The following is a 67521-nucleotide window of genomic DNA, read 5'->3' as shown; positions in this document are numbered from 1 at the left end:
AGCTTCTTCAGCATTAGTGGTTGGGGAATAGGCTTGGATTACCATGATATTGAATGGTTTGCCTTGGAAATGAACTGAGATAATTCTGTCGTTTTTGAGATTGCATCCAAGTACTGCATTTCGGACTCTCTTGTTGACCATGATGCCTACTCCATTTCTTCTACTGGTTTCCTGCCCACAGTACTGGATATAATGGTCATCTGAGTTAAATTCACCCATTCCAGTCCATTTTAGTTCGCTGATTCCTAGAATGTCAACATTCACTCTTGCCATCTCCTGTTTGACCACTTCCAATTTGCCTTGATTCATGGACCTAACATTCCAGGTTCCTATGCAATATTGCTCTTTACAGCATTGAACCTTGCTTCTGTCACCAATCACATCCACAACTGGGTGTTGTTTTTGCTTTGGCTCCATCCCTTCATTCTTTCTGGAGTTATTTCTCCACTGATCTCCAGTAGCATATTGGGTACCTACCGACCTGGGGATTTCCTCTTTCAGTATCCTATCATTTTGCCTTTTCATACTGTTCATGGAGTTCTCAAGGCAAGAATACTGAAGTGGGGTGCCATTCCCTTCTCCAGTCGACCACATTCTGTCAGACATCTCCACCAAGTCCCATCCGTCTTGGGTGGCCCCATATGGCATGGCTTAGTTTCACTGAGTTAGACAAGACTGTGGTCCATGTGATCAGATTGGCTAGTTTTCTGTAATTATGGTTTCAGTGTGTCTGCTCTTTGATTCCCTCTTGCAACACCTACTGTGTTACTTGAGTTTCTCTTAACTGGGACTTGGGGTATCTCTTCACGGCTGCTCCAGCAAAGTGCCGCCACTGCTCCTTACCTTGGACGAGGAGTATCTCCTCATGGCTTCCCCTCCTGACCTTGAATGTGGAGTAGCTCCTCTCGGCCCTCCTGCGCCCGCACAGCTGCCGCTCCTTGGCCGTGGGGTAGCTCCTCTCCGCCACCGCTCCTGACCTTGGGCGTGGGGTAGCTTGGGCGTAGGTAGGAATGCAAATTAGTTACACTTTATTAAAGGAATAGCATTTTAGGGAAGAATATAAAATGAGAAACAGAGATAATGTGGATTAGCCCCTAGACACCTTTAGTCCCAGAAAATCAGTTGTATTCATAGGATTTGTTTCTGTTGTTGTTACAGTATTTGTTGAGTAACCATTTTATGGGTGTCTTTCATTCTCCTAAGTAGAGTATAATTGTATCTTTAGATTACACAACATTTTAGGGATAAGGCTGTTTATTTTTTTGTTTGCAAGTTCAACATACTTTATGATAACATTAGAAAAAGTCTTCTGGGTGCATCTATCCATGCAAATATTTTAGCATATTATATCAGTACTCACTTGACATATGTATCTTGCATACATTATCTGATTTGCTAGAAACTAAATATTAACCAAATTTTGATGAAAATTAACTCTCCCGACAACTCTTTTTTCCCCATAATCTTTCCTGAAATGATGATGGTGAACTATAATATTGTGGAAGTCTATGTTCAGAATGTAAAGCTCAAAACATGAGGCTCAGAGATTGAATCTTGAGATCTGATCTGTTCCTTAACTTTGCTTTAACCCGCTAGACATTATGTCAGCAGTTAGGCAAGGCAATATTTTTCCTTCCACAACAGTTGCTCTTATTTTGCTTCTCAACCTCTGATAAATCTACTTGTTTGCATCCTCTTTCCATTACAGTGCTAACATGTGAAAGTTCATATGTAGACTAAGATGAAAACTAAATTGTGGATCTTAAATGATCTTAAACACAGTCATTAGTTTGGAAAACAGGGAGACTCCAGATTGAGCAGAAATGATACACAGATATTTATCTAAACTGGTTCTGGATCTGACTTATCTGTGACTGAATCTTGGTTACCAGGCTTGCATTTCATTTCTGCTTAAACTCTGAAAGTGCTTTGGAGATTTTGATCAGGTTCTTTTGAATTTACTTTTAGTTAATCCCTTTAGACTCAGTTTATAGACTAAGGGGAACCTCTCAAAACACTTTGCAGAATGAAATTGCATCCCCTAAAATGGCTACTTCTTGTATTGCTCAGTGACTGATTGGTGTAAGAAAGCAGACTGACTTGAGCTGTTTTCTTTCCTACTGTTTTGTAGTCAGTAGAAAAGAAAAGGGCTCTGTAAGCATAGTTGAGTGAATACACAGCTAGAGGCTCAAGATTTTAGACTCACCTTTTGTTTACTCACTTCTCCTTTCCTGTCCTCATATCACATCTGTCACCAGTTTTCTCAGACACTTCCTCTGGAGAGTGGGCATTTCCACCTGTCTCTGATGAGAAATGCACTGAAAATAGTTTTGAGCTTTGACAGACATATCAACTTCAGGTTTTCTAACCAGCAGCACCAAATAAATTCTGACATGGGGATTACTGACCTCATGTCTGCCAGCTGGGGTTGATCCATGGCTGCCATCACCATTTAGAAAAGTACATTTGAAAATATCACATGATGTGAGTTTCAGTTGCAAATTTTGGGAATCTTCAATCCATCCGTTGTCATAACTGAGAAATATAGAAAATGTCTGATACTGTATACATGCAATTTTATATACTGTTTATATATAGATATAATTTATGCATATAAACTTAAATATGCATACATATATATTTATATATATATAGCAAAGTTTATTTGTATAAAATACTTTTTACCTTTATCAAGAAAGGGCAAAACAAATTCAATCTTTCATGTTATTGTGTTTGGTCTTTCCTCTTAACCTTCTGAATCAAGTCCTAGTTTTCACTAAACTGAGTGGAATCCACACCAAGTTTGTTTTCTCCCCAAGTTTATTAAATATTTCATCATGGGGTCATATTCATGTATTTTCTGACCTCTAAATTTCAAAAGAGCAAACCCTCAGTTTGCCTCATAACTAACCTGAGAGTCTGCCAGCCTTGGTCTCTTGATCATTTATTTGAGATTTTTATACTAACCACGCATTTCAGGGTAAGTAGGACACATATCCATGCTTTTCTGCAATATTATGGCAAAAGCCTTGGTCAGTGGGTTTCACAGGGAGTGGGGAAGCTATATTTTTAGTATTAGAGTTACCCCTGAGGCCTGGGCAAAATGCAGATTGCAGAAAAGAAGACATGACCATTCCAAGAAATTTGGCCTTTGACCCAGAAGTATATCCTAATGGGTCTCTGGCTGAATTTCTACAGTGATTCTTAGCACAATAAGACTGACAAGCATGAGTTCTTCTGAAATGTAGTTTCTTAACCACATGTGAACACCTTTGAAGCATTTATAAATCATCTTTGGATTCTCAAAGTTCACAAACATTTGTCTGACCTTGAAAAAGGCTACAGGCAAAATATATGGAATTCCGAATCTGGAATAACTGAATTAAATGAGATAATGTATGTGATAATTCTCTGTGACTTGTAACTACAACACTAATGTTGATCATTGGCATTTACAGATTGAATATTTTCTTAGGTTCCATGGAATAAGATTTAGGTTAGGTCAGATGATTTGGTTTCTGTATGTATCATAGTCAAACATAAATTGAATTAGGTTCAGATAACTGAGTCTGTGCTTGCTTTAATATACCAGTTGTCTGTTGGTTCTACACCCCTTCTATTCCTATTTCTAGGGAATGTTTCTTTTTTCTGTTTTCTGTCTGTCTCTTTCTTTTATAAATCATCTATTCCCCACCTGAGTCTATGTTTTAGGGGTAGGGCTGACCCTATTTCCTCACTCCAGGGATGGCTAGCTGTCTTGATCTGAGCACTCAGGATTCACCTCATTTGTTCATGGTGGGCTTGTGAGTAGTGCTAACTTAACTATACTTGCCTCTGGGACTTTGCTAGAACTTTTGGGATGAGTAAAGATACAGCTTCTAGTAGTTGCATTTTCTGCAATGTGGGGACAGCCTGCCTGTCAATCTGGAGCTAATGAGAGGGATGGACAAAAAAAGACACATTCCTGATGATAAAGGCTGGACTCTGCCTCCTCCCATTCTCCAACTCAGTCCCACTGAACTTCCCTGCTCTGTGGTCCAAAGAACATCTCCATCTTTTTCTCTGTTTAATTTGCTTCACAGAAGCATCTGTTCCTGGCAATGGGATGTTCTGGTTTCTTCCCACTGTCATTCACTGGCTGGCTAGTGGTTGTGTTACCTTGAACTTGACAGCCATGTTTCCTCAGGTTCACTGTTTTCATGTATAAAATTAAATTGTAGCATTTAGAAATCAAACAAATGGTATACAGAAATGACAATAGTTCAGGAGTATTATCAAGTTACGGGAGTTGGGTGCTATTAAATGAGTTGCTATCAGCCTAGATCCAAAGAAATGGGAGAAGGGGGCATATGTGGAACTTAAACAGATTTTTGCAGAGGAGGACACCTTGAAGAAACTGTGATTGTATCTGGGGAATATTTAAGAGGAGGGAGCCAGGGGAATTAGTTCACTAATCTCATTCTGCTTCCTTCCATCCATCTTATGCCAGGGCTTCCCAATTGTTGATCCCAACAGGAAGACAGAAAGAGCGGGTGCCTGTTGATGTGGTCCCTAGGCCATCCCACAGAAGCCATAAACATGGTGGAGAAGGAAGAAAGTATATCCTGAAGGGCAAAGAGAAGGTATCTGGCATGGCAGATAATCTTGGACTTGTCTTTCAGTTCTAAAATTAAATGAGAATGAATACAAGTCTAGAATGATATGACATTGACATTTGTTTGGGTTAATGTACACATATGAGTGAGAAAAAAGGAGGGAAATCTTACATTACTCTCCCCTCTTTTCTGCACATTTAATATTCCAGTTCATTAAAAGCATGACTAATTAGGCCAATGATGTTTTACTGTTTCAAATGACATGGCAAAAGAGTTAGGTAATTTACTAATTAAATTAGACAATAAACTGATTTAAATTATTCTTAAAAGTTGATTTTTTTTTCATTTATTTTTATTATTTGGGGGCTAATTACTTTACAATATTGTAGTGGTTTTTGCCATACATTGACATGAATCAGCCATGGATTTACATGTGTTCCTTATCCTGAGCCTCCCTCCCACCTCCCTCCACATCCCATCCCTCTGGGTCATCCCAGTGCACCAGCCCTGAGCACTAGTCTCATGCATCCAACCTGGACTGGCGATCTGTTTCACACTTGATAATATACATGTTTCGATGCTATTCTCTCAGATCACCCCACCCTCAACTTCTCCCATAGTGTCCAAAAGTCTGTTCTATACAGCTGTATCTCTTTGTCTGTCTTGCATATAGGGTTATCATTACCATCTTTCTAAATTCCATATATATGCGTTAGTATACTGTATTGGTGTTTATCTTTCTGGCTTACTTCACTCTGTATAATGGACTCCAGTTTTATCCATCTCATTAGAACTGATTCAAATGTATTCTTTTTAATGGCATTTAGTAAACCATTGTCAAATACATAAAGATTTTTAAGAAAACAGAAAACTGGAGAGGTTGAATCTCCTGCCCTGAGTATTACAAGTTGTACCTCTGGCCACACCTGAATTAGAACCCACGTGTGTTTATCAAGAGAGTCCAGCTTTCCTCCATTTGATGCTACCTTGGGGAAGGGCTGGTGTGACTGGAAAGATTCATTTATACTGTTTCCTGTTTTCTGCCCTTGGGACAGTATTTTGGATTCAGATTTATATAATGGACAGTTCTAAGGTCTTTGTGATAATAGAACATATATTTAAAAGAGCATTTTGAAAATTATAGATGCCTGCTTAGTGATATTTCTACATGTTTCAGAAAGTTATATAATCTAGAAACTTCTTGTGGAATCTATCATTAACTACTTTTAATTTTCATCTTGAATTTTATGTTAAAATTAAAGTAAGCATATTTTGTTTTGTTTTATTTTTTTTTTATCATCTTCTATCGGCTTCCTTGGTGGCACAGATGTTGAAAAATCCATTGGAATGGAGATCTGAGTTCGATTCCTGGGTTGGGAAGATCTCCTGCAGGAAGGCATGGCAACTCACTTCCGCATTCTTGCATGGAGAATTCCATGGATGGAGGAGCCTGAAAAGCAACAGGCCATGGAGTCTCAGGGTGTCGCACACGACTGAGGGGCTAACACACACATACCACTATCAACTATTTATTCACTATAAGGGTGTGTAGGGTGTGGAGGTACCCCGAGTTTATACATCAGGATTATGCCGATACTTTTAATGTATTGGTGTTGGACTAACCATAAAGAAATCTTGCTATCTGCAATAACATGAATGAATCTTGAGCGCATTATGCTATATGAAATAAGTCCGAGAAAGACAAATGCTGTATGACCACACTTAAATGTGGAATCAAACAACAACCACGAGGAACAAAACATAAATACAGACAACAGATTGGTGGTTTCCAGACGCGGGGTTTGGGTGGGCAGCCAACATGGGTGAAGTGGGTTAAAAGGTACAAATTTACAGTTATAGTCATGGGGATATAACACAGAGTGTGGTGACTCTAGTTACTAATAGTGTATCGCACACGTGAAAGTTGCAAAGAGAGTAGATCTTAAAAGTCCTCACCACTAGAAAGAAATCATAACGATATGTGATGATGGATGTTAACTAGATTTACTGTGGTGATTATTTTCCATCTGAGCCACCAGGGAAGCCCCTATTTGCAGTACATACAAATACCAAATCATTGTGCTGTACATCTAAAACTTGTATGATGCTATATATCAATTATATTAATATCTCAATCTAAAAAATACACCATGAAAAAAAAGGAGACTTTGATCATATGCATTTATGTTCCTTATGGTCTTGTTTCACCTATATTAATTGACCTAAGAATCTTTACCCATATAGACCTGAATAACATGATGACTTGAGAAATTTTACTGACAAGAAGAGAGAAAAGGAAGAGAATCTAAGTTTTAATATTCATGCAACAGGCATTTGACCTTAGAAAGCAGAAAATAAGACTCCCCAGATTTTACTGATAAACCCACTGCCCTTTGTCCCAGTGGTGAAAACGAAAGTGAAAGCTGCTCAGTCATCTGACTCTTATTGACTCAATGGGCTGTATTCTCCAGGCCAGAATACTGGAGTGGGTAGCTGTTCCTATCTCCAGGGAATCTTCCCCACCAAGGGATCGAACCCAGGTCCCTCGCATTGCTGGCAGATACTTTACTAGCTGAGCCACAAGGGAATATGCCAAGAAATGAGGAAATGCTCAGTTTTCCACTATATTTAGTCAGGATAAAGCGACCCAGGAATATGCTTGTGTATTCTGTGATGTGTTTCATTACTTATGTTATTAAATTTTTTTTGCATTTTAATATATGCAGTATAATATAAGAGATGTGGTTACCATCTAGATGTGTACAAATCCATGTAGTAATACGGTAATATATTGTATTTTTACCAAAGAAGATAATTATGTTCTAATTCTGTCTTTTACACAAAGTAAAATTCCTATGTCTCAGTGTAAGAAATAATTTCTGAAGGATATTGAAGACATATATATCTATACAGTTGGTCGTGAGTGATGTTAAAAATGCAGTTCGTAAAAATCCATTATCTCATCTAATACATATTTGACGTTCATTCTAAATTGGACAATATTATTATACATTATTAGGGAAATGAAATGAAACATGTGAAATGAATGAGTTATATTTAAAGATGCAACTACTCTACAAGTGATGCATTTGTAACCCTATTTTATTATGTGTTTTCTGATATGAGCAAAATATAAATTGAGATGTAGTGTTTTGAGGTGATTTAAATTTAGGAAGGATAAAGGAAATGGAATTTTTGATTGAGAAGAATACATTAAATAGATTGATTCTACCTTTGAATTTTCTTTATGTATAGACTTCTTGATAGGACTTCAACTACATAAAGGGAACCATTATATAAGCTAGAGTTAGAAATTCATTTTAAATGTTGAATGATTTAATTAAGTTTGATTAGTGTCTCATCTTTTTTTTTTCATGTTGGATAGCATCTTGGATAGATTTGCATTGTAGTTTTATAAGCAGTGATATATATTCATTTCTTAAAATAATTTTTTTCACATAACCAGAAATGGCCAAGGAAAGAAATAGTAAGCAATTGTGAAGCATTAAAATCCACAAAATTTAATCACTGCATTGCTTTCTTTATTTAAAAACCAATATATTATACAGTTTCTCTAGTAAAAATTGTATTTGCTTCACTCCAGTTTTATTTTTATATAATCGTAATGGTTTTTGCCAAAGTATAGCAACTGTTCCATGTTCCACCTCTCAGGCCAGGTGCAAATGATGCTTGCTATTGCACTGGACATTGGGACTCAGGTCCAGTGGGGCAGGTAGCAAAATGGTGTCAAGCAAACAGACAGGGAACAATTAAAGAGTAAATTACATGAATTATACCACTATCAACAATTTGTTCACCATGAGGGGTGAGTAGGTGTGGAACTAACCAACATTATCCTCAGGATTATGCAAGTACTCTTAATGTATTAGTTATGGACTTACCATGAAGAAATCTTGCTCTCTGTGATAGCATGAATGAACCTTGAGGGCATTATGCTATGCAAAATAAGTCAGATAAAGACAAATGCTATATGAGCTCACTTAAATGAGGAATCAAAAACCAATAACCACAAAGAACAAAATATAAATCCAGAGAACAGTTTGGTGGTTTCCAGAGGCAGCGTTTGGGTAGGGGAGCCAGAATGGGTGAAGTGGATACAGATTTCCTGTTATAAACAATCATGGGGATACAATACAGAGTGTGGTGACTATAATTAATAATAGTGTGCTGTATACCTGAAAGTTTCTAAGAGAGTAGATCTCGAAGTATTCACCACAAGAAAAATTTGAAGCAGTGTGTGATGATGGATCACACTAGTAAATTAACACTAGAATAACTGTGGTGATAATTTTGCAATATATACAAATATCAAACCATTGTGCTGCATATCTAAAATGTGTATGGTGTTATATGCCAATTAAAAAATAACCTACATCTTGGGGAAAAAAGTAGAGGTAGATTTTGACCATATGTTTTTCTATGGTCCTTCATATTCCTATTTCTCCATTATTAACTGATGAAAGGATCCAGGAGGATATAGCCCTGTATAACTTGATGACTTGTGAAATTTTCCTGACATAGGAGGGGAAAGAAAGAGAGTCTAGGCTGTAATACTTATTCAACAGGCATTTGACCCTGCATAACAGAAAATAAGATTCCCCAGACTTCCCTGATAAACGCTCTGCCTTTTGCCACACTGGGGATCAAGAGTCAAAGGTTACGTTGAAGGTTAAGTATAAAAATTCAATATTTTCAAGGAACCCTTTATCTTAAGAATTTGTATTTATGGATGAGTTTTTGAAATTATTCACATTTGCAAAATATTTAACTGATTTTGAGTTTACTACTTTATTCCTTTACATTAATAAAAATTTAATACTATCCTGAAACATAGCCTAAGGCATTTTGGCCTGAGAAATGGCCATACCAATTCATAAATAACCAATTTATAAATAAATAATATATTTTCAGCATTTGTTCAACATACATTTATTAAATATTATGAAGGGTTAGTGTTTGAATTTAATCTTGCTGGTCCCAAATTTTTCATGAGAAAGAGATATATATGTGAATAAATAATTAGTTCGGTTGTATTCATTTATTTGGTGAATGTTAGTAAAACTCAACATAGTAACCCAAAGGAGAGAAGAGCTGATTTGTCTGGAAAAGTCACAAGAATTTTCAAAAACGAAGTGAAATAGGACCTGGAGGAGCTCCCCAGGAGTAGAAGGGGATAGGACTCCAGGTTGGAGAAGAGCTAAAAAAAAAGAAAGACTAAAAATCTGAAGAGCACCTCAGGTTTGGGGAAAGATGATGAATTCTATCGACTCTCTCCTATCTTTGGGAGGCCAGGCAGAAACAGCAAAAGATCCCTAGCCTGTGACTCACACATCTCACTTGCTCCCTGCAGTTGTGTCCTTCTGTTGAGTAGACTTCTGGGCAGACACATGGACACATGAGCCTAGTAGGGAACCCTCCACTCCTGTCTGTCCTGGAGACACGCCTCCTCACATGACCTTGGGAGAGACCACTGGGTTCTATAGGTAAGGTCCCCTGCAGAAGGAAATGGCAACCTAATCCAATATTTTTTTTCTGGAAAATCACACAGACAGAGGAGCCTGGTGGGCTACAGCCCAGGAGGTCCCAAAAGTTTCAGACACGGACTTAGCAACTAAACAGCAACACCAATTAGAAACTGGGTGTAACAACAAATCAAAGAATTGTGATTACATTGGACCTTTTAACTGTGCTGTGATTAGCCTTTATCACAACTCACATTACTGAAGTTATTCTATATGTGTATTGTAAGACTGCTTATATTTCATAAATATTAAACTTCATATCCACATGTGAGGCCTTGTTCTTCTTGTTGTTCAGTCACTAAGTCATATCTGACAATTGTGACCCCATGGACTGCAGCACACCAGGCCTCCCTGTCCTTCACTATCTCCTGGAGATTGCTCAAACTCATGTCCATTGGGTCCGTGATACCATCCAAACATCTCTTCCTCTGTCATCCCCTTCTCCTCCTGCCCTTAATCTTTCCCAGCATGAGTGAGTGTCTTTTACAATGAATCATCTCTTGGAATCTGAGGCCAAAGTATTGGGTTTCAGCATTAGTACTTCCTTGAATATTCAAGGTTGATTTCCTTTAGAATTGACTGGCTTCGTCTCCTTTAATCCAAGGGACACTCAAGAGTATTTCCAGCACCACTGTGTGAAAACATCAGTTCTTCAGTGCTCAGACTTCTTTATGGTACACACTCATCCGTACATGACTACTGGAAAAACCATACCTTTGAATATATAGTCATTCTTTTTGCAAAGTGATGTCTCTTGCTCTTTAATATGCCATCTAGTTTTTTCATAGCTTTTCTTCCAAGGAGCAAGCATCTTTTAATTTCATGGCTGCAGTCATCACATGCACTGATTATAGAGCCCAAGAAAATAAAACATGTGAGGCTTATCAAATACCTAATTCGAACGTTTCATCAAGACACATGTGGTTAAAAAAAAAAAAAAAAAAAAAGACACATGTGGTTAAAGAATCATATAGCCTTAGGATAACCACATTTTGACTTTTTTAACCAATTACCGTGTTTCTTTAATGATTCTGATTTATATCTCAAAGTTATATTCTTTATCATAGAGCATGACTCAAATTTACACTGAATCTGCTATGTTCACTAAGAAATCCTGTGGCTAATGACACAATAGGGGAACAAAATTAAAACAAAAATTAGGTGGTTAAAGCTGACATTGGAGAAAAAGAAGAGAACCACAAATAAATGTAAAAATATGCAATGAATAAATTTCTGGGTGGTAGGAAAGAATGGCCATTTGAGTCTTTAAAAACAGGAGCCATACGGGGACACTTTATATTAAGACAGAGTACTCATTTGTCCATAAAGCTTCTACTTCCTGGGGACAGTGGGTATTCTGTTCAGTTCAGTTCAGTCGCTTAGACATGTCCGACTCTGCGACTCTTCCTGGGGACTGTGGGTATTAAGAAATAAAAAATTAGAACTTACATTACTACAATAAATTTAGTGAAGAACGTGACACATTGGGTGTGGTAGGGAAAAAGTCACATTTCTCAGCAAAAGACATTTTAACCTCAGGGCATATTCTAGAATAATCAAGGTAATTAAAAAGCAGGCAGCTGTTCGATCTTTAAAAACAATTTCACAATCACCTGTTCTAGAATTTGCAGGCAGTACAAGAGAAGAACATCTGTATTTAGTATTTCTTTAAAATCACGATTATAACTGGTGTTTCCGAGGCCAACCACTTGAGGGGTGGGAGACGCAGTATTGTTATATAAGGGACTCTAGATGCAAATGGTAATTCCATGGCTTAGAGTCCCCAGTTGGCTTCCTGGAAGGAGTGTGAACTCCTATCCTTCTTGGAGGAACTTTTCTCTCAGACAAAAGTAGAACCAAGAAGTAAGGAGTCGGGAAGCCATGAATATTTTCACATTAAGAACACCTTGGGTTGATTAGAACAGGCCTGTTTTGCTCCTCCATCACTTGGTCATTTGTATTGCTATTGCTGGTATCCTATTTTGGATACCATTGCCTACAGAGAGCTCACTCTGTCTATAACAAAGGGTTGTGGGCTGAAACACTTCTGTCTTGCCACCAGAGCTTAGACTCCATTCTTTCCCCTGTCCTCAGTTGATGTAGGGGAGTGGGCTCTTTCATATAGAACCTTGAGGACCACATCTCACCAACCATCATTCCTCAGAAAAGTTAAAATTCCTTTCTCCCTCTATGTATCGAACTCCCTTCACTTAGACTTCAGATTACATTTCTCATCTGTCCACTCCATTTCAGGAATCCCATTTCAATTATTTATCAATTATCAACACCATTGGTCACATAAGAAGTTCATGAAAGCTTCACCCAAAATTAAGAAAATCTTTAAAGTACAGATCAGTCAGATTGTGTTAACAAACCAGGGTATTCTGGGATACATGAAGTTTTCCATGTCGTATGATCATGGGGAGAGTTTTAAGGGAACAAATTTTCAGACTCTCAACATTCATATGAATTCTTTTCTAAATTTCTCTCTCTGAGAAAGCATTTGTATCTGAAGGCTTAAACACTGGTCTTCTTTCCCACCTCCCATTTTAGAATTGCCCTGGCCCTCTTTGATAAAGAAAGGCATGCCTTTCACTCTATAGAATCTTATAATTGTATGGCTACCCATGACACCCTGGGAAGAGGAAACCAAAGTTCCATGCTTCACATTTTCTTTGACTCTGCCCTATACACCTTTTATCTAGGCAGTTTTTTATCTGTATCTTTTAAAAAGCTGCAATCCCCTGGGTATATAACAGGAGAAATTCATACTTTGTCAAGATACATGATCCTCAGTGTTCACTGCTTCATCAGGGCTTCCATGGTGGCTCAGATGGTAAAGAATCTGCCTGCAGTGCGGGAGACCTGGGTTCTATCCCTGAGTTCGGAAGATCCCCCTGGAGGAGGGGATGGCAACTCACTCCAATATTCTTGCCTATTCTTCTCCATGGGGACAATCCCCATGGACAGAGTAACCAGGCAGTTTACAATCCATGGGGTTGCAATGAGTCGGACAAGCCTGAGTGACTAAGTATAGCAATGTTCATTGCAGCACCATTTACAATAGCCAGAACATGAAAGCAACCTAAATGCCCATCAACAGAGAAATGGGCAAAGAAGATGTAGTGCAGATATACAATGTAATGTTACTCAGCCATAAGAAGGAACAAAATAATGCTATCAGAAGCAATATGGATGGACCTGGATATTGTCATACCAAGTGAAGTAATCAGACAGAGAAAGACAAATGCATATGATATCACTAATATGTGGAATATTAAAAAATGGTACAAATGAACTTATTTACAAACAGGAAGAGACTCACAATGTAGAAAATTATCTTGTGTTTCCAGGGGGAAGAAGGGAGGAATGAATAGTGACATTGGGATTGATGTGTACACACTAATATATATAAGATAGATAACTAATAAGGACCTACTGTATAGAACAGGAAAGTCTACTCAACTCTATGTAATGACCTACTTCAGTTCAGTTTATTTCAGGCACTCAGTTGTGTCTGAGTCTTTGCCACCCCATGAACCGCAGCATGCTAGGCCTCCCTGTCCATCACCAACTCCCAGAGTCTATGCAAACTCATGTCCATTGAGTCGGTGATGCCACCTAACCAATTCATCCTTTGTCATCCCCTTCTTCTCCTGCCTTCAATCTTTACCAACATCAGGGTCTTTTCAAATGAGTCAGCTCTTCGCATCAGTCCTTCCAATGAACACCCAAGGCTGATCTCCTTTAGGATAGACTGGTTGGATTTCCTTGCATTCCAAGGGACTCTCAAGAGTCTTCAACACCAGAGTTCAAAAGCATCAATTCTTCTGCACTCAGCTTTCTTTATAGTCGAACTCTTCACATATGACTACTGGAAAAACCATAACCTTGACTAGACGGACCTTTGTTGACAAAGTAATGTCTCTGCTTCTTAATATGCTGTCTAGGTTAGTCATAACTTTCCTTCCAAAGAGTAAGCGTCTTTTAATTTCATGGCTGCAATCACCATCTGCAGTGATTTTGGAGCCCAAAACAATAAAGTAAGCCAGTGTTTCCAGTTTCCCTATCTATTTGCCATCAAGTGATGGGATTGGATGTCATGATCTTAGTTTTCTGAATGTTGAGCTTTAAGCCAAGTTTTTCACTCTCTTCTTTAACTTTCATCAAGAGGCTCTTTAGCTCTTCTTCACTTTCTGCCATAAGGGTGGTGTCATCTGCATACCTGAGCTTATTGATATTTCTCCTGGCAATCTTTCCAGCTTGTGCTTCATCCAGCCCAGCGTTTCTCATCATGTACTCTGCATATAAGTTAAATAAGTAGGGTGACAATATACAACTTTGACATACTCCTTTTCCTATTTGGAACCCCTCTGTTGCTCCATGAGAAAAGAATCTAAATAAGAATGGATATATCTATATTATAACTTATTCACTGTTAAACAAAACCTGAAATTTATAACATTGTAAATCAATTATGCTGCACTAAAATTTAAAAAATGAATTAAAAATAAATCAAAGATCTGGAATAAACCATAAGCACATGTATAATAGCTTTCAGTGAGCTCTTGGAGTCCTAGGTGATTATGGAACCCAAGAATGGTCTTGGGAGATCCCCAAACTTGTAATTGCTATCTGAAGTGAATAAAGTCTTGAGGACTTTCCACTCTGAAATTTGTATCTGTCAAAGGCCCTTTTCTTCATATGCATAGACGTGATATTTTCATGTTAGTCAACTGGTATTTTGTCTAAGAACTCAGTAGTTAATTCATATTTCAAATAGAAACATGTATAGGAGCGGGGATTGCTCAATGACTGATATCCAAGGAAGATGCTGGAGAGACTCATATATTGTTTTGAAATCCATCAAGGAGTTTGCCATATCAGACCCACAACCTGGGGCTGCTGGTCCTTATTCAACTTTCTTAGTCCATGGATTCCTATCAACACCACAGAGCATTCAGTGTGGATAAGGCATTGTTACCTTAGACAAGTCAGTCTCCTCGTTGGGTGCCATGGTCTAAACGCCTGTGTTCTCCCAAAATTCAAATGTAGAAAACATAATCACCAAAGTGATGATTTTAGGAGGTGGGACCATTGGAAATGATTAGGTCATGACAGCAGAGCCCACATGAATGGGATTAGGACTCTTGTGAAAGAAGCCTAAAGTACTTACTCATCCCTTCTATTTAGGGATATGTCCTGGAAGAGGCCCTCACTCACTCTACCATGCTGACACCCTGATCTTGGACTTCTAACCTCAAGAACAGTAATAAATAACATGGTTTATAAACCACCCAGCCTCTGGCATTTTGTAACAGCAGCCTGCATGCACTAAAACGCTGGACATGATTAAATGGGGGGAAAAAAATTGTCAATCTTGTTTTCCCTTACAAGGTCATGAATGTGGAACACGTAGCATAGATATTCAATTCCAAATAAAGTGGCACATGGTAACATACTCCATAGAATTGCACATTTCTTTCAAATTGTAGTTCTTTGACATGCTCACCTGGGAACATATTTTCTTAGAGGTAATTAATATTTAAATCATTGGCTGTGGATTTTATGTGATCAGCTGAGAGTATTAGGAGCAAAGATAGAGGTTTCCCAAAATAAAAGCATTTCAGCCTAAAGACAGCACTATTACTGGTACCCCAATCTCCAGTCTGTCAGCCTAAAGATGAAGCAACTGGACCCTAAGGCCTGTCACTCAGCTCTCATCAGAATCCTAGCATAACTGCTCTTTGACCTAGAAAACTTATCTTCATTTCTCTAGGGCTAGGTTTTCTCAACTGGAAAAGGAAAATTAGAGTAGAAAAGCCTTTACATTTACAAAGATTATGCAAATCTCTGTATAAAACATGATTCCAAACTGACGTTTGTTCTTTTATCCAAAAAGAAAATTATCGATTGGTTGAGCAGCTTCCCTGTTTGGATCTCTTATACTTCTCACTATCTGCTCTATCTCACAATGTATTTCTCTAGCTTAGCTTTAAGAAAAAATCCTTGATAGAAATAATTACTTGATTGTAACAGAATATTACTTTTTTTCTTTGCTCTTCCATTGAAAAGCAGGAGTTGTAGTTAAGCACACCATTGACAGAAACTGTTTCTAAATGTCAGTATGTCACCTTGAGAAGTTTGCTGTGTGTAGTTACTCCGTCGTGTCCAACACTTTACACCCCCATGGACTGACGACCCCTTGGACTGCAGCCCGTCAGGCTCCTCTGTCCATGGGGATTCCCTAAGCAAGAACACTGGAGTGGTTTGACATGCCCTCTTCCAGGGATCTTCCTGACCATGGATGGAGCCCAGATCTCCTGTACTGCAGGCAGACTCTTTACTGTCTGAGCTGCCAGCCCCTAATAAAATGGGTCTTGAAGTATACAGAAGATGAGTGATTTGTCTACTTTTGTTTCTTACAACAGTGGGTTTTTTTCTAGCTAACATATAAGTCCCGTGTCTATTTACCTGAACGCTGTCTAGAATGCAAGTTCTCTCTAAAAGAAAGACATTAACACAAAGGGAACTTTTATCTGGAATAGCAGTTAAAATTTTGTCCAGTAGTCAGTTTATGCAAAATACCAGAGGCTGGATATTTGCTTTGAATTAATATTTCCCTCACAAATACAAATGGCTGTCCAGTTTCTGCCATGGTTGATACTCAATAAATTATAACTTCAGGGCAGTTGACATAACCTTGTAGCCCCACGGGAACTGAATTAAAGGAGTGGGGATTGGTGTTGTTCAGATAATTAATATAAGTCGGAATGTGGTCAGGGAGAAAAAATGGTGAGAATGAAACTAGGAAGGTGTAAGGAGGAATATGGTACTTTCATCTAGGAAAAGTAGGTAACAATTCATCAAGGAGGTGAATTTCTTTTGTACCTTCAAAGAGAGATTAGGTGTTTGTGTACAATGTAAGAATATTTGATTTGTAGGCTCTCCTTAAAGTATTTTTATCTGTCATGATCAGAGAGTACAGCTAAGAAACTGAACTCCTCTAGCGAATTTTAGAATCCTATGGTAAAAAGTAGACTCAAGTGGCAGTATTAGAGCATTGTCTCTAGTTCTGTCCTATTCAGCCTTTTAGTCAGTGACTTGATTATCACATTATCTTAGGACAGGAAAATGTAAGGGCTAGTGTATGTGGAATAAAAGACCAAACATCTAGTGCTTTCCATCTAATAGGGCAACAATTAAAAGCAAATGCATCCACAGTTCTATGAAAGTGAAAATCACTCAGTCGTGTCCGACTTGTGACCCATGGACTATACAGTCCATGGAATTCTCCAGGCCAGAATACTGGAGTGGGTAGCCTTTCCCTTCTCCAGGGAATCTTCCCAACCCAGGGATCAAACCCAGGCCTCCCACATTGCAGGCAGATTTTTTCCAGCTGAGTCACAAGGGAAGCCCCCACAGTTCTAGTTCTGTAATTATGTCCAAATAATCAGGATATGAGGGTTTGGGTGGGAAGAAAAGACCTCAATGGTTTTTGTTCACTGTATGCTGTGAGAGCATTATCAAAAATTCATTGAAATTTTATTCTGCATGAACAAAAGTGTTTCATTGAACAAACACCTAACAAAGGCCTGTTGGATGCAAAGAATGGACAGTAGTGAAGAACACACATGTGGATTTTGTAAATCAGGACTTAAATTTTAATAGAAAAACAGAAATGAGGTAAATTTCAAAGTTAAATATTGTACCATAATTGTGATACATGTTGAGAGGGGTAAGCACAGAATTCCATATGTCTACATAACAAGGAGACCTGAGCTGTGTCAGAATCACGAAAGGCTGCTATGTCAGAGAAGTCATGAGGTAAAAGAGCGAGGGTGTTCCAGGGAGAAGAAATGGCATTTATAAAGAGCTTTAGCCATAAGTGAGAATATAGAGTGAGAAAAACAGACATGCCAGGACTGACCCTTCAAGGAATTTAATTTACTTGGTAAAACTTATGCTAACTGTACAATGAATTCAAGGTGGAATATGATCAGTTCTGTGAAAGAGATAAGAATCAAGTTTTGCAGAGCATAGGACATATTTCCATTTGCCGGGTAATTTGGTAAAGATTCCCCTAAACCTAGGAAACCTGGTTTCTATTACTAATTTTGTACCGAGTTCTATAAGTTTAGATAAGTGACATAATTATTTTTGGTTTATTTATATATCCTTAATATGCGAGGCTTGTCTAGATAATTGTCAAGGTTCCTTTCTTTTCTGAATAACCAATGAACCCCACTAGTTATTTTCTGGAATAAAAAATACCCTTTTACATACCAAAATCATTGGTTGAAATATTTACAATATTAAATAAAAAGCATTGAAATTCTTGTTTTTTTCTTTTTTCAGATTTTGAAAACATAATTTTGAGATAAAATGACAAGATATTTAAAGTATACATGATAATTTAAATAGGTATACATGATTAATGAATTCCTTCATTGATTTAATTGACATATCTATTAATATCACCTCACATATTTACCTTTAAAGATCTTTTTGGTGAGATCTTTTAAGTTTTCCTCTCTTACATGGGTGCTAAGTGACTTCAGTCATGTCCAACTCTTTGTGACCCCATGGCCTGCCAGGGTCCTCTGTCCATGGGGATTCTCCAGGAAAGAATACTAGAGTGGGTTGCCATGCCCTCCTCCAGGGCATCTTCCTGACCCAGGGATTCACCCCATGTCTCTTATGCATCCTGCACTCATAGGAGGGTTCTTTACCACTAACATCACCTCGGAAACCCCACAAATGTCAATAACACATTACAAACCATAGTCACCATGTTACACATTAGATCCTCAGATCTTATTCATCATCTTACAGCTTAAAGTTTGTGCACTTTTACCAAATTCATTCTTAAACCATTGATTTCTCAGCACTTATTTTTACACGACCTGTGACATGTTCTTGTATTTATGATTTTGGAGTCAGGAAAAAAGATGTCCCCCTCCTGTTGTGAGCAGTTTAGCTGTAGATCTTTGAGGGACCATCTTTATCTAGCAGCTCCATAGCCACCCCTATCATTGTTGGAAATCAAGATGATTTACACAGATAAGGAAAATAAAGAAAACTGGCTTCCCTGGTGGGTCAGATTGTAGAGAATCTACATGCAATGTGGGAGACCTGGGTTGCACCCTTGGGTCAGGGAAGACCCACGCAGAAGGGATTTGTTACCCACTCCACTATTCTTGTCTGAAGAATCCTTTGGACAGAGATGCCTAGTAGGCGATAGTCCATGGGGATTACAAAATGTCAGACATGCCTGAGCAACTAACACACAATTAACTTTAAGGATTTGGAAGTTGTATCAGAGCTAAGGATAGCTTAAAAGAATTAGCGAACTCTTTGAGACAGGCAAGAACAGGGATACAAGAACACTTTTAGGCCAACAGGGCAAAGAAGAGAATGGATATTGCAGTCTCTAAAGAGTCTTGTACATGGCTGCAGCTAAAAGTATGGCATCTGACCAGAGCTCTGGGCTTCAGTGGAGATACTTGGCCACTTCCCAGCAAGAAAGGAGTCAGAGGAAAGAATCAATCTAGTAATCTCTTTCTCCACTGGTTGACCAATCTCTTGTCCACCACTGACCAAACTCAAATAGAAGTCAGAGGCCAGGAGAGATAGGGGAATAAAGTCTGGTCTTCTCAGCCTCCAAAGGTTCATAACATAATAGAAAATGATCGACTGTGTCCCTGAGGGGCAAATAAAGAATATCAAACAGAACCACCATTTCTATGTAGTAGATATGTTTTTTTTGTCTTATGAATCTAGTTGTAGGGGTTTTTTTGCTAGACATTTAGGATGACTGGGTAGGATTAACTTTAATGGGAGGAGTCAGTTTCTGATTTGACCTAGACTCGAGTATTTGTCACTGTATTTCTGGTATGATAATATTATTACTAGGACCCTAACTGTATGTATACTTGATTCACTTAAACCCTTTGAGGAGACAGGTAATGTGACCAGACTTAGGAAAGGAGCAGAAACTATCAAGAGATGTTTTTATACATTGTTGAATTCATTTGGTTGATTTGTATGTGTGAGAGTGAAAACTTTTAATTTCAAATTTGTGAGAGACGTTAGTCTGAAATTTCCTTTTTGTACTACCTTTGTCTGATTTTGATATAGAGCAATATTGGCCCCATCTAATTAGCTCAGAATGGTTTCCTACTCTCATTTTCTTGAAGAGGTATGTCAAATTATTCTTAATTTTTAAAATATTTGTTAGAATTCTCTGGTCAAACTATCTTGGATTGATGATTTCTTTTTCAAAAGTTTTATGTCACAGTTTCAATCTTATTAGATGTTACAGGAGTATTCAGATGATGTATCTATTTTTGCTTCAGGTATTTTGAGATTATGTTGTTGGTGTATACATATTTAGGATTATTATGTATTCCTGCTGGACTGACTGTTTCTTCCTTATGTAATGTCCTTGTATTCCTTTGTCTTTCGAAATTTTCTTTGCTCTAAAGTCTACTTTATCTAATATTAACATATGTTTTTATCATTTTAATTTCCAAATATCCATGCCATTATTGAGTTTCTTGGGCTTTCCTGGTGACTCAGACAGTAAGGAATCCACTTGTCTTGTGAAGACCTGGGCTCAATCCCTGGGTTGGGAAGATCCCCTGGAGGAGGATGTGGGAATCCATATTCTTGCCTGGAGAATGCCATGGGCAGAGGAACCTGGTGGGCTACAGTCCATGGGGTCACAAAAAGTCAGACACAACTTAGCAACTAAACCACCACCTGGTGTTCCTTCACATTTATTCCTTGGGAGGAACAGCCCCACTCAGGCTGCCTTCTGATGCTAGGTTGGAGGTCAGGAATGCTGGGCCTGGGCTGTCTTCTGTTAGGTGCTGCTGTGTTTCTCTTCCATTCTTCAGGCCCCTATCTAGTTCACCTTCTTCTTGTCAACTATAAAAGGTCTCCTTTAGTGGTCTCTTCTTATTTCCAGAACAAACAGAGGAGTGGGCACAAGATCAATGCCATCTTGCCTGAACCAGAAGCCCAAGTTGTGTTTTATAATCTAGGGAAGAGATTTCATGGAGGGAAGCTGAGGAGGAAAGCGGAAAGGAGTCCACAGTTGGCTGGAGATGCAAGTCATGAAGTCCTTTTCTTTAGAAGTCATGGGAAGATGAGAAAGTATATTTTCTAGGTAATGTGTATATTCAGCTGTTAATGAATACACTTTCTTTTTCAGCAAACTGAAAGTGTTTGGTATTATTTCATTAATTTTCTTTACAAATGCATATATATAATGATATCATATGATATTTTATTTATTCTTCTAGGCCATTGCCCTGCTTTTATTAAGACTTGAGGTTTAAACCCTTGAAAAAAAAGAAATCTATTGTAGAGTTTAGATTATTTACCAGTAGATGAATTGATGGAATAACAAAAGAACTAAAGATGATTACTTAATTGAGCTCACGAAGTTTTATATATGCATATGAAGAGAGTTATTCACATATAATTTTATTCTTGGCCCCTTGTGGTGTTCTGAGAACTTTGATTGTAGCTATGTGTAAAAGAAATTTCTTTATTATTATAGTTAAATAACTGGCATAATTATGTGTGTACATTCAGAATCCATTAATCCAGTGGCCATAAAATTGAGTGTCCACATCCACTGGGGAATAAAATGTTAGCATTTTCATTTCTATTCATTTTTATCTCTCTGTTATTTAGTTTATATTTTGTGTGTATTTTTTAAATGTCATAATATATTAGAACAGCAATGCTTATATAATATTTTTACATAATATAATTAGGTGACTGACAGCGTGTCGTAAAATGGAAAATAATTCATAGATTAGTTCTTTAGGAAACAGAAAGTTATCAAAATTTGCTGCATGAAAGGTTACTTAATTTGGGGGAGTTTACCAAAAATCATTTATGAAGCCATTTTACCTGAAGAGAGGCAGAATGTTCAGAACATCCATGTTACATGAGTTTGCATAGGGCCTCAGAGATGGAAACATTTTTGAAGTTGAGTAGAAGACCAAGAGATCTCACTGGACAGGGGAAAACTTGAATCTTGAATGCAAGAAACCATGTTTGCTCCCCTCAGTGTGGTCTAAGTTGTTTTTCTTTAAATCACCTCCCTTTCTTCACCTTTATTCCCTAAAGCCTGTCCTCTGCTTTACTATTTCTTTTTCCATAGTACAGATCACCTGTTAACATACCATTTAGTGTACTTGGATTCATGTTGATTGAAGAATATCTGTCTTCCCCCAGCTAGAATGTAAGTTCCATGAGGATAAGTGTCTGCCTGCTTTGTTTACTGATGTAAACTAAGCACCTGTAAGAATTCTTAAGGAATTAAGTCAATGGTCAATTGGTTAAATGACCAATAGCAGAGTACTAGGCAGGCCTATAGGCTTCAAAATTTTGTGATTTCAATTAGCTATTGTAAATAAGCTGTTCTGCAGTTAATGTTACAAGGTTAAGACATGTTTCTGTTTCTTTTATCAGCATAAACATAAGCATAAACATTTATAAATAAAATTTATAAATCTAGTCAAAGCTATAGTTTTTCCAGTAGTCAGTATGGATGTGAGAGCTGGACCACAAGGGAACTGAGCACCGAGGAATTGATGCTTTTGAACTGTGGTGTTGAAGAAGACTTTTGAGGTTCCCCTGGACTGCAAGGAGATAAAACTGGTCAATACTTAAAGGAAATCAGCCCTGAATATTCACTGAAAGGACTGATACTGAAGCCGAGGCTCCATTAATTTTTCCACCTGATGCAAAGAACTGACTCATTGGAAAAGACCTTGATGCTTGCAAAGATGAATGGCAGGAGGAGAAGGCGATGGCAGAGGATGAGATGGTTGGATGGCATCACCGATGCGATGGACATGAGTTTGAGCAAGCTCCATGAGATAGATGGTGGAGGACAGGAAAGCCTGATGTGCTGCAGTCCCTGGGGTCTCAAAAAGTCAGAAATGACCGAGTGACTGAACTTAACTGAAGGTATGTATATGTGTTATGTATATAACATAATGATTATATGATCATAATACATAGGTCACATTGACAAATAAAGCTTTTAGTTTCAGATATCATTATACATAGATAATATTGACATATAATGTTATTTTGGTTTCAGGTATACAATGTAATTAAAACTTGATATATATTGCAAAATGGTCACTGCAATAAGTCTGGTGAACATCCATCTCTAGAAATAGTTACAATTTTCTTCTTGTGATGAGAAGTTTTAAGATTTCTTGCCGCTGCTGCTAAGACACTTCAGTCGTGTCCGACTCTGTGCGACCCCATAGACAGCAGCCCATCAGGCTCCTCTGGCCCTGAGATTCTCCAGGCAAGAATACTGGAGTGAGTTGCCATTTCCTTCTCCTAAGTTTTCTTAGTAGTGTTCAAATAGGCAATAAATATATTTCCTTTATGACTTAGTGCAGTTAAATGAGACAAGTGGCTCTGAGACTTAGAATAAAGAATCATGTTGAAACAGTTGAGCTGAATAAAACTTCTCAGTGCCAATTCATATAGAGCTTTCTTGAAAAATTCACCCCTAATTAGGCCCACCTGGCTCCCATCACACACGATATGGGATGCAGAGATCTGTGCTTAAGGCTTATGCTATCTTTTCCACTTGTCCATGCTTGTCTTTCTCAGCATCTTTCATTGCCTCATCCGTCTCCTGTCTTCACTATACACATAGGTTATAATTGTAGCAGAAGATGTCTAAGTAGCTAGAGTCGCAACTGCTGCCCACTGGGCATTTTGGAAAGAGGCTGGGGAGGAGTCCTTTCAGTATTAGAGTTTTACTTTCAGGGGATTAGAAAGCTGTTCAGTTTGACGTGTCCATCAGTACAAATATATCTGAGGAGTGAATACTGTTTATTTATTTGATTAGTGATTAGCTGACCATCTGCTGAGAGTAAGGCAATGAAGGGTTAGTAAACAAGGGAGGATTCAGGCAAAAGGAATGAGGAACTCTTGGAGAAAGTGGACACATGATTAAGGAGACCGTTACCTCTATTTTGGTTAGGTTTTAGGTTTTGTTTAGGCTGGCTCTGTAAAGGTATGTGTTGTTTCCATTTTATTTCCATTCATCCTCTATTCTTTACAATGTATGTCTTACTTAAGTGTTGAAAGTGACTAGAGACTTACTGCTTGTTATCACTGGGTAGTCGTGCTTTGCTTCTGGTATTCCAGAGGGTCTAGTAGAGGCTCTGTAGAGTACATATTTCTATCATTTGCTGCAGAACCTTAACTTTTTTTGGTGACTTCTGGTACTAAGTTGATGAAATACAGGAAAATAGAGCTCAGATGCTTTTGGATAAAACCTTAATTTATCTCCTCCGTTCTCTCTGACTTTTCATGTATTGACTCAACTAGTCCCATATTGATGGATGCCTTTTTTGACTCCTATGTCTGCCTCATTCCTTGCATGCGGTCAAGATCTATTTCATTTCCTGTATCTCTCACATCCTTTGCTTCTTTTCACTTGGCAGAGCCCTCTTTGACTTTCAGTGTCATAATATTCCCAGCACTTTCTGGTCTCTTTCTTTTTCTCTACCCACCTCAATAGCCACAACTCCCCAGTGCACAGTAAAGTTTCTCTTTTCTAATTCTGGACATTCTGCTCTCCTGGACTAATGTTCTTGCTTTCCTGTTGCTTTGTAGAATAAAGACAAACTCTCTAAATTGACATATATGATTCTCCCTAATGCATAAAAATCCATACAAGTATTTCTCCATTCTAACCCTACCATAATACATACAGTATACCATGGGAGCATAATCATGAAAGATACAACATGAATGGTAAAAAGTGAACATTTCTTGTGTTTTTGTCAGACTTGATTATTCACTGATACCTTATAATGCTATATGTATTAATATCTTAGTTGCCTTGATCTAGGATGTCGGAGATCCTTACTTCATAGATGATCCTAAATGAATTGACAGATATATAGTTTTCCTATTTTTCCACATCAATATCCCATCAACCTTTCAAAACTCCATCATAAACCCACCCCATTTGCGTCACTCCTATGACACACTCTGATGGCTCATAGCTTTATTTCAATCTACTGTAGCACCGTGCTGGCATCACATCTTATTCTTATTCACTCTACCCTTGCAATATAGTAATTTGTGTGTTTATATCACCCTCCTTCTCCACAAGTTGAGGGCCTGCTTCTGGAAAATAGAGACTTTTTCAAACTTCAGTTTAACTCCTCACTATGTCCATGATATGTGACTTACTAATCTATAAGGTCAGTGAACTTCAAAGGTTCTTCATTTGTTTGTTTCCCTTTGGTAACCACTGCTATTATTCTTGATATAGCAGGGCCATTTCTTCAAATGTAATCTTACATGGAAATCTGTAAAAGGGGGGAAATCGATGCTTTCTGGGTGGCAAGGGAGTGATTGTTAAATCCTGTCCAAATATCCCCTCCTTGTCTATTCCTGACTGACTCTGTAGAATATCTTTGGCTCTGTTCAATATTGTCTGAAATCTACAGTATTCACTTTATATGTCACTGTCAGGCAAGGACAGCATTCTCAATGTCACCACCTCTGTTCTTGATGTAAAGTCCTAAATTCATGCTGGAAATAAATTTTATGAGACAAATACATGAAGATATGTGTGGTCTATTGGTGAGTGTATGTTTTTTTCCAGTTGCAGTGTACCACTTATTGAAAATTTTCCCTCTAATAAATACCATCCTCTGTGCTGGAAATATCTAGACATTGAAGGAAAGAAAGTTAAGCAAGCAACACAATAGAATTAGATGTTTGGGGCAGTAAATGACTTAGAAAGTGCTTACAGGGTTTTTTCAAGGTCTTTTACCTTTTGGAAGAAGAAAGTGAAAATACAAGAAAGCTGACACTTTACATGCATGAAGGAGCCAAAGGAGGGATTGATAGATTGCTTTGGGGCAGAGTATTCTGTCATGTTCTGAAAGGTTTGGGTCATCCCAGGTAGAGGCAGGGGCAAGACTCAGGCAAGAATAACCCTGGCTATGAGGGAAGAGGCTGGTTTTGCTGAACAGTGTCCTGTATGTGGGTGAAAGGTGTCTTGCCTAAAAGAAGATAATTTGACTGGATTCTAGCCTGAAGAGTTGCCAAGCTTTGCTCATCTCTAGAAATGGCCATTAGTACAAACAAAGGAATACTTATATAAAGGACAATTTCAGAAAAAAGAAGAGAAGGGAGAAAATGGAAACAAAAGGGAATATGAGATATTTGCTCTTAGGATATTTAAAAAAAAAAGCATATATATTTGGGTCCTTAAAAATAAAGTGTTCTAACAGCATTTCATCCTTGACTACCCAAGTCCTTGACTCACTTTCCCGTTGCTGCTTTTCCTTCCTTCTCTCTTTCTCTTCCTTCTCTCTTACTCATCTGCCTTTCCCTTCTATCTTTTGATTTCCCATTTTCTGTTACTAGGAATTACTTGTAAAGCCCTAAAGATGCTGCACAACCAGCCCAGCAACATCACTGACTTCTTAGGAGAGCCAGTCAAGAGATTGGCCCTCATCCCAGGTTGTCTGGAGGCTGTTGAACAAGCTGAGCAACCCTAATCTAGTCACACTGCTCCACTCTCAGTAGAGACTCAGTCTATTTGGAGGATTTTATAATTTAGGGACCTACGAGGGCTTGTGTGTAAGGCCAAATAATTAATGACAAGAAAAGTTACTCTAAAAGGAAGAGAGAATGGTCTCACTTCTCAGATGAATGTGTTTTTAAATCCAGCTTTCTGATCTACTCGGTGTCTGTGTGACCAGTTGGATATTTGTCCTGAAGCCCCAGGCAGGGATAGATGCACACCAGTATTTCTGCCATTCAATTGTTCAGAGTGTTTATGATACATGGGTTTCCTGTGGGTCAGCTAGTAGGTAGCTGACGGTGGGCTACTTAATTTTCTCCAGATGGTGCTTGCAGAGTGAGGGAGACAGAGAGGCTGTGGTGATGACTGCGGGTGGTGAGCTGTGGGGACCAGAATATTTCCCCTGATTAAAAAGGAAACTATGGCATTGGGGATCCCCAACTTGTGAATGTCCGGGGTAATCACAAGGATCCCCCACAAGAGAAACACGTGTCATTCAGGGGGAATTTCAGGTCAGTCCGTCTGGACCAAGAGAAGGCTACAAGAGCACCATGTAAGTCAGTGATGTCAGAACTTTCCCATCTCGTTACCATCTACCCTGTTCCAACATGGCCCAAGGAATGAAGATCCAGAGAGGGAGAGAGGAGGAACCTTGCAGAAATGGACACATCGGTGCTTCCTGGTAGGTCCCCTGGGCCTCAGCAGGGGAGAGGGATACATTGAATAGGCTGAATATGAGATGATACTTTTGAACTGTGGTGTTGGAGAAGACTCGTGAGAGTCCCTTGGACTGCAAGGAGATCCAACCAGTCCATCCTAAAGGATATCAGTCCTGGGTGCTCATTGGAAGGACTGATGCTGAAGCAGAAACTCCAATACTTTGGCCACCCCATGCGAAGATTTGACTCATTGGAAAAGACCCTGATGATGGGAGGGATTGGGGGCAGGAGGAGAAGGGGACAACAGAAGATCAGATGGCTGGATGGCATCACCGCCTCGGTGGACATGAGTTTGAGTAAACTCTGGGAGTTGGTGATGGACAGGGAGGCCTGGTGTGCTATGATTCATGGTGTCACAAAGAGTCAGACATGACTGAGTAACTGAACTGAACTGAACTGAACTGAGATGGAGTTGACACTTGACCGACCTGAACTTGTGAGTTAGTCACAAGTCATTAGAATGTATGGAATGGTTGCAATGTGATGCAGAAAATGAGGATGCAGTGGAGTGTGGGTGAAGACAGCCACTGGAGGATGATGCCAGTTCACGTTTGTATCTGCTATGGTCTCAACATTTGTGTCTCCCAGAAACTTCATATGATGAAATCCTGATTCCCATGGTTATAGTATCCATATGTGGGGCCTTTGTGAGGAGATGGAGTTATAACGATGGAGCCTCCTCAATGAGATGAGTGCTTTTATATAAGAGACACACAGAGCTCCCGAGCCCTTCCCCCCATTTGAGGATACAATAAGAAGTGTGTGACCAGAAAGGACCCTGCATGACCACGCTGTGGAAATCCATTTCCATTGTTTATAAGACTGTGATATTTTGTTATAGCAACCCAGAAGGACTAAGACAGCATCCTAACAATCTTCACACAGTTCAGTAAACCTCATGCTATTTGTACAAAGGTGCGAAGCACTGATCCTGTCTGGTGTAACACTGTGACAGTTCGTGGCTGGCTTTCATAAAGAATCCTGAGGATTCAGTCTTCTTGGTAGCATGACCAGAACCATGAACAATTGTCTAATACTTTGATTCTAATAAATTGACCCAGAATAATTTTCTGTGATTCTTACGTAATCTCTTAATGGTGTTCTTTGTAATGTCAACTTCTGCTATTTGTGACTAATTTTAATAGGAGCTTCATTCTCTCCATTTTAAGGGTGGATTTTCTTTTGATTTTATATTAAATGAAAATAAGAAATGTTAACAAACTACCCTCTTAGATTTTGACATCTCTACAGAGTCTGTGTTTATTTTTTTAAGAGGAGACCCATTTCACAGAGCATGCATTAAAAAGCTGTAAATTTCAAAGAAGCTTGCTATGGGATAGATCATTAGGACCATCTCAGAGCTGGATGGGATGGATGTGGATTTAGCACACGTTGTGGATTCGGCATGCCATGATCTTGGTGTAAATGTCAACTTTACGTGTGTCCCTGTGCAGGCACCGGAACAGGATAAAAAATGCATGGTGACGTATATTTTCATCTCTGGACGTCAGGGATTGAAGTTCTGTCCAGTAAATGTGAGTATCGACCATCTTCTTCCTAGCTGGAAAAATAAGCTGAATACCCAAAAGATAATGACTTCTTATGCATTTTATTAGTATTTGCTTATCTTTGTCCCTTGTAATAATCAAATTAAGATTGGGAAATACATACAAATATAAAACTGTCTAAATATGGATTTTGGAGCCAGCCTATGAGAACACTATTAGCAATCCAAAAAGTAGATACATAACTCAAGTTTAGTTTTCACTTTCTCTTTTCTTCCTTCCCACTCTCATCCTTTGATTTGAGGAGAACAGAGAAAGAAGACAAGTAGAACTTCAAGAGCAGCTGTCCTAGGATACTTTGAAGAAAAGGCTGATCTTGGAAATTCTGTTCTCTAGTTCTCTTACTCTTGATATTATTTCAACCACCTGTGCCCAGGAAGAGGCAAACTTTTGGTGGAATTGTGTGCAATGCAGGGAAGGCTGCACATGCCAAAATTTGCAGTGAAATTCTGATTCCTTTACAGTTGAATCTATCACTATGAATGACTAGGCTCCTGCTTTATGTAGTACCAGTCTAGAATACAGAAGTCCTGAATCTTTTTCTTAGAAAATGAGCTATTTCAAAATACCTTACACATTACAGAGGTCACCTCCTTCAATCACGAACAAAGCGAGGAAGCCCTCTGCAGGATGCTCACCTGGTTGAATTGCCTCTCTATGAGTTGCTTAAGTTTTTGTACTTTTTTCACAGTCTCTCTGGCTCTTGATAGGGTAGTATTTGAGACTTCTTTTATATTTCGCAGGTCCATGACTAGATGATTCAGAGGAATATCCCAGGAGTATAGTAACATGAGGATCCACTTACTAAGGTCTTCATTCTAAGCAAATGTAAGAAACAGTCTCATTAAAATAATCATAATTCAGTGGTTTGGTAACATGTGATCGTTGCTCAGAGCAGCTGACCTAAAATACTCTTGGTTGTTCTTATGTGTATGCAGAGATTTTTGAAGGTTGTAAAAGTTGCAAAATTATAAAATGTAAGCTATTAGTTCACACTTAGTTGAATTATTAAAAATCTAGGTTATTTTAGGAACTAATTCTTCTGATGAGTTCTAATTTATAACATGAAAAATTTTCTTTTTTCCTCTGATATTCTACCACCACTCAGTGAGTTCCTTTATGTTTTCATATTTGCATGAGAGAAATCTAAGTATTTTATGGCAAGTCAATATGTGCCTGCAGTACCTGACCTAGGAAAGAGGCATTCTACCTATGCCCACATCATTGTCACACAGTGATTCTTTCGTATTAATGAATCAGATGAGTCATTTGTATTGATTTTTGATTGGTAATTTGTTTTATGATATTACAACAAAGAGACAATGAAGAAGACATGACATTCCTAAACAGGCTTTCTTTCCTCAGTTGATCCCAACACCAGCCCCCAAGCTGGCATCAGAAGAGTCTGTCTTGTTGACATGTGTCCGGGCAGAAAATGGCACAGCGTTGTCTTTAGTAACAGCATCAGTGGGATTCACAATGGAGGGCTTTCCCCCCTAGTTCACTACTACTAGCAGAATTGAGTATGAAAATCCCAGGGGCCGAAGATCTCTAGTTAATATGTTTGATTTTTTTACATCATGAACTGTTTTAGTGGTAAAAAAGAGAGTACTCAGTAGGATTAAACATAGTAATGCACATAAAGTGCTTGTAAAATATATGGCTATGTAGTAACTCTCAACAAGCTTTAAATTTAAGCTTATTGAAAAATCCCTCCTCCTCTTCCTCTTTGACCTTTACCTTTACCTGATTATCCTCATTATTAATGAGCTTAACAGAGGAAAATAACGATGGTATCATTAAGAAAGTTGTACAGAGAGAAGATAGTATTTTAAGGGAGGATGCATGTGAAAGTATTTTAAATAATGTTAGGACAAAGGATAATGCAGGAAATCAGAAAGGAGAGATTATAACGGTGACAATTTGGAGCTGCCATAAATGATTGAGGCTTGATATGTAAACTGTGTTGCCCTCAGAACAGAGGCAATTGTTGCGGCCATGAGAAGCAAAGCAATGTTTTATAGGCCATTGTGGGGGAGACTTACAAATTAAGAATTAAAGGTGACAGAGGAGTCATTGAGAATGATGAATGAGGAGGTGTCAGAGAAGGAGAAGCAGAATCAGGAGAGCCTTGAAAGGCAGACGCGCTGGCTCGAGTGGTGCAGTATAGGACTCCCACGTATGAGTCACTAGTAACAGGGAGTACTCAAAACCGGGGTGTGTTTCTTACATATTCATGAATTTTACAATCATGTTTTACACATGGACTTGCCCATTCATTTCCTGTTTTCGTACAGTATAACAGCTGCAATCCTGTGTCTAATGCATTGCTTGAACTAAACTTGTCTGCATGGACAATTTATAGATCTGTTTTTTATTTTGCTACTACAGATCTTTAGTCATCCCTTGATTTCATTCATTCTTCAACTGCATAATATAATTTCTCTTCAGTTGCTTATGTTTCCTCCACCATTTTCTTCATGTACAGTTACCATTACCTCTAATAATCTGAAGCCTGGTAAGCTACATACTGTCTCATTTGATCCAGTGAAAAACCCAGGTGAAAGACTCACGTTCATCTGTTGGGCTTTTTCTCTTTCTTCAGGAGCATGGAGGGGATTGGTGTGGCAGTAATCAGTGGCATTATTAAACTCCGGATTACCCTGGGAATAATTTTCATCCTGAAAGTGATCAGGCAACTAGTTAGGGTTGTTGGGCATTCAGTAGATGAAACCATTACCAGAACATTAACATGTTTGATAGACTTGTAATTTTTTTAATGGGGAGGCATCACAAAATTTGAAAGTCATTCTTTTCCTACTTTTTCTATACATTGTTTCTATAAAAATGATTTTACATCTAGCTTTTCTAAGTTCAAACTTTTCCCTTCTCTGTTTTATTATTATCTTTATTTATTTTATTATTTGAACCAAATATAGTACATATGTACAAATATTTGTTGCTGCCAAGGTGACGCTGGAGAATCCCAGGGATGGGAGCCTGGGGGGCTGCCGTCTATGGGGTCACACAGAGTCGGACACAACTGATGTGACTTAGCAGCAGCAGCAGCAGCAGGTGACAGTAGTGGTAAAGGACACTCCTGCCAATGCAGGAGATATAGGAAGACTCAGGCTTGATCCCTAAGTGAGGAGCATCCCTTGCAAGAGGGTACAGCAGCTTACTCCAATATTCTTGCCTGGTGAATCCTATGGACAGAGGAACCTATTGGGCTACAGTCAGTAGAGTTGTGAAGAGGTGGACACAATTGAAGTGACTTAGAATGCACCTATATTTAACCATTTAATCTCTTGTTTACTGTGGATTAGAGCCAATATATATCCTTATAAGGAGTAACGCAGTAATGACTCTGACTTATCTCTGAACCCACTCACCAAAAAGCTTAGTGTTCGCCCCAGGTGCAGAATACAATATTGTTTATGGTGACAAAATGGTACGTCAGAAAAACAGGGCATAAAGTTTTAGGAAATACTAAGCAATGGACTGAGAATAATAAGAGTAGAAAAATCTAGCTAACACATTGATAGAGAAAAACTAATCTTTAGCGAAAGTCATGAACATTTGAAGAGATTACTTGGAAGAGTTGGAAAAAAAAATAGAAAGTCAAAAATGGAGGATGAAACAAAAACTAGTGAGTACAAAGAACTACGGGAATTTAATAGAAACCTTTAGCACCGCCTTTTATTAGCTGTCTTCTCTACTTTGTGCTCCTTGATTGACCTAAAAGAATTAACATTTAACATTCAAATACCTTCATCAGAAAGAGAATAATTGTTTCCAATTGTAAACCCCCTTCTACTATAACTCTAAACCTATTCACTGCAAATCTTAAAACAATAATTTGTAGCATTAAAAAAACTACTAATATTCATTTTTGTGACCAGGATTCGGCTTTGTTTAACATGTTGCATCCACCCAGTTCACTACAAAGCAGTTCTCATTTATTGGCTATTTACTCTGAGCCTGGAGAAGAAAGCCCAGAGAGGCCGTGAAGGACCAGAAAATCACCATGCTTCCTTTTCCCCAATCCCACCTAAAACTGCTTTCTGTCAGGTAGTATTATGGACTGAATGTGTGTTCTTCAAATTCATGTGTTAGAGCTCGAATTGCCAAAGTACACTGTTTTGAAAAGGGTTCCGACTTTTTGACACGCCATGGTCTATAGCCCACCAGAATCCTCTGTCCATGGGATTTCTCAGGCAAGAATACTGGAGGGGCTTGCAGTTCCCTTCTCCAGGGAATCTTCCAGAACCAGGGGTAGAACCCAGGTCTCTCCCATTGCGGGCAGATTCTTTACCATCTGAGCCACCAGCAAAGCCCATTAAGGTTGAATGAGCTCTTAGGTTGGAACACTCATCCAATAGATTTAGTGTTTCCATGAAGCGAAACACCAGAGAATTTTCTCTTCTGTCTCTGTGTCTGTGTGTCCTTTCCTCTGTCTCTCTTCCCCACCCCCACCCTGTGTGAGGATGCACGGAGAAGCCATCCTGGGAAGAAAGAGTTCTTACCAGAACCTCACCTTGCTGGTGCCTGATCTGGGACTTCTAGCCCCCAGAGCTGTGAGGAAATAAATTTCTAGTGTTTATTCCACTGAGTCTATTGTATTCTTTTATGGCATTCCTAGCTGACAAATACAAAATCATTTATTTTGGAAATTTAAAAAAGAAAATGAATGAAAGGAAATTGAAAAAGTTATTGCACTTCTAAGGAATCTTTGAGATTTCACAAAACTGATCCTTTCTTTGATTTCCACATCTTATGAGCTGACGGCATCTTTGACCTACAGAGTATGTTAATTGAAGTTTGGTTGAGGCAACTTTCTTGTTTAAAGGACAGTATGGCCCAGTCACTTAGGCAGAGGTACCTTCTGGGAGCCTGACAGGCTACAGTCTACAGGGTTATAAGAGTCGGACACGACTTAGCAACTAAACCACCACCACCACAGTACTTACAAACTCAAGGAACATCATAGTGGAAAGGTTGTTGATGTCGTGGGACAGCCCGAAGGCACGGGTAAACAGCGCTTTAAGGGATTTCAGGGGGATTTTAAACGTGTCAGGATCGCAGGACGGGCATAAGTTGCCTTGGCAAAGGAGCCGATTTGACATGACCAGCAGCAGGAGCAGGCAGGACCCTGCTAAAATAAAAACATGAGCCATTCTGAATTGATCGGGTCACCTGAGGTTATCAACTCCATCCTGTGGAGGGAAGCCTTCTCTTTCCCTGCTGCTCTGAGCAGGAGTTGGTGCTGTAGTAGCTGGGGTGGGGAAGAAGGAGCACCTTCTGTGTAAATTTGGATGATGATATTTGCACAGATAGATAGTTGGAGAAGTAGGTTACTCCCTGCATTTTGTATTGCTCCCAGAAGTACTTCTGTGCTCTGCAAACATTTGGAACTTAATTCTGAGCCAGAGTGTTTAGGCTATTCTTTTTTTTTTTTTTTTTTTTTCGCATTTATTTTTATTAGTTGGAGGCTAATATTGTAGTGGTTTTTGCCATACATTGACATGAATCAGCCATGGATTTACATGTGTTTCCTATCCTGAACCCCCCTCCCACCTTCCTCCCTATCCCATCCCTCTGGGTCATCCCAATGTACCAGCCCTGAGCACTTGTCTCATGCATCCAACTTGGACTGGTGATCTGTTTCACACTTGATAATATATATGTTTCAATGCTATTCTCTCAGATCACCCCACCCTCGCCTTTTCCCATAGAGTCCAAAAGTCTGTTCTATACACCTGTGTCTCTTTTTCTGTCTTGCATATAGGGTTATTGTTACCATCTTTCTAAATTGCCCATTATACAAAGTGAAGTAAGCCAGAAAGATAAACACCAATACAGTATACTAATGCATATATATGGAATTTAGGCCATTCTTTTAAGACAGTTTAATGTTGGAACTCTGCAGACTCTGACCAGCAAGGCCCTCTAGGAGTTTGTAATTTTTTCACTCTACATTGACTAATGCTTGAATTTTAGATACTAAAATGACAAGAAGTGTACAGTTGATCTGTGTGGTTTACCATCACGCTGGGGTAAGAGTAAACAAATGACTGACTGATCGCTACTATTGAGTACAGAGAGAACACTCAGAGAAAAAGGTACTGTACCTTGGGTCTACTAACTCACCTTCATAACCCCATGCATGTTTTTGATACTTTCCCAAAAGCTTTAAAACATCTTAAAATGTGTGTTTCACAGTAACCCTGTGAGATAGCCTCAATCTTCACTATGATCATCAAGTTATGTTAATGAGGATGCAGTGCCTTGATGAGGGCAAGTAATTGGTGACTGGGCACCAAGCAGTCATCTGTCCACTTCCTGATGTCACATCACACATGCCTGTGGGCTCTCGGTCTGTGTGTGTGTAACCAGGACCACATCAGGAGCTGTGATGACTCTGCTTAAAGAGAAAAATATTTTGTCTTTGACTGCAAAACAGCAGTGACCCTAGAGCACTGGTTTTATCCATTTGTTCTGCTATGTCTATAAAACACTCACCAGTAAAATCTTTGACAATTATCAGTGTGGAGGCCTGGTTCTCCTGGTTAGCATTTTTTCTAGGCAACTTGACACCTCTTCTACTTTTATGCATCTTTAATCTTCTCATTACGGTTGTTTCTTTGAGAAAATAGCAAATAAATCTCCAAATGGTAAAACAAGATATTACCTGGTCAGCACCCAAGACAACGTCATTGGCTCTGCGAACAAGGTCTGCCTTTCCTGACTTTGACTCTTTAGGGACAAAATTTATCTGTCTGGTCGGGAGTACATCCTGACAATCCATGGGGCTTAGTTTTGAACCATCTCCAAACATCTCCTCTTTGATAGTAGAACTAGACCTTCAAGCTTCCATGATGTATCGTAATATTTCAGAAATTATTCCTAGCCTTACCTTTGGCCAATAGAAGCATAAAATCATAGACTCTTGCAAGCATGATTTTAATATTACTTTTCCTGTCCATCCTTTTTAAGTTAGCAGAATTTAAGACTGAAGTGAGCAAGAGTTGAGTATGGACAAGAGAACTGATAAAATAGAGATTTTATCCTCCTGAATGAGATATGAACATGATTCTTTTTACAATTTACCAGAAGAGTGGTAATTTAATTAAGCATATCAGCATTTACTGGGTTTTCTCTACTCTTAGTTAGTTTAAAGGGGCATGGCATCTAAGAATAAAATGGTTATTTAAAATTAGGTGATGTCAATGTATGGGAAAAACCACTACAATATTGTAAAGTAATTAGCCTCCAACTAATAAAAATAAATGGGAAACAAAAAGAATAGAGATTTTCCAACAAATAAGGCATATAGAAGATCAAGAGGTATAAGATAAGATGCTCAGCAAGACTAATAAAAAAAGGAAATGCAGATCAAAAGCACAAGAGATATCACCTCATACCTGTTTGAATGGCTAGTACCAAAAATTTAAGAAATGACAAATCTTGTTGAGGACGTGGAGAAAAAAGAGTGCTTATGCACTGTTGTTAGGGATGTATACTGGTGCAACTCCCATGGAAAAATATTGTGGAGGTTCCTCAAGAAATTTAAAAGAGAACTGTTATGGGATCCATTGTCGTGCTTCTGGATATATAGTCAAAGGAAATGAAATCATTGTCTCAATGAGAGATCTGTATTCCTATGTTCACTACAGCATTATTCCCAGTAGTCTTGGTATAGGAACAACCCGAGTAGCTTTCAACAGGTGGATGAATTAAACAATGTGATGTGACATATATAGGTAAATATTATTTAGCCATTAGAAAAAGAAAGAAATGCTTCCATTTGTGGCAACATGGATGAAACTGGAGGGCATTACACTAAGTAAACTAAGCCAGAGAAAGAAAAATACAATATGATCTCAATTGTAAAGAATCTAAAAAAAAAAAAAAATCTCTGAGAGAGTGGACGTCATCGAGTGGCATAGCGCCTCAACGGACATGAGTTTGAGTAAGCTCTGGGTGTCGGGGATACACAGGGAAGCCTGGCGTGCTACAGTCCACGGGGTCACAAAGATTCGGACACGACTGAATGACTGACTCAACTGAAGAGAGTGGAACTTACCTGTGTTCTCCTCAAAAAGCAAAACTTAAACATGTGTGGTGATGGCAATGTTACTTAATAGAAAGGGAAACTCGTTTCTAATACATGCACAAATTGGGGTGGACAAGATGGCGGAGGGGTAGGTGGGAGTTGGGTACACCTCTCTCCACTGATGCATCAAGAACGTCTGAAGACACAGCAGTTCTCACAGAAGACCAGGTGAATACTGGCAGGACTCCCTGACTACTGAGAAGGAATATCCGGATCCATACAAAACTCTGTAGGACAAAGGAAAGAAGGGACAAGGAGGAAGGGGAAAGAAGCAGGAGAGCAAGTGGGACCAGCCTGCACCTGGGGCTGAGGGAGCTGATGCGCAGGAGAGAGATCCCCGCGTCCATGGCCGTCCACTGGAATGGGGGAGTCATTTGAAGCTGTTGGGGAGTGAACTAACTAACCTGTGACCGTCTGAACGGAGTGAGAACCACATAGACAAGCCATGCTGCTGCCTTTCATACCTCGGATAGGGTTGTAAGTCCACTGGTGTCCACGGAAGCTGGAAGCTGGAGCCATGGGGACTGCAGAATGATCCCAGGGTGAGAAGTCCTGTTGATCATGGGGAGTCAACCGGATGGGATGGGATGGAGGAAATCTGCTGCATCGAATGCTTCTTAAGGAAAGCCACGAGGCCATAAAAGTAGGGTTCAATTGCCTGTGGAGTAGAGCTATCTCTTTCTGCATGGTGGTACCTGTAGGTTGAGCAATAGAGAAAGACTTCAGTGAGGGTGGTCCTTGAGTGCCTGATGCACTAAGCAATGGAGAATTTTGAATGTCTATATACCCTACCATACCCTATTCTCTGTCTAAATTGTGGGTTTTAGCATCATAATATTTTTATGAACTTAAATTTCTTCTGGTAGAGTTTCTGGTTTACAAATTAAGCTAATTCCTCACATCTGGCTCGTTCTTGGGGTTTCAAGAAACTTTGGGAACCTTCCTTCCTCTCAAGGCAATAATGTCCTTTACTACCATTGCTGACTTCACACACTTTCACTTCTTGCCTACTATATTCTATGTCTTTCTCTATTCACTATCACTTTAGTACTATGTGTTCCTATGTTGCTATTAATATTGGTAATAAATTATTAACCTGATGCACTAGAAAACCAGAAGGACTACAGTTACAACAGTAGTAATAAATTACCTCCAAATTATAATCAATTAATGCTCCCATTTAAAACTGATTTTCTATCTATATGTTAGTGAGATCTCTTAACTCATTTTCCTTACTAGGTGGCTCAATTTTGAAATGAAATATAGAAAACAATAGATTGGTGAACTCTGGAAATTACCTTCCTTTTGATATGCATCATTAGTAAGTATGCAAATATTAGTTTTGTTTTTTTTTTTCCCCAAGTGCTACTGTTCTTAGTACATATTATAGCTCACTGTGCGGTGATTTCTATTGACTGAAGAATGTACACTGTGAACTGTAATTGTCAAACAAGTGAGTGGAGATGAAGAAAGTAATGTCAGGAAGGTACAGGCTTTTGTTGTTATAAAAGGAAAACCTTGCTTTGTCTCTCACCTACAGTCTAATCTTCAGATTTATTGAAACTCTTACTGTTCTTATGCTCCATTAAAAATTTGGATTATTTGGGGTTTTTTGCCCTTGAGTTGTATGTCTCATGTATTTTTGGATATTAAGCCCTTATGAAATATATGATTTGGAAATATCTTCTGTCAATCTGTAAATTGGCATTTGACTTTGTTGATGTTCCTTTCTTTGGAGTTTGATGTGGTGGCACTGGTTTGTTTTTGCAGTTGTTGCCTTTGCTTTTAATGTGAAACCCAAAAACTCGTTGCAAAGACTGATGGCAAGAAGATTACCTCAATGTTTTCTTCTAGGGGTTTAATCACTTAAAGTCTTATGTTCAACTTTGTAACCCCTTTTTAGTTGATTTCTGTGTATGCTGAAAGACAGGGGCACAGTTTCATTTTTTCATAGAACTATCCAGTTTTCCCAGTGCAATTTTTGAAAAGCTTGTCCTTTCCCCACTGGATATTCTTGGCTCCTTTTTCATAAGCTAACGGACAATATATGGGTGTCCGTTTCTTTCTGGCTTTGTTGTTCTGCTCTGTTGATTGATGTGTCTGTTTTCGTGCCAGAAGCAAATCATTCTGTTTTGATTACTATAGCTTTCTAATACAATTTGAAATCAGCAACCCTAGTATCGAACTGTGTTCTTCTTCCTCAAAATCACTTTGACACTTTGGTATTTTGTGATTTAATACAGCAGGATAGACCAAGATGAGATGGAGAAAGTACACAGAAGAACTATACAAAAAATCTTAATGACCCAGATAATCGCAGTGGTGTATGTTCTCACTCAGAGCCAGACATTCCGGAATGTGAAGTCAAGTGGGTTTTAAGAAGCACTGCTGCCCATAAAGCTAGTGGAGGTGATAGAATTCCAGCAAACCTATTTAAAATCCTAAAAGATGATGCTATTAAAGTGTTCCACTCAATGTGTCAGAAAATATAGAAAAGCCAGCAGTGGACAGAGGTAAGGACAAGGTCAATCCTCATCCCAATTCCCAAAAATGGCAGTACTAAAGAATATTCAAGCCACTGAACAGTTGCGCTCATCTCCCATGCTTGTAAGGTTATGCTCAATTCCTCCAGGCTAGGCTTCAGCATTCTGTGAACTCAGAACTTCCAGATGTTCATGCTAGGTTTAGCAAAGGCAGAGGAACCAGAGATCAAATTGCCAACATTTGTGGAACATAGAGAAAGCAAGGGAATTCCAGAAAAGCATCTGCTTCATTGACCTCACCAAACTGTGTGGATCACAACAAAGTGGAAAATTCTTAAGGAGATGGGCATACCAGACCAACCTTACTTGTCCTCTGAGAAATCTGTATGCAGTTCAAAAAGCAACAGTTAGAAGCAGACAAGAAACAATAAAGTGGTTCAAAATTAGTGAAGGAGTCCGTCAAGGCTGAATATTGTCATCCTGCTGATTTAACTTATATGCAGAGCATGTCATGTGAAATGCTAGACTGGATGAGTCCTAAAAGCTGGAATCAAGATTGCTGGGAGAAATATCAACAACCTCAGATATATGAATGATACCACTCTAATGGCATACAGTGAAGAGGAACTAAAGAGCCTCTTGCTGATGGTGAAAGACGAGAGTGAAAAAGCTGGCTTAAAACTCAATATCAAATGGAACAGAATAGAAAGCCCAGAGATAAATCCACGAACCTATGGTCACCTTATCTTTGACAAAGGAGGCAAGGATATACAATGGAAAAAAGACAACCTCTTTAACAAGTGGTGCTGGGAAAACTGGTCAACCACTTGTAAAAGAATGAAACTAGAACACTTTCTAACACCATACACAAAAATAAACTCAAAATGGATTAAAGATCTAAATGTAAGACCAGAAACTATAAAACTCCTAGAGGAGAACATAGGCAAAACACTCTCCGACATAAATCACAGCAAGATCCTCTATGACCCACCTCCCAGAATATTGGAAATAAAAGCAAAACTAAACAAATGGGACCTAATGAAACTTAAAAGCTTTTGCACTACAAAGGAAACTATAAGTAAGGTGAAAAGACAGCCCTCAGATTGGGAGAAAATAATAGCAAATGAAGAAACAGACAAAGGATTAATCTCAAAAATATACAAGCAACTCCTGCACCTCAATTCCAGAAAAATAAATGACCCAATCAAAAAATGGGCCAAAGAACTAAACAGACATTTCTCCAAAGAAGACATACAGATGGCTAACAAACACATGAAAAGATGCTCAACATCACTCATTATCAGAGAAATGCAAATCAAAACCACAATGAGGTACCATTACACGCCAGTCAGGATGGCTGCTATCCAAAAGTCTACAAGCAATAAATGCTGGAGAGGGTGTGGAGAAAAGGGAACCCTCTTACACTGTTGGGGGGAATGCAAACTAGTACAGCCGCTCTGGAGAACAGTGTGGAGATTTCTTAAAAAACTGGAAATAGAACTGCCATATGACCCAGCAATCCCACTTCTGGGCATACACACTGAGGAAACCAGATCTGAAAGAGACACGTGCACCCCAATGTTCATCGCAGCACTGTTTATAATAGCCAGGACATGGAAGCAACCTAGATGCCCATCAGCAGATGAATGGATAAGGAAGCTGTGGTACATATACACCATGGAATATTACTCAGCCGTTAAAAAGAATTCATTTGAACCAGTCCTAATGAGATGGATGAAGCTGGAGCCCATTATACAGAGTGAAGTAAGCCAGAAAGATAAAGAACATTACAGCATACTAACACATATATATGGAATTTAGAAAGGTGATAACGATAACCCTATATGCAAAACAGAAAAAGAGACACAGAAATACAGAACAGACTTTTGAACTTTGTGGGAGAATGTGAGGGTGGGATATTTCAAAAGAACAGCATGTATACTATCTATGGTGAAACAGATCACCAGCCCAGGTGGGATGCATGAGACAAGTGCTCCGGCCTGGTGCACTGGGAAGACCCAGAGGAATCGGGTGGAGAGGGAGGTGGGAGGGGGGATCGGGATTGGGAATACATGTAAATCCATGGCTGATTCATATCAATGTATGACAAAACCCACTGGAAAAAATAAATAAATAAATAAATAAAAACTCAATATCAAAAAAGCTAAGATCATGGCATCTGGTCCCATCACTTACATGGCAAATAGAAGGGGAAAAGGTGGAAGCAGTGACAAATTTCCTCTTCTTGGACTCTAAAATCACTGTGGATGGTGACTGCAGCCATTGAATTAGAAGACGATTGCTTCTTGGCAGGAAAGCTATGACAAACCTAAGCAGTGTATTAAAAACAAAAACATCACTTTGCCGACAGAGGTCTGTATAGTCAAGGCTATGCTCTTTCCAGTAGTCATGTACACATGTAAGAGCTTGACAGACAATATAGAAGGCAGAGTGCTAAAGAATTGATGTTTTCGAACTGTGGTGCTATAGAAGATTCTTGAGAGTCTCTTGGAAAGCAAGGAGATCAAACCAGTCAACCTTAAAGGAAATCAACCCTAAATACTCTTTGGAAGGACTATGCTGAAGCTGAAGCGCCAATATCTTGGCCACCTAATGTGAATAGCTGACTCATTGGAAAAGACCCTCATGCTGGGAAAGATTGAAGGCAGAAGAAAAGGAGGCTGACAGAGGGTGAGATGGTTGGAAAGCATCACCAATTCAATGGGCATGAACTTGGGCAAATTCTAGGAGATGGTAAGGAACAGGGAAGTCTGGCATGTTGCAGGCTGTGGAGTCACAAAGAGTCAGACATAACCTGGCAACTGAACAACAAGAGTTTTATACAAGTTATGGAATTTTTTTTTTCTGTTTTGTGAAAAATACCTTGGAATTTTGAAAGAGACTCCAGTGAATATATAGATAGCTTTGGGAAGTATGGATGTATTAAGAATATTAACTCTTCCAGTCAATAAATATGAAATATGTCTCTTTTGGTGTCTTTTAAATATTTCTTTCATAAGTGTCTTGAAGGTTTTCATACATAGATCTTTCAACACCTTTTAAATTAATTTTTTCGTATTTTATTTTTTTGATGATGCAATTGTAAATGGGATTATTTGTATTTCTGTTATTTGTTTTGGTGTGTGGGTAAGTAACTGAGTTTTATATATTCAATACTGTATACAAAATGCATGCTGTTTTTTACAGAATAGACAATTTTCCCCTGAAATAAGACATACAGAATGCCCAAGAAGTATATGACAAGATGCTCAACATCACTATCAGGGAAGTGCAAATCAAAAGTACAACATATACCACCTCACTCATATTTAAATGGCTTTTACCAAAAAGTAAGAGATAAGTGTGGCTGAGGATGTGTAGAAAATGGAGGTCTTAATGGATTATTGGTAGGAATGTATATTGGTGCCACTCCCATGGAATACCTTCTGGAAATTTCTCACGAAATTTTACAAAGAATTGTTAATGTAGCCACTAATCCCACTTCTGGATATATATTCATTTCTGAGTATATATGAATATATATATGAATGAAATATATATATTTCATTCAAAGGAAATGAAATAATTATTTCTAAAACAGAAATCTGTGCTCACATATTCATTGCATCAATATTCACAGTAGCCTAGAAACAATCTATTATAGGAACAATCTAAATATCTGTCAGCAGGTGAAGAGATTTAAACTATGTGATGTGATATAATGTGTGTGTGTGTGTGACTTTTATTTAGCCATTAAAAAAGAAATAAATTCTTCCATTTGTGGCAGCATGGATGAAACTGGAGTGCTTAATGCTAAGTGAAACAAGTTAGAGAAAGACAGTTACTGTATGATCTCAATTGTAAGGAATGTAAAAAGAAACAAACGTGGAACTCAGAAACAGTGGAGGAAAGTGATTGCCAAGGCTTGGAGAATGGGAGAAATAGGGATGGGTTTGTAAAAGGTTATACATTTTAACATGTGAAAATTATAAGGTCTGAGGATCTAATGTGTAGCATGATGACTATAACTGATAAAATTGTGTTGTATAATTGGTGCTAAGAGAGTGGAGAAGGAAATGGCAACCCACTCCAGTGTTCTTGCCTGGAGAATCCCAGGGACGGAGGAGCCTGGTGGGCTGTCGTCTATGAGGTCGCACAGGGTCGGACACGACTGAAGCGACTTAGCAGCAGCAGCAAGAGAGTGGAACTTACCTGTGTTCTCTTCAAAAAATAAAAGGTAAATATGTCAGATGACAGCTATGTTACTTAAGTTAATAGAAAGAGAAAATCTTTCTAATACATATGTAAATGAGGGTCAGCACTATGGCAGAGGGGTAGGTGGAAATGGCAAGTATACTGGAGTGGGTTGCCATTTCCTCCTCCGGAGGAGCTTCCTGGCCCAGGGATTGAACCATCTCCTGTGTCTCCTGCATTGCAGGCAGATTCTTTAGCTGCTGAGCCATCAGGGAAGTCCTAACAAAACTACCATATGACATAGAAATTCTACTATTGGGCATATACCCTGAGAAAACCATAATTCAAAAAGACACGTGTACCCCAAAATTCATTGCAACAGTGTTTACAATAGCCAGGGCATGGAAGCAATCTAGATGTGCACTGAGAGAGGAATGGATAAAGAAGTTGTGGTACATCTATACAAGGGAATTTTAATTCGCCTCACAGAGAAGCGAATTTGGGTCACTTGAGCTGAGGTGGATGAACCTACAGCCTGTTATGTAGAGTGAACTAAGTCAGAAAGAGAAACCAGATATTGTATATTAATGTATATATGGAATCTAGAAAAATGGCACTGATTAACCTGTTTTCAGGGCAGGAAGGGAGACACAGACAGAGAACAGGTTTGTGGATACAATGCGGGAAGGAGAGGGCAAGTTGAATTGAAAGAGTAGCATTGCACCATAGTACATTACCATCTGTAAAATATTAACAGACAGCTGGTGGGCAGTGGCTGTATGACACAGGAAGCTCACCCCGTGCTGCGTGACCACCTGGAGAAACGGGACGGGGTACGAGTGGGGGACTCAAGAGGGAGGGGGTATATGTACACTTATGGCTGACTCACATCGTTGCACAACACATTTTAAAGAAATTATACTTCAATTAAAAATAAATTTAAAAAATAATATATACATCTATCAAAATCTCATGTTATATACTTTAAATATCTTACAGTTTTATTTGCCAATTCTGTCTCAAACAATACTCTTAATCTGCTTGCTGGTCACTATTCATGACATATGATTTATATATGTTGTTGTCTACATAGGAAAAGGAAAAACTTTGCAGTATCTACTGAGAAAGGCAAAATGGAGACTTTTTCGATGCTTAAATATCACTTAAGCAAAAGGATTAATAGTCAAGTAGTTATCAGTGGATGAATAGCCCCTCAGCCTCTGGCCTCACTTTTAACTGGACCCTGCTTCTCCACTTTCTAGCGCTTTGGTTGGTTTCTTTTCTTTGAGGGCAAATTTAACAAGTCAGCTTCTATACAAATGTTATAACTGGGTGCTTAGTCCCCAGAGGTGACAAAGTCCCTTACACTTGAAGCTGCTTGTGTGAAATAAAAGCCTCCCCCTGTATCATTTGTGTTTTTAAGGAGATACAGAAGGCTGAGGGTAGCACTGAGGGAGAGGTTTTATTTTCCAAGCTGGACTCCTCTTGTCAGGACTAGATCAGTGGTGTATGAAATTTTTCAGGCTGCTTTGAGCAGCCATGGCTATCTTATGCTTGCATACATATGCCCATCTCTCTCTCTCTCACACATACACACACACACACACACACACTACATGACTGGCATGCAAAGGAAAGTCAGGTTCCCATTTTCCAGTGACTGAAAATAAAAAAATTAGACTTATCTTTTTGCTCTAATTCTCTACTTTTCAGAGTAAAATGTGAATGAATAAAGTGAAAATCCCACACAAAACCTTCAAATCAGAAGAGAATTTTAACATTCTTCCTTCATTTTCTTAAAATAAAAATATTCAACAAATATAAATACATAGACATCAATATATTCATACAGATATACATAAAGAGTAGCTGAAGGATCTTCTAACAAGGAAGTTATTAAATTTTGTGTGGAAGGTCTGTGACAGTGTTTATAAAGACCAGTCACTGAAAGATTTGACATTTTTCATGTGGCTGAAATATATATATATTTTTTCTGGACACTTCAGATCATTAAGACTTTGTCGGGCTACACGCAAAAACCGAGAAACTTGCTCTTGTTTTGCTGTCACCACCTCTGAATTCTGAACCTCTGGGGGTGTCTATAAACAGAAGTCTCATCTGAAAAGGCGTCTGTTAAAGTGTCCATGTGTTGCATTTGAGAAGATATTTTTATTATTTGTTACCACAATATCTGGAATTTTTGACTACTTTTCCATTCTGTAGGAAATTTTGCATTTTTAAATTTAAGTGTTTGTATTAAAGTTAATGGGACTTTGCTTAAGAGTTTTAAAAAATTAATGCTTTCATCAAATTTTGGAACTAGAAAATAGGATTGGGGTGACCTGATTTCTCTCAGTCTTTTTGCTTGGTTACAGGGTGGGAACCACATCAGATGGTGACCATTCTGATCCTTATACAATTCCTGGGAAGTCAGTCCACAGTCTCCTCTAATGATCCACCCCAGGTCTCAACAACCCAGATTGTTGAAATTTCTTATTATGTATACCTTGAAACTTGAAGTCATTCCATGCTTTGTTTTCCATTTTCCATGGACTTTGAAACCTTTCTAGTTGAATAATTCCTAGTACACTTTGATGTGATTATTAAATGATCTTGAACATAATTTTTTAAAGGTAAGCAATCTAAAGCATTTAGCATTTCTCATGTCTTCCTTTGCACTCCATCTTTTGTATATTTTGGCATATAAATAAATAATCGTGATTGAAATTGTTTCAAAACTTCATAATTTATAAAGCAATTTTTATATCAATGCTGGTCTTAGTCTCATTGTGATAAACAAGGAGACAAGGGTTTGGTGCACTTCAGGAAGAAAGAAATCTGGGAAGGAAGGAAAGAAGCTAAGGCGATGTGTAATGAAGGGTTGAGTAGAGCAGGAAATGGATGTAAGAACTTGAAATAATGGGATGCTGACGTATTTCAGTGGCCAAACTATGTAAGATAGACGGGTCTGCCAAGAAGAGTTGCTCTTTTCTGATTCACTAATTTTTGTATCAAAATCAAAGCCTCATTTTTTTTTGCAGACTCTTGCCTGATTGAATCCCATCCTGACAAAGTTGGCACACAGATGCTCTGCACACAGGTGTGTACACAGACCTTGACCAGTAAAATGAGCCAATTTGCATTGTGGCCACCAATCGCAGTTTAGTCTGCTCCTCTTTCCCTCCAATTTTCTCTACTCTTCCTGCATGTTCTACTGTGTAGGATGTGGGAAATGGGTAGCTCAAACACACACACTAAAAGTTGTAGGGATAAAGTTGACTCCGTTACAAATTAAAGGTACACTGCTGGCTCAGCAGTAAAGAACCCAGCTGCCAAGGCAGGAGACCCGGGTCGGTTTCCTGAGCGGTGAAGATCCCCCGGACCAGGAAACGGCAGCGACTCCAGTGTTCATGCCAGGGAAACCCCACGGACAGAGGAGCCTGGATGGTCATGTCCATAGGGTAGCAAAAGAATCAGGCAAAAAATAGTGACTAAATAACAAAATCAGGGAAGTCTTTCCCACATCATTCTGTCTTTCTGGCCACTCCTGAGTAAGATTTAAAAACTGGAGATTTGGAGTAGTAATTGAAAATCAGAAATATATACTAATTTTCCAAATGAAGGAGGAATCTCTAAACTCAGTCCATGAATGTTTAAAATCGTAGAACTTCATTAAGTTGTGATGACTACAGTGAGACAGTCAAGGTTGAGAAAGAGAAGCTCAGCCTTCTCTCCCCCCAAGACATCTGCCAGATGACACCATGCTCTGAGCTTGTCCTCTTGGCCTCTGTCCTGCTTGTCTCCTGCATGTGGAGCAAGAAAACTTAAAAAGCTATTAGGGTTTGCGGGGCTCAAATACCCAATGGCAAAAATTTACCCCAATCCCACAAAGAAAGCAACCCTTTAAAAAAAAAAAAATTGGAAACTTTAAGGGAAGATTTATGGACCTTCAGGTTTATAAAACCGTCTGGTGCTTCATTGTTAGCAGGCTGGTTGCTTTGAGCATTCAAAGTTTGAACTGACTACACCACTATTGTTACCACTTCCTCCTTATTGAATAGTTCAATTTACTTTCTACATTGATACCTAAGAAGCTAGTCATTTAAACTTATTGGGCAACTTGTAAAAATCTGTAGGATTTAGGAGAATGTACCTGTTGCTTTTTAAGGGCATTTTTACTGTTTGTCCCTTGCTGCATTCAGGAGTCCAGTTGGTGACCTCTGAGTTTCCACTTAGCTTAGCTTCCTTAAGGAAGCACTGCATAATTTGGGTTTTGTTTTAGCAGATGCGACCTTTGACCCCTGTCAGTAAAGTGTTTAGGCGGTGGAAGGACTGAAAAGAGCTTTCAAATGGGATATTTCCAACCTTTTCCAAGCTAGAGTAGTCTTCCTCTCAGCATAGCAAATCCTTATATAGAAATGGTTTCCAGCTTCTGTAGAGTGTTCTGGTGGAGCAACTCAGATCAAAGGCTTGATATTTGAAAAATGCACATTCACACTGCAGAGCAAAAAAAAAAGTTATGCAAGTCAATAATATCACTTCAAAGTGACTCACGTGTGTTCTCAATTTCAAAAGAAAATGGAGAACATGAGAACAGGGTGTATAAGTTTTCTCTGCCTAATTCTGTTTGTAACTGAGATGAAATCTCAACTATCCCTTTACTGCTAGTGACGGGTCCCCAAGGACTCTGGGTGTAGGGCAATCTGCTTATTAATTGCCTGTACCTGTGATAATCTTGTACACTTAGATTACGAGGGTGACAAACTTTTATCTACCTCACACTTTTGGAATGGAAATTTGTTACACTTTATTAAAGGAATAGCATTTTAGGGAAGAATATAAAATGAGAAACAGAGATAATGTGGATTAGCCCCTTAGATATCCTTAGTCCCAGAAAATTAGTTGTATTCATAGGATTTGTTTCTCTTGTTAAAGTATTTGTTGAGTACCCATTTTATGGGTGTCTTTCATTCTCCTAGGTACAGTATAATTGTATCTTTATATTACACAACATTTTAGGAATCAGACTGTTTATTTTTTTCTTTGCCTGTTCAACATGCTTTATGATAACTTTAGAAAAGTTCTGTGTGTATTTATGCATGCAAATGTTTTAGCGTATTATATCGGTACTTACTTGACATATGTATCTTGCATACATCATCTGATTTGCTAGAAACTAAATATTAACCAAATTTTGATGAAAATTAATTCTCCCGGCAACTCTTTTTTCCCCATATTCTTTCCTGAAATGATGATGGTGAACTATAATATTGTGGAAGTCTATGTTCAGAATGTAAAGCTCAAAACATGAGGCTCAGAGATTGAATCTTGAGATCTGAGCTGTTCCTTAACTTTGCCTTAACCCATTAGACATTATGTCAGCAGTTAGGCAAGGCAATATTTGTCCTTCCACAACAGTAGCTCTTATTTTGCTTCTCAACCTCTGATAAATCTACTTCTGTTCATCCTCTTTCCAATACAGTGCTAACACGTGAAAGTTCATATGTAGATTGAGATGAAAACTGAATTGTGGATCTTAAATGATACTACACAGCCATTTGTTTGGAAAATGGGGAGACTCCAGATTGAGCAGAAATGATACACAGATATTTATCTAAACTGGTTCTGGATCTGACTCATCTGTGACTGAATTGTGGTTACCACACCTGCATTTCATTTCTACTTAAACTCGGAGAGTGCTTTGGAGATTTTGATCAGGTTCTTTTGAATTTACTTTTAGATAATCCCCTTAGACACAGTTTATAGACTAAGGGGAACCTCTCAAAACACTTTGCAGAATGAAATTGCATCCCCTAAAATGGCTACTTCTTGTATTGCTCAGTGACTGATTGGTGTAAGAAAGCAGGCTGGCTTGGGCTGTTTTCATTCCTACTGTTTTGTAGTCCGTAGAAAAGAAAAGAGCTCTGTAAGCGTAGTTGAGTGAATACACAGCTAGAGGCTCAAGATTTTAGACTCACCTTTTGTTTACTCACTTCTCCTTTCCTGTCCTCATATCACATCTGTCACCAGTTTTCTCAGAGAGTTCCTCCCTAGAGTGAGTGTTTCCTGCCTCTGATGAGAAATGCACTGAAAATAGTTTTGAGCTTTGACAGATATATCAAATTCAGTTTTTCTAACCAGCAGCACCAAATAAATTCTGACATGGGGATTACTGACCTCATGTCTGCCAACTGGGGTTGATCCATGGCTGCCATCACCATTTAGAAAAGTACATTTGAAAATATCACATGATGTGAGTTTCAAATGCAAATTTTCGGAATCTTCAATCCATCTGTTGTCATTACTGAGAAATTTAGAAAATGTCTGAAACTGTATATATATGCAATTTTATATACTGTTTTATATATAGACATAATTTATGTATATAAACTTAAATATGCATATATATATATATATAGAGAGAGAGAGAGAGAGAGCAAAGGTTACCTGTATTAAACACTTTTTACCTTTATCAAGAAAGGGCAAAACAAATTCAATCTTTCATGTTATTGTGTTTGGTCTTTCCTCTTAACCTTCTGAATCAAGTCCTAATTTTCACTCTAAATTGAGTGGAATCCACACCAAGTTTGTTTTCTCCCCAAGCTTATTAAAAACTTCATCATGGGGTCATCTTCATGTATTTTCTGACCTCTAAATTTCACCAGAGCAAACCCACAGTCTGCCTCAAAACCATCATGAGATCTGCCAGCCTTGGCCTCTTAATAATTTGAGATTTTTATACTAACCACACATTTCTGGGTAAGTAGGCACACATATCCATGCTTTTCTGCAATATTATGGCAAAAGCCTTGGTCAGTGGGTTTCACAGGGAGTGGAGAAGCTATATTTTTAGTATTAGAGTTACCCCTGGGGCCTGGGCAAAATGTAGATTGCAGAAAAGAAGACATGACCATTCCAAGAACTTTGGCCTTTGACCCAGATATATATCCTAATGGGTCTCTGGCTGAATTTCCACAGTGATTCTTAGCACAAAAAAACTGACAACCATGATTTCTTCTGAAATGTTTATACTGTAGTTTCTTAACCACATGTGAACACCTTTGAAGCATTTATAAATCATCTTTGGATTCTCAAAGTTCACAAACATTTCTCTGACCTTGAAAAGGGCTACAGGCAAAGTATATGGAATTCCATATCTGGAATAACTGAATTAAATGACATAATGTATGTGATAATTCTCTGTGACTTTTAACTACAACACTAATGTTGATCATTGGCATTTACAGATTGATCATTTTCTCCACTAAAGAGATAGGAATTTATCTAAATGCTCTAGAAATCCTGACCATGTTAGGCTTATTGCAAGACCACAAAGTATGTATAAAACCACATATACCATTCTTTGTGGGTGATTTCAAGAATGTTCAAGAGTAAGTTTTTCTCCATACAAATTTTCCCCACTTATTTACTTCCTGAGTGAAATAGAGCTCCATTGTAATGGCACACCAGAATATTTAGAGTTTTTGTTGTTCAGTCCTAAATCGTGTCCAACTATTTGAAACTCTACAGACTGTAGCATGCAGACCTTCCTGACTTTCAGAATATTCAGAGGGAATAATTCTGTATGAAGATATGGAGGTCTTACAAATTTATAAAAAAAAAAAAAAAGCTTATTAACTCCCATTCTTTTGTTAGAACTGCATCCTTGTAGATCCGAAGTCTAAATGTATGCGTGCTAACCTATAATGCAGAAACACCACCCTCCTCCTTGGTGATAGTGATGGTCTGTGTCTATAGTTAGGGAAGTAAAACAGGCTTCTTCTGTTGTGGGATGGTTCTCCTGTGCCCTACCCACCAGAGTGGTCTGTGTGTGGCCATCTCCATCTATGCGTACCTTGTGTGTGGGTCAACCGCAGTTCTATAGCACCCCCTCCAAGAACTTTGTCTTGGCCACTGGCAGTGCAAACTGCAGAGTCTCAAGATTTTATTCCATCCTGAAGGGTTTCATCAGAAAGGTATAATCCATAGGAGTTAAAACAGACTCCCTGGAAAAGAACACAAACTGTGATCAAGATCATGCTCTTGATCATCTTCATAAATAAAAAAGTCTCACCAAACTGATTGATATATATTCTAAAATAATATTTTTATTGGCTGCCAGCTTGTAAAGGTGGAACATTCGCAATCTTGAGGTCACAGTGTAGACTCTTTCCACATACAGACAGCTTCATGTCACATTCCTTTCCATTTGCATTGGTGAACTGCAGTCTCTGCACCCAATGGTAGAGTGCAAAATAAGGGATTTGACCCAGAAAAAAATTCAACCTCACATCACTTGTAAGAAGTGTGAATTGCTATTTCACTCTAAAGATTCCTGTTTTCATTTTTTGAGTTTCTTCTATGCACCAGGCAGTATAAAAGATGCTTAATGTAGTCTACATTGTCACATTTATATTTTTATTCACACGATCATATATGGCAGTAATGATTCTCTAGTTATTTTATAGGTAGAGAACTTCTTTCTCTCTTGCTTTGCTTATCCCTCCTACATAGTAGACGTTGTTGTAAGTCTTAAGCATTCTTTTACTTAAATCTTCTAAAGATTTCTTTTCTTTCCAGACCTTTTACCACAAACTGCTCCATCAATCTCCTGGATGATCCCCAGTCCCTGAATTAATATCCCTGAAATCCCCTTCTGCTCCCTCTAATACTGGTTCCATTCTTCAGCGGGACTTTGTTTTAAACATAGAAGTATAATTGTGTCTCTGCTCCCTAAACCCTTGGATGCCTACCCTTTTCCCTAGAAGAAAGCCCACTTTTCTACCCACTGTCCTGGGTCTCTCCTAGATCTGGCCCTTGTCTGGGTTTCTGCTTCACTCCTGCCCTGTCCTCTCCTCTCTCCAGGCCAGCTACACCAGACCTGATCAGTTCCCTGAACATACCATGATCCTGCACTATCTTCCTTGCCTTGTTTTGCTCTGCCTAGAATGTTTTTTCCTATAGTTTGTTCAGTTTCCTCCCATGTATCCTTTGGATTTTTAGCTTCTGTGTCAGTTCTTCAGACAGTGACTCCTAACCCTTTGACTAGGAGCAGAGTTCCCTTGCTCTCTGCTCCCACAGTGTGAGTCCGTCCTGTTTCCACATCTCTTCGTGCTTGCATTACTTGTTCAAATACCTGTCTTTTCCACTAGAATATAATCTTAATGAAATCAGTGACCTCACCTGTCCCACTTATCAAAGGATTTTCTTTCTGTAATGTAGAATCTGGTACTGGGGAGGCATTCAGTAAACCATTGTCAAATGCATAAAGATTTTTAAGAAAACAAAACTGGAGAGGTTGAAACACCTGTCCTGAGTCATACAAGTTATACCTCTGGCCACACCTGGATTAGAACCCACGTGTGTTTATCAAGAGAGTCCAGCTTTCCCTCCATTTGACTGCTACCTTGGGGAAGCGCTGGTGTGACTAGAAAGGTTCATTTATACTTTTTCCTGTTTTCTGCCCCGGAACATTATTTTTGATCCAGTTTTATATAATGGAAGGTTCTAAGATCTTTGTGATAATGAACACATACTTTCAAAGAGTATTTTGAAAATTATAGATGTCTGCTTAGTGATATTTCTACATGTATCAGAAAGTTATATGATCTAGAAGGTTCTTGTGAACTCTATCAACTACTTTTAATTTTCATCTTGAATTTTATGTTAAAATTTAAAGCAAGTATTTTTTGTTTTGTTTTGTTTTTATCATCTTCTATGGGCATCCCTGGTGGCTCAGATGTTAAAGAATCCACATGCAATGAAGGAGACCTGAGTTTGATCCCTGGATTGGGAAGATCTCCTGAAGGAGGGCATGGCAACTCACTTCCGTATTCTTGCCTCAAGAATTCCACGGATGGAGGAGCCTGATGGGCTACAGGCCATGGAGTCACAAGGAGTCGCACATGACTGAGCAAATAAGACACACATACCACTATCAAATATTTATTCACTATATGGGTGTGTAGGGTGTGGAGGTACCCCAAGTTTATACATCAGGATTATGCAGATATTGGTTATGGACTAACCATAAAGAAATCGTGCTATTTGTGATAACATGAATGAATCTTGAGCGCATTATGCTATATGAAATAAGTCTGAAAAAGATAAATGCTGTATGACCACACAAACGTGGAATCAAACAACAACCACGAGGAACAAAACAGATTGGTGGTTTCCAGATGCGGGGTTTGGGTGGGCAGCCAACATGGATGAAGTGGGTTAAAAGGTACAAGTTTATGGTTATATATAAGTCATGCGGATATAACACAGAGCGTGGTGACTATAGTTAATAATAGTGTATCGCACACTTGAAAGCTGCAAAGAGAGAAGATCTTAAAAGTTCTCACCACAAGAAAGAAGTCATAACGATGTGTGATGATGAATGTTAACTAGATTTACTGTGGTGATTATTTTCCATCTGAACCACCAGGGAATCCCTATTTGCAGTATATACAAACACCAAGTCATTGTGTTGTAAATGTACGTCTAAAATTTGTATGATGCTATATGTCAATTATATTAATATCTCAATATAAAAAATACACCATGAAAAAAAAGGACAGAGAGACTTTGATCATATGCATTTCTATGTTCCTTATGTTCCTATTTCACCTATATTAATTGACCTAAGATCTATGCCCACATAGCCCTGAATAACATGATGACTTGAGACATTTTACTGACAAGAAGAGAGAAAAGGAAGAGAGTTTAAGTTTTAATATTCATGCAACAGGCATTTGACCTTAGAAAGCAGAAAATAAGACTCACCAGATTTTACTGATAAACTCTCTGCCCTTTGTCCCAGTGGTGAAAAACGAAAGTAAAAGCTACTCAGTCATCTCTTGTCTCTTTTTGACTCCATGGGTTGTATTCTCCAGACCAGAATACTGGAGTGGGTAGCTGTTCTCTTCTCCGGGGTATCTTCCCCACCCAGGGATTGAACCCAGGTCCCCCGCATTGCTGGCAGATACTTTACTAGCTGAGCCACAAGGGAATATGCCAAGAAATGAGGAAATGCTCAGTTTTCCACTCTTATTTAGTCAGGATAAAGCATCCCAGGAATATACTTGTGTATTCTGTGATGTGTTTCATTACTTATGTTATTTATTAATTTTTTTTGCATTTTGACATATGTGGTATAATATGAGATGAGTTTACCTTATGTGAAGTGAGCGAAGTTGCTCAGTCGTGTCTGACTCTTTGCAACCCGGTGGACTGTAGCCCACCAGGTTCTCCGTCCATGGGATTCTTCACGCAAGAATACTGGAATGGGTTGCCATTTCCTTCTCTTACAGATGTGTACAATTCCTTGTAGTCATATGGTAATATACTGCATTTTTACCAAAGAAGATAATTATGTTCTAATTCTTTTAAACAAAGTAAAATTCCTATGTCTCACTGTAAGAAATAATTTCTGAAGGGTATTGCAGACATATATATCTATATAGTTGGTCATGAGTGATGTTAAAAATGCAGTTTGTAAATATCCATTATCTCATCTACCATATATTTGACATTCATTCTAAATTGGACAATATTATATATTATTAGTGAAATGAAATGAAACTTGTGAAATGAATGAGTTATATTTAAAGATGCAACTACTGTACAAGGGATGTAATTGTAACCCTATTTTATTATGTGTTTTCTGATATGAGCAAAATATAAATTGAGATGTGGTGTTCTGAGGTGATTTAAATTTAGGAAGGATAAAAGAAATGGAATTTTTGATTGAAAGGAATACATTAAATAGATTGATTTTACTTTTGAATTTTCTTTATGTATAGACTTCATAATAGGGCTTCAACTACATGAAAGGGAACCATTAAATAAGCTAGAATTAGAAATTCATTTTAAATATTTAATGATTTAATTAAGTTTTATTAGTGTCTCATCTTTTTTTTTTTCCATGTTGGGTAGCATCATTGATAGATTTGCATTGTGTTTTTATAACAGTGATAAATGTTCATTTCTTAAAATTAATTTTTTTCACATAGACTGAAATGGCCAAGGAAAGAAATAGTAAGCAATTGTGAAGCATTAAAATCCACAAAATTTAGTCACTGCATTGCTTTTTTGGTTTAAAAACCGATATATTTTACAGTTTCTCTAGTAAAAATTGTATTTGCTTCACTCCAGTTTTATTTTTATGTAATCGAAATGGTTTTTGCCAAAGTATAACAACTGTTCCATGTCCCACCTTTCAGGCCAGGTGCAAGTGATGCTTGCTATTGCATGGACATTGGAACTCGGGTCCAGGGGGGCAGGTAGCAAACTGGTGTCAAGCAAACAGACAGGGAACAATTAAAGAGTAAATTACATGAATTATACCACTATCAACAATTTGTTCACCATGAGGCGTGAGTAGGGTGTGGAACTAACCAACATTATCCTCAGGATTATGCAAGTACTCTTAATGTATTAGTTATGGACTTACCATGAAGAAATCTTGCTCTCTGTGATAGCATGAATGAACCTTGAGGGCACTATGCTATGCAAAATAAGTCAGATAAAGACAAATGCTATATGAGCTCACTTAAATGAGGAATCAAAAACCAATAACCACAAAGAACAAAATGTAAATACAGAGAACTGTTTGGTGTTTCCAGAGGGAGGGTTTGGGTAGGGGAGCCAGAATGGGTGAAGTGGATACAGATTTCCCGTTATAAACAAGTCACAGGGATATAATACAGAGTGTGGTGACTATAGTTAATAACAGTGTATTGTATACCTGAAAGTTGCTAAAAGAGTAGATCTCAAAGTACTCACCACAAGAAAAATTTGAAGCAGTGTGTGATGATGGATCACACTAGTAAATTAACACTAGAATAACTGTGGTGATAATTTTGCAATATATATAAATATCAAACCATTGTGTTGCATATCTAAAATGTGTATGGTGTTATATGTCAATTAAAAAATAACCTACATCTTGGGGAAAAAAGTAGAGGTAGACTTTGACCATATGTTTCTCTATGGTCCTTCATATTCCTATTTCTCCTTTATTAACTGACATAAGAATCTAGGAGGATATAGCCCTGACTAACTTGATGACTTGTGAAATTTTCCTGACATAGGAGGGGAAAGAAAGAGAGTCTAGGTTGTAATATTTATTCAACAGGCATTTGACCCTGGATAACAGAAAATAAGATTCCTCAGACTTTCCTGATAAACCCTCTGCCTTCTGCCACACTGGGGATCAAGAGTCAAAAGTTACCGTGAATGTTAAGTATCAGTCACTCAGTCAGTCAGTTCAGTCGCTCAGTTGTGTCCAACTCTTTGCGACCCCATGAATTGCAGTATGAATGTTAAGTATAAAAACTCAATATTTTTCAAGGATCCCTTTAAGTTAAGAATTTGTATTTTAAAAAAAAAGAATTTGTATTTATAGATGAGTAAATTATTCACATTTGAAAAATATTTAACTGATTTTGAGTGTACTACTTTATTCCTTTACATTAATAAAAATTTAATACTATCCTGAAACATAGCCTAAGGCATTTTGGCATGAGAAATGACCAGGCTAATTTATCAATAACCAATTTATAAATTAATGATGTATTTTGAGCATTTGTTCACCATACAGTTATTGAATATTTGAGGTATTTAACTCCAGAAAGAATGAAGGGATGGAACCAAAGCACAAACAATACCCAGTTGTGGATGTGATTGGTGATAGAAGCAAGGTCCGATGCTGTAAAGAGCAATATTGCATAGGAACCTGGAATTTTAGGTCCATGAATCAAGGCAAATTGGAAGTGGTCAACCAGGAGATGGCAAGAGTGAATGTTGACATTCTAGGAATCAGCAAACTAAAATGGACTGGAATGGGTGAATTTAACTCAGATGACCATTATATCCACTACTGTGGGCAGGAAACCAGTAGAAGAAATGGAGTAGCCATCATGGTCAACAAAAGAGTCCGAAATGCTGTTCTTGGATGCAATCTCAAAAATGACAGAATGATCTCTGTTCATTTCCAAGGCAAACCATTCAATATCACAGTAATCCAAGCCTGTGCCACAACCAGTAATGCTGAAGAAGCTGAAGTTGAATGGTTCTGTGAAGACCAACGAGACCTTTTAGAACTAATACCCAAAAAAGATATCCTTTTCATTATAGGGGACTGGAATGCAAAGTAGGAAGTCAAAAACACCTGGAATGACAGGCAAACTTGGCCTTGGAATACAGAATGAAGCAGGGCAAAGGCTAATAGAGTTTTGCCAAGAGAACACACTGGTCATAGCAAACACCCTCTTCCAACAACACAAAAGAAGACTCTATACCTGGACATCACCAGATGGTCAACACCAAACTCAGATTGATTATACTCTTTGCAGCCAAAGAGGGAGAAGCTCTATACAGTCAGCAAAAACAAGACCAGGAGTTGACTGTGGCTCAGATCATGAACTCCTTATTGCCAAATTCAGACTTAAAATGAAGAAAGTAGGGAAAACCACTAAATCTTTCAGGTATGACCTAAATCAAATCCCTTATGACTATACAGTGGAAGTGAGAAATAGATTCAAGGGACTACATCTGATAGACAGAGTGCCTGATGAACTATGGACGGAGGTTCGTGACATTGTACAGGAGACAGGGATAAAGACCATCCCCATGGAAAAGAAATGCAAAACAGCAAAATGACTGTCTGAACAGGCCTTACAAATAGCTGTGAAAAGAAGAGAAGTGAGAAGCAAAGGAGAAAAAGAAAGATATTCCCATTTGAATTCAGAGTTCCAAAAAGAATAACAAGGAGAGATAAGAAAACCTTCCTCAGCGATCAATGCAAAGAAATAGAGGAAAACAATAGAATGGGAAAGACTAGAGATCTCTTCAAGAAAATTAGAGATACCAAGGGAACATTTCAGGAAAAGATGGGTTCAATAAAGGACAGAAATGGTATGGACTTAGCAGAAGCAGAAGATATTAAGAAGAGGTGGCAAGAAAACACAGAAGAACTGTACAAAAAAGATCTTCACTACCCAGATAATCATGATGGTTGATCACTCACCTAGAGCCAGACATTCTGGAATGTGAAGTCAAGTGGGCCTTAGGAAGCATCACTATGAACAAAGCTAGTGGATGTGATGGAATTCCAGTTGAACTAGTTCAAACCCTGAAAGAGGATGCTGTGAAAGTGCTGCACTCAATATGGCAGCACATTTGGAAAACTCAGCAACGGTCACAGGACTGGAAAAGGTCACTTTTCATTCCAATCCCTAAGAAAGGCAATCCCAAAGAATGCTCAAACTACCGAACAATTGCACTCATCTCACATGCTAGTAAAGTAATGCTCAAAAATCTCCAAGCCAGACTTCAGCAGTACGTGAATGCTGAAATTCCAGATGTTCAAGGTGGTTTTTGAAAAGACAGAGGAACCAGAGATCAAATTGCCAACATCTAATGGATCATCGAAAAAGCAAGAGAGTTCCAGAAAAACATCTATTTCTGCTTTATTGACTATGCCAAAGCCTTTGACTGTGTGGATCACAATAAACTGTGGAAAATTCTGAAAGAGGTGGGGATACCAGACCACCTGACCCACCTCTTGAGAAACCTATATGGAGGTCAGGAACCAACAATTAGAACTGGACATGGAACAACAGACTGGTTCCAAATAGGAAAAGGAGTACGTCAAGCCGGTATATTGTCACCCTGCTTATTTAACTTATATGCAGAGTACATCATGAGAAATGCTGGGCTGGAGGAAGCACAAGCTGGAATCAAGATTGCCAGGACAGATATCAGTAACCTCAGATATGCAGATGACACCACGCTTATGGCAGAAAGTGAAGAGGAGCTAAAAAGCCTCTTGAAAAGTGAAAGAGGAGACTGAAAAAGTTGGCTTAAAGCTTAACATTCAGAAAACTAAGATCATGGTATCCGGTCCTACCACTTCATGGCAAATAGATGGGGAAACAGTGGAAACAGTGACAGACTTTATTTTTTGGGCTCCAAGATCACTGCAGATGGTGATTGCAGCCATGAAATTAAAAGACACTTACTCCTTGGAATGAAAGTTATGACAAACCTAGATAGCATATTAAAAAGCAGAGACATTACTTTGCCAACAAAGGTCCGTCTAGTCAAGGCTATGGTTTTTCCAGTGGTCATGTATGGATGTGAGAGTTGGACTATTAAGAAAGCTAAGTGCCCAAGAACCGATGCTTTTGAACAGTGGTGTTGGAGAAGACTCTTGAGAGTCCCTTGGACTGCAAGGAGATCCAACCGGTCCATCGTAAAGGAGATCAGTCCTGGGTGTTCATTGGGAGGACTGATGTTGAAGCTGAAACTCCAATACTTTGGCCACCTCATGCAAAGATTTGATTCATTGGAAAAGACCCTGATGCTGGGAGGCATTGGGGACAGGAGGAGAAGGGGACGACAGAGGATGAGATGGCTGGATGTCATCACCGACTCAATGAACATGAGTTTGAGGAGACTCCAGGAGTAGGTGATGGACAGGAAGGCCTGGCATGCTGCGATTCATGGGGTTGCAGAGTCAGACACGACTGAGTGACTTAACTAGACTGAACTGAGGGTTACTGTTTGAATTTAATCTTGCTGGTCCCAAATTTTTCATGAGAAAGAGATAAATATGTGAGTAAATAATCAGTCCAGATGTATTCATTTCTTTGGTAAATGTAAGTAAAACTTAACATAGCAATCCAAAGGAGAGAAGAGCTCATTTGTCTGGAAAAGTTACAAGACTTTTTTAAAAGGAAGTGAAATAGGACCTGGAGGAGCTCCCCGGAGTAGATGGGGACAAGACCCCAGGTTGGAGAAGAGCTTATAAAAAGAAAGACTTTAAAATCCAAAGAGCACCGCAGGTTTGGGAAAAGATGATGAATTCTCTTGACTCTCCTATCTTTGGGAGGCCAGAAAGAAACAGCAAAAGATCCCTAGCCTGTGATTCACACATCTCACTTGCTCCCTGCAGTTGTGTCCTTCCTATGAGTGGATTTCTGGGCAGATACATGGACACCTGAGCCTAGGAGCAAACCCTCCACTCCTGTCTGTCCTGGAGACACGCCTCCTCACATGACCTTGGGAGACAGCACTGGGTTCTATAGGTAAGATCCCCTGCAGAAGGAAATGGCAACCTAATCCAATATTTTTTTTCTGGAAAATCACACAGACAGAGGAGCCTGGTGGGCTACAGCCCAGGAGGTCCCAAAAGTTTCAGACAGGACTTAGCAACTAAACAGCAACACCAATTAGAAACTGGGTGTAACAACAAATCAAAGAATTGTGATTACATTGGACCTTTTAATTGTGCTGTGATTAGCCTTTATTACAACTCACATTACTGAAGTTATTCTATATGTGTAATGTAAGACTGCTTATATTTCATAAATATTAAACTTCATATCCACATGTGAGGCCTTGTTCTTCTTGTTGTTCAGTCACTAGGTCATATCTGACATTTGTGACCCCATGGACTGCAGCACACCAGGCTTCCCTGTCCTTCACTATCTCCTGGAGTTTGCTAAAACTCATGTCCATCGTGTCAGTGATACCATCCAACCATCTCATCCTCTGTTGCCCCCTTCTCCTCCTGCCCTCAATCTTTCCCAGCATTCAGGTCTTTTACTATCAGTCAGCTCTTCGAATCGGGTGGCCAAAGTATTGGAACTTCAGCATTAGTACTTCCTTTGAATATTCAGTGTTGATTTCCTTTAGGATTGACTGGTTTCTTCTCCTTTAATCCAATGGACTCTCAAGAGAACCTCCAGCACGACTGTGCAAAAGCATCAGTTCTTCCGTGTTCAGACTTCTTTATGGTACAACACTCATATCCGTACATGACTACTGGAAAAACCATACCTTTGGATATACAGTCATTCTTTTGGCAAAGTGATGTCTCTGCTTTTTAATATGCTGTCTAGTTTTTTCATAACTTTTCTTCCAAGGAGCAAGCATCTTTTCATTTCATGGCTGCAGTCATCACATGCACTGATTATGGAGCCCAAGAAAATAAAACATGTGAGCCCTCTCAAATATCTAACTCAAACTTTTCATCAATATAAATGTGGTTAAAGAATTATACAGCCTTATAATAACCACACTTTGACTTGTTTTAACCAATTACCATGTTTCTTTAATGATTGTGATCTATATCTCAAAGTTATATTCTTTGTCATAGAGCATGACTCAAATTTACACTGAATCTGCTATGTTCACTAAGAAATCCTGTGGCTAATGACACAATAGGGGAACAAAATTAAAACAAAAATTAGGTGGTTAAATCTGACATTGGAGAAAAAGAAGAGAACCACAAATAAATGTAAAAATGTGCACTGAATAAAGTTCTGGGTGGTAGGAAAGAATAGCCATTTGGGTCATTAAGAACAGTAGCCATACGGGAACACTTTATATTAAGACAGGGTACTCATTTTTCCATATAGCTTCTGCTTCCTGGGGACAGTGGGTGTTCAGTTCAGTTCAGTTCAGTCGCTTAGTCATGTCTGACTCTTGGCAACTCTTTCTGGGGACAGTGGGTATTAAGAAATTAAAATTTAAAATGTACATTGCTACAAGAAATTTAGTGAAGAAGATGACACGTTGGGTGTGGTAGGGACAGGGTCACTTTTCTCAGCAAAAGACATTTGAACCTCATGGAATATTCTAGAATAATCAAGGTAATTAAAAAGCAGGCAGCTGTCCCATCTTTGAAAACAATTTCACAATCACTTGTTTCTAAAATTTACAGACAGTACAAGAGAAGAACATCTGTATTTAATATTTCTTTAAAATCACGATGGTAACTGCTGTTTCTAAGGCCACCCACTTGAGATGTGGGAGACACAGAATTGTTATAAAAGTGACTCTAGATGTAAATGGTAATTCCATGGCTTAGACTCCCCAATTGGCTTCCTGGAAGGAAAGTGAACTCCTATCCTTCTCGAAGAAACTTTTCTCTCAGACAAAACTAGAACTAAGAAGTAAGGTGTCGGGAAGCCATCAATATTTTCGCTCAAAGAACACCTTGGGTTACTTAGAACAGGTCTGTGTTGCTCCTCCATCTCTTGGTCATTTGTATTGCTGTTGTTGGTATCCTATTTTGGATACTGTTGCCAACAGAGAGCTCACTCTATCTATATTGAAGGGCTGTGGGCTGAAACACTTCTGTCTTGCCACCAGAGCTTAGACTGCGTCCTTTTCCCCTGTCCTCAGTTGATGCAGGGAGTTGGCTCTTTCACATAGAACCTTGAGGACCACATCTCACCAACCACCATTCCTCAGAAAAGTTAAAATTCCTTTCTCCCTCTGTGTATCAGTCTCCCTTCACTTAAACTTCAGACTACATTTCTCATCTGTCCATTCCATTTTCAGCAATCCCATTCCAATTGATTTATCAATTATCAACACCATTGGTCACATGGGAAGTTCATGAAAGCTTCAACCAAAATTAAGAAAATCATTAAAATATGGATCATTCAGACTGTGTTACCTAACCAGGGTATTCTGGGGTACACAAACTTTTCCATGTCATATGCTCAATGAAAGCATCTGTATTTGAAGGCTTAACTACTGGTCTTATTTTCCACCTCCCATTTTAGAATTGCCCTGGCCCTCTTTGATAAAGAAAGGCATGCCTTTCACTGTCTGGAACCTATTAATGTGTGACGGCCCAGGGTGTACAGATGTCTGGGATGCCAGACAAAAAGACCATTTGAAATGCTCCTGTCACCTAAGCATTCTTTGATCATCGCATCATGAGCTTATGGTAAACCTTCATGTCTTTCTGTGTTTTATTTATTTTTGTTAAATGTATAGCAAGAAGAGTTAGTGTTGTAACTTTCTTGATTCACATATACTGTGGAACAGAAAGACAGGACTGGACAATATTGATTGAACAATCCTCTTTGGATGTGCACTTGCATGTGAACATTTACTCCAAATGGAAATGGTGTTGGAACTTTCCCGATTGTCCAGTGCTTAAGAATTGATGCTCCTAATGTAGGGGGCCTGGGGTTCAATCCCTGCTCACAAATCTAGATTCCACATGCGACAAGAGAATTGGAAGTTCCGCATATGCAAAAATTAAGACACAATGCAACCAAATAAATAAAAATGCTAAAAAAAGAATTGTTGGTATCTTTGCAACATAGTGGCTTTAAGTATGAACCTTGGAGTCCTGTAACCCTTGTACATACTCCCACTCCACCACTCACTAGCCTAAATCTTTAAGCAAGCCTTAATTTGCTTCTCTTCATAATGCCATCCAAACTAGTGTCCACCTCTTGGAGTTGCATAAGAATTAATGAAGATAATGCAAGAAAAACATTTCAGAGAAAGCCCAGAAGAAGATAAATTCTTTACTAATGCATATATATGGAATTTAGAAAGATGGTAATGATAACCCTATATGTAAAACAGAAAAAGAGACACAGATGTACAGAACAGAATTTTGGACTCTGTGGGAGAAGGTGAGGGTGGGATGTTTCAAGAGAACAGCATCGAAACATGTATATTATCTAAGGTGAAACAGTTCACCAGCCCAGGCTGGATGCATGAGACAAGTGCTCGGGCCGGGTGCACTGGGAAGACCCAGAGGAATCGGGTGGAGAGGGAGGTGGGAGGGGGGATCGGGATGGGGAATACATGTAAATCCATGGCTGATTCATGTCAATGTATGACAAAAACCACTACAATATTGTAAAGTAATAAGCCGCCAACTAATAAAAATAAATGAAAAAAAAAAAAGGGAAGGGATGGTATACCTACAGCTGATTCATGTTGATGTTTGGCAGAAAACAACACAATTCTGTAAAGCAATTATCCTTCGATTTTAAATAAATTAACTTAAAATAAATAAATAAAAAGAAGGTAAATGCTTGACCAGTGTTTGTCACTTCACATTTTCTTACTGTGAAGTTACAACGAGGGAGCCTTATCAAGCAAAACCAGCCACCCGGCTGTGTAGTGAAGGGCTCAACCTCATCCAAAGGGAAGTCTGGACTTTGCCCTTGTTTCCTGGGAGCTCCTCTCTAAACCCTTAGGCTGTTTCCTCTGAGAAAGGGTGACTAAAGGTGTCAAAGGTTGATACTGAGAAAAGTGCTTTTGTTTTTGTGAGGGTCTTGGGCCAGCCTGACAGGGATGTCAACAGTGTGATTTAGAGTAAAAACTTTGAGCCACAAGAATGATGTGATTCAGGATGGGGTTTTGATCATGCAGTATCAGTTGCACCTCTAGAGAGGTTTGAGCCTGAGATCAGCTGTATGGACCGTCAGTCATTCCTTGGTGATGGAGCCCCAGTAAAAACTCTGGACATGGAGCCTGGAGTGAGCTCCCGTGTCTGCAAGTCCTCACTGCTGGCACATTGGTGGTGGGAATACAAAGCTGCCCATGACACCCTGGAAAGACGAAACCAAAGTTCCATGTTTCACATTTCCTTTGACTCTGCCCTATATGCCTTTTCCTGGGCAGTTTTTTTATCTGTATCTTTTTAAAAAACTGTAATCCCCTGGGTATATACCAAGAGAAAATCATACTTTGTAAAGACACATGCACCTCAGTGTTCTTGCTTCATCAGGGCTTCCATGGTGGCTCAGATGGTAAAGAATCTGCCTGCAGTGCGGGAAACATGAGTTCGATGCTTGGGTTGGGAAGATCCCCTAGAGGAGGGAATGGCAACCCACTCCAATATTCTTGCCTATTCTTCTCCATGGGGACAATCCCCATGGACAGAGGAAACAGGCAGGCTACAATCCATGGGGTCGCAAATAGTCAGGCAAGACTAAGCGACTAAGCACAGCAGTGTTCATTCCAGCACCATTTACAACAGCCAGAACATGGAAGCAACCTAAATGCCCATCAACAGAGAAATGGGCAAAGAAGATGTAGTGTATTTATACAATGTAATGTTACTCAGCCATAAGAAGGAACAAAATAATGCTATCAGAAGCAATATGGATGGACCTGGATATTGTCATACCAAGTGAAGTAAGTCAGACAGAGAAGACAAATGCATATGATATCACTTATATGTGGAATATTAAAAAATAATACAAATAAACTTATTTACAAACAGGAAGAGAGTCACAATGTAGAAAATATTCCTATTGTTCCAAGGGGAAGAAGGGAGGGATAAATTGTGACATTGGGATTGACGTGTACACACTAATATATATAAGATAGATAACTAATAATGATCTGTTGTATAGAACAGGAAACTCTACTCAACTGTCTGTAACGAACTACATGAGAAAAGAATCTAAATAAGAGTGAACATACGTATATGTATACCTTATTCACTGTTCAACAAAAACTGACATTTATAGTATTGTAAATCAATTAGACTGCACTAAAAATAAAAATTGAATTAAAAATAAATCAAAGATCTGGAATAAACCATAACCACATGTATAACAGCTTTCAGTGAGCTCTTGGAGTCCTAGCTGATTATGGAACCCAAGGATGGTCTTGGGAGATACCCAAACTTATAATTGCTGTCTGAAGTGAACGAAGTCTTGAGGACTTTCCACTCTGAAATTTCTATCTCTCTAAGGCTCTATTCTTCATATGCATAGCTGTGATGTTTCCATGTTGGACAACTGGTACTTTGTCTAAGAACCGAGTAATTAACTCATATTTCAAATAGGAACATGTATAGAAGGGGAGGGATTGCTCAATGACTGATAACCAAGGAAGACCCTGGAGATATTCATATACTGTTGTGAAATCCATCAAGGAATTTGCCATCTCAGACCCTCCACCTGGGGCTGCTGGTCCTTATTCAACTTCCTTAGTCCTTGGCTTCCTATCAGCACCTCAGAGCATTCAGTATGCATGAGGCATTAGGTTACCTTAGACAAGTCAGTCTCCTCGTTGGGTGCCATGGTTTAAATGCTTGTGTTCTTCCAAAATTTATATGCTGAAAACCTAATCCCCAAAGTGATGATTTCTGGAGGTGCGACCATTGGAAAATGATTAGGTCATGAGGGTAGAGTCCATGTGAATGGGATTAGGGCTCTTGTGAAAGACGCCTGAAATACTTGCTCATTCCTTCTATTTAGGGATATGTCCTGTAAGAGGCTCTCACTCACTCTACCATGCTGACACCCTGATCTTGGACTTCTAGCCTACAGAACAGAGATAAATATCATGGTTTATAAACCACCCAGCCTCTGGCATTTTGTAACAGCAGCCTGCATGCACTAAAACACTGGACATGATTAAATGGGAAAACAAAATTGTCAATGTTGTTTTCCCTTCCAAGGTCATGAATGTGGAACAGGTAGCATCGATATTCAATTCCAAATAAAGTGGCACATGGTAACCTATTCCATAGAATCATACATTTCTTTCAAATTGTAGTTCTTTGACATGCTCACCTGGGAACATATTTTCTTAGAGGTAATTAACATTTAAACCAGTAGACTGTGGATTTTATGCGACCAGTTGAGGGTCTTAAGAACAAAGAGGTTTCCCAAAATAAAAGCATTTCAGACTGAAGATGGCACCATTACTGGTAGCCCAATCTCCAGCCTGTCAGCCTAAAGATGAAGCAACTGGACCTAAGGCCTGTCACTCGGCTCTCATCAGAATCCTAGCATAACTGCTCTTTGACTTAGAAAACTTATCTTCACTTCTCTAGGCCTTGTTTTCTCAAATGGAAAAGGAAAATTAGAGTGGAAAATCCTTTACATTTCCTAAGATTGTGCAAATCTCTGTATAAAACATGATTCC

At 38.7% G+C, this 67521-nt stretch overlaps 1 protein-coding gene across 1 annotated transcript; it reads right to left on the bottom strand.

Annotated features, from left to right (window-relative positions):
• Nucleotides 1-28845: 28845 nt before the first annotated feature.
• On the bottom strand, nucleotides 28846-37663 carry LOC122429741 (placental prolactin-related protein 3-like). The gene is made up of 5 exons (XM_043450338.1): nucleotides 37609-37663; nucleotides 33999-34180; nucleotides 31602-31709; nucleotides 29667-29846; nucleotides 28846-29037 (listed from the first exon to the last, which is right to left on the bottom strand). Exons 1-5 carry the CDS (start codon nucleotides 37661-37663, stop codon nucleotides 28846-28848), a joined length of 717 nt encoding a protein of 238 aa, XP_043306273.1.
• Nucleotides 37664-67521: the final 29858 nt, after the last annotated feature.

The sequence above is a fragment of the Cervus canadensis genome, chromosome 28 (genome assembly GCF_019320065.1).
Source record: "Cervus canadensis isolate Bull #8, Minnesota chromosome 28, ASM1932006v1, whole genome shotgun sequence".
In the NCBI taxonomy this organism is placed as follows: domain Eukaryota; kingdom Metazoa; phylum Chordata; class Mammalia; order Artiodactyla; family Cervidae; genus Cervus; species Cervus canadensis.
Note: the sequence above shows the minus strand (reverse complement) of the source record. Positions and strands in the feature narration are given on the sequence as shown.

Coding starts and splice junctions, on each gene's coding strand:
- LOC122429741 (XM_043450338.1), bottom strand. CDS start 37,663: ATGGCTCCAGCTTCCAGCTTCCGTGGACACCAGTGGACTTACAACCCT. Junction 31,710..33,998: donor CTATGATGTTCCTTGAGTTT/GTAAGTACTGTG, acceptor GATCACTTTCAG/GATGAAAATTATTCCCAGGG. Junction 29,847..31,601: donor AAAAAGCCCAACAGATGAAC/GTGAGTCTTTCA, acceptor ACATTTGCTTAG/AATGAAGACCTTAGTAAGTG.